Consider the following 72,089-nt stretch of genomic DNA (forward strand, 5'->3'; position numbering starts at 1 on the left):
AGAATATCGGGAAGAAACCCGAGGAACCGAGTCGAGGCTAAAGGACGACTCGCTTGAGGTTTGTGCACAATAAACCCTATTTAAGCATTTTATCCTTGAAAAATTGATTTAATACGCATTATGAATTTATGAACTTTTGTGTTGTCACCTTGTGATCAAATTGTAACTTTGGAAATTGATTTGATTTTTGTATGCAATATTTGAATAAAATGCTTGAAATGGATTTTTGATTCACACTTAGCATGACAGTTACTTATTATTCCTCCTCCATTTATGGGGTTGAGATCGTTTATTTTCCTCCCTCTCTGGCTTACCAGTTGAGGTTGTAGATCGAATGAGTACTCATTAGCCAGCTAGCCACCTCCCTCATTGACTTCAATTAATGGGGTTGAGATTGCTTTATCGTGGTGTACAACACGGCATTGATCGGAAATTTTGTGTCATGACTTAAGTTGTGTATGACTCTGGCAACACTGTGTTTATGAAATTGTTTGACTAAACTATGTTTAATAGATTATTTGACAAAATGGTGTTATTATGAACTTGGATACTTGTGAAATGTGATTGAGAAATAATTAAAGTATGTTTGGCAATGAATGATTTATTTATGGCATTTTAAATTTTTATTGTGCACCACTGAGTATTTTTATACTCAGCGATTGTAACACCCTCCCGATAACCACTCCGTACATCCTACTGTTCCGGTGACCGGTGTCAGTCCGGACAGCTAGAATGTCCGGAAAAATATTTAAACTAAAGTCAGGAACCATAATTAACTCAAATATTAATAAGAAAAATTTAGTAAAAATTTTAGAAATAAAATACAACCGAGTTAAATGAGCCGGTGCCCTAGCAATGGGCAACCGGAGGGAAGTTGCGGTTCTCGCAACGAGGAGCCCTCTACCCGGGGGAAAAATTGTAAAATAATTTTTGGGACTCCAGAGAAGGGTTACTGAGGTTCCCATGGCATTAGAATGCCAAGAAAATACCTAGAAAAATTTTTCAATCGGTACAGACAATTTTGACCCATTAAGCCAAACGAAGGGCATTTTGGTCATTTCGCCTTCAGAGGTGATTTTTGGCCGACTTGTCCAGTTGAGTAAATAATTATTATGACATAAAATATGAATTAATATTTATGAGAAAGTGATTAAAAATGATTGAAAGAAACAAAGAAAAAAAAAAGAAAAGAAATAAGATTTATATATATGATGTCTTGATGACCTCAATTAAAAATTTCTAAACCAATGGGGGATTAACAAATTTTACTAAGGCATAAGAGGGATATAAAATAAGACCAAATTAAAAAAAAAAAAAAACTTACATCTTCTTCTTCAACTCCTATGGCCGAAACCCTTCCCATACCCTTTCCTCCATTGATTCTCAAATTTAGCTTTAAATCTTCCAACATCCAATTGAAGTTTGGCCAATTGGACATGAAACTAGGCTTATAATGGCACATTTTTGCTGAAGAAACCATGCCCAAAAGACTAAAGCAAGAGAACCAAAACATGGCCCCAATCCGGATACCCTGCAGCTGGTTCTGCAGAATTGACCAAATGAACAGTAACTGTTCATTTGGCCATAACTCACTGTAGATTTGGTCAATTGACCTGAAATTTTTACAGCAACAAGTTAAGACATAGACAAACAACTTTTATGAAGGAACCTAACCCAAATTATGGCCAGAACCTAACCCAAATGGCTATGGCAGTCACTGTTCATGCTACTGTAGATATGGTATTTTCTGCAGAATGCAAATCCGGCCAGCCTGGGTTTTTGGGTCATATCTGGAGCTACAAAACTCCAAATGGAGTGATTCAAAAAAGGAAATTCAACTAGACAAAATAAGGAACAACTTTTATGTTTTACATTTCTTCAAATTCCCACAGTAACAGTGTCCAATGGAACAGTGAATTTGACTCACCAAAACTGAAAATTCTGCTTATGTTGAGTTACACTTTGAAATGGTATTAACACTTAATGCCAACAAGTTTTAAACACCAAATGTGGTATGTTGGGAGTGCCAAAGTCAATGTACACATTTTTATTCTAAAAGTCAACATTTTTGTTGACCAATGATGAATAGTGACACCAAAAATTTGAAATTCACAAATTGAAAAATTTAAAAGTTTCAAATGCCCTAGTATACCTAACAAGATTGGTTTGGATAGTTTGGCATGCCAATAGGGTTCAGTTAGCAGTACTGCACATGGCAATATGCCATTCCGTGATTTCATGGCTTTAGCCATTCTGACTTTATATTGAGACTTGGCCTTGTGCCTGATATTATTTACAGCTTGTTAGCTGTTCTGTTGCACACCAGGAGATGCACATGTGACCGATGGTGTGACGGCCCGAGGTACTAGGTACCCAGTGCCAGTTTACCCGTTATCCAGTCCAGTCGTCTAGTGTAGGTTACTTGGGGCAACCAAATGAATAAAAGTGAACAACGTTAACGAAATAATGGATATACCAATACCAAACAAAGAAAGCATACACATTCTATACACATTCATTTTCTTGTTATTTTCTTCTATTATATTATTGCACCACTAAGCATTATTGCTTAGCGCGTTGCTTTTGCCATGCGTAGGTACTGGAGATCCCGATCGTGAGCCCAGTAGACTACAGACTGGGTGAGTTCATCCTGTAGATCTGCACAGTGTCCGTGTCACCTCACTACCTGCAGTGCATTGGTAGGGCACTAGGTGTCATTTTGTCATTTTGATATTTTGTAGCAGAATTTTACTTTCTCATATGTATTTGAACTCATGTAATATATTTTGATATTCATGTAAATAATGAAAGTTATGACTATGAATGCAAAAATTTGAGCATGTATTTATCGCTTGTATATGAGAAATGGATGTTTGAGAAATGAAAAGATTATTGAGAATTGAAATTGAGAAATATTGTTGAAATTTTGGATATTGGAGTTTGAGATGATGAAATACAAATATTGGAAGTGTTTTTAACTGGTTCCGAAGAACTGTTTTCTCCATTTTTAGCCGGTACTCTGCCGGATTTTCTTTAAAATCTTCGGAACCTCAAATGAATAATGCTTTTGATAAATGGTTAAAATAAATCATATTTCATAAATTAACTTCAAAAGCATGATATAAATGAATTGAGGAATATTATAGTGTGCCAGTACACCGTGTGGCATTACTTACTCGGGTATACTGTACACGGGTAAGGGGTGTCACATTTAATGGTATCAGAGCACGGTTTAGGCGTTTCTGGGCCTAGAATGAGTCCATACCATGCATTGCATTTGTAAAAGTCGAGGTGACACTAACGCAGATCTGTTTATCTTTCTTATTTTGAATAGGATATGGATCCTTCATCTCAGAGAGCCGTTGAGGAGGAAGTGGAGAGTCATGCTCCACCTGCAGCAGCTAAGACTGGGGGCATGAGAGAATCTGCTCCGCCACTCAGCGAGCACTCGGCCTCCACGAGCCATGTTCCAACAAATGGCCGACTTCTTTAGAAAAATGTCCTTGGTAATGCCAGCACCACCACCACCACCAACAGCTCACACACGAAAGGCTAAGGAAATTTGGAGCTGTGGACTTCTATGGAAAGAGAGAAGATGACTCTGTTGCAGCCGAGAATTGGTTGAACAGAACAGGCAGAGTACTAAAACAACTCCACTGCACTCCAGAGCAAAACCTGGAAGCTGCCATCTCTTTATTGCAAGATGATTCATATGAGTGGTGGGACACCGTGTCGATGAAGTGCAGCGGAAGTCAGAACTTGGGACTTCTTTCTCTCGAGTTCAAGAAGAAATATGTAGTCTTGTATACTGGAAGAGTGAAGAAGAGAATTTATTAACCTGAGGCAGAGACAATTGTCAGTGGCTGAGTATGAGAAAGAATTCGTCCGATTAAGCCGCTATGGAAGGGAGATAGTCCCAAATGAAGCTGAAAGATGCAAGAGATTTGAAGAGGGACTAAATGACAACATCAAGATCCAGCTCACTGCCTTGGGAATCACAGAATTTACCAAGTTAGTGGAAGCTGCAATAAAGGTGGAAAAAGTAAGAATTAGTGAACAGACCAGAAGGGATAGACAGCAGAAGAGGGGACCAGGTCAGTCTAGTTCCGCTCCTGGATTTGGGAAGAAGTTTAAGGGTCCTCCTGCACAGAGTTCGGGTCAGCCACAAGGTCAGGGTTAGTCTCAGGGGCCCAGGCCACAGTTCACCCCTAGGAGAGGTCAGTCCACACCATCAGTGGGCAGCTCTCCAGGGATGGGGTTCAAGGGACCAGCCCCAGCATCTTCTGTGTGTCCACACTGTCAGAAATGGCATAAGGGGGAGTGTTGGAGAGTGACTGGTGCTTGCTTGAGGTGTGGGTCAGCAAAGCATCAGTTGAGAAACTATCCACGCAGAACTACTACAGCTGCTCCAACACAAGCAGACAGACCTGCTCCTGCACCACCAAGGGGTAGAAGGTCTAGTAAATCCGAAGCTGTGGGACCATCTCAAAGGCCTACATCTGAGCCAGCAGAGAGGCCAGATAACAGACCACCTGCCAGAAATTATGCCCTGAGAGCTCAGGAGGAGCAAGATGCCCCGAACGTCATCAGGGGTACGTTCTCCCTCTACAATACTCCTGTGCATGCATTGGTGGATCCAGGATCCACTCATTCCTATATTTGCATCAACCTACCCGTAGAAAGGGGGATACTAGTAGGGGAGAGTGACCAAGACATTCTGGTCACTAATCCATTAGGCCACAGTGTAGTGGTGAACAAGGTATACAAGGGTTGCCCGTTAAGGATTCAGGGGTATGAATTCTTGGCAGACCTAATTGAGTTGCCCTTCCATGAGATTGACGTGATATTGGGCTTGGAGTGGTTGTCACGTCCTCATGCAATAGTTGCTTGCTTATTGTAGAGATTTTCTCTAAAAACTTCAGAGGGTAATGAGATCACAGTTGTGGGGGAAAGGACAGATTTCTTGTCCAATGTCATCTCAGCCACAGTTGCAAGAAGAATGATGAGAAAAGGCTGTGAAGCCTACCTAGCACATGTGGTGGATACTAAGCAGGCTAAGCCAAACCTGAGTGACATACCCACAGTGAGAGACTTCCCAGAGGTGTTTCCTGAAGAGTTGCCTGGTTTGCCACCAGAAAGGGAAGTCAAATTTGCTATTGAGACACCGCCGGCACAAAGACCCATTTCCATTGCTCCTTATAGGATGGCACCCATCGAATTGAGAGAGTTGAAAACTCGGTTGCAAGAGTTGTTAGATAAGGGGTTCATACGCCCAGGTGTCACCATGGGGAGCTCCAAGGTCTTTTTGTGAAAAAGAAGGATGGGACTTTGAGGCTTTGCATTGATTACCTGGCGATTGAATAAAGTGATCGTGAAGAACAAATATCCGTTGCCTAGAATTGATGATCTGTTTGATCAATTGAAGGGAGCAGGAGTATTTTCTAAGATTGATCTCAGATCAGGGTATCATCAGTTGAGGGTGAAGGATGTAGATGTGCCCAAGACTGCATTCAGGACACGGTATGGGCATTATGAGTTCTGGTGATGCCCTTTGGCCTAACAAATGCACCAATGCATTCATGGACCTTATGAACCGTATCTTCCATCCATACCTGGATCGGTTCGTAGTGGTTTTTATTGATGATATTCTGGTGTACTCCAAGACCAGGGAAGAACATGATGAACATTTGAGGATTGTTCTGCAAACCCTGCGGGAAAAGAAGTCAGATGCTAAGTTATCCAAGTGTGACTTTTGGTGAATGAGATTGCATTCCTTGGACACATAGTGTCACCGATGGGATTAGGTGGATCCCAAGAAAATAGAAGCGATGATGGAATGGAAGCCTCCCAGAATACAACCGAGGTCGAAGCTTCTTGGGGCTAGCTGGTATTACGTAAGATTTGTGAAGGATTTTCCCTAATAGCCGCTCCAATGACCAAGTTGTTACACAAGAATGTCGATTTGGACCGGAATGACAAGTGTCGCACCAGCTTTGAGAAATTGAAGGCTATGTTGACAGAGGCACCAGCAGCACACCAAGTGTCCTAAAGGACTTTGTGGTCTATAGTGATGCCTCACATAATGGGTTAGGTGTGTATTGATGCAAGAGGGGAAAGTGATCGCCTATGGTTCCGCATACCTAAGGCCACATGAATGTAACTACCCTACCCATGATCTAGAGCTTGCGGCAATTATCTTCGTGATCAAGATATGGAGGCATTACTTGTATGGTGAAAAGTGCTACATTTACACAGACCACAAGAGCCTGAAATATTTGCCAACCCAGAAGGAGCTCAACCTTAGACAGAGGCGATGGATTGAGTTCCTGAAGGACTATGACTGTGTAATTGACTACCATCCTGGGAAGGCAAATGTAGTTGCTGATGCTTTGAGCAGAAAATCCATCACAGCTTTGAGATCATTGAATGCCCGTCTATCTTTGGTTCGAGATGGAGCTATTTGGGCTGAGTTGCTAGTGAGGCCAAACCTGCTACAACAGATTTTAGATGGGCAAAAGGCAGATGAGAAGTTAATGGCTATTATGAAAAAAATCTCAGAGGGAGAAGCAACTGACTATGGGGTGAAAGCAGATGGGTGTCTGTACTACAAAGGAAGACTGTGTGTACCGGATGATGGGGAATTGAAGGCCACTATTCTAAAAGAGGCACACACTAGTGTATATGCTATGCACCCAGGAAGTACAAAGATGTATCATGATTTGAAGCTTCAGTATTGGTGGCCTGGTATGAAGAGGGATATAGGTGACTATGTGACTAAATGCTTGACATGTCAGCAAGTCAAGGCAGAACATCAAGTTCCATCAGGTTTGCTACAGCCTATACGCATACCTGAATGGAAATGGGATCGAGTCACCATGGATTTTGTAAGTGGTCTACCTCTCACCCGGAAGAAACATGATGCAGCATGGGTGATAGTTGATAGATTGACAAAGTCAGCACACTTTCTGCCAGTTAGGACTGACTACTCACTAGAGAGGTTAGCATAATTGTATATCAGTGAGATAGTTAGACTACATGGAATTCCACTTTCCATCATATCTGATCGAGACCCAAGATTTACATCGAGATTTTGGAAGAAGTTGCATGAATCCTTGGGTACACAACTCCATTTCAGCACAGCTTTCCATCCTCAGACGGATGGGCAATCCGAAAGAGTAATCCAGGTAAACAATTGAAACCAATGAAATTGATACAAATATTGAATTGAAATGATAACAATAACGTGAAATATATGTCAGGTCCTTGAGGATATGCTGAGGAGTTGTGTCATTGAGTTTGAGGGAAGTTGGGAAAGATACCTCCCACTGGCAGAATTTGCATACAACAATAGCTACCAAGCTAGTATCCAAATGGCCCCGTATGAAGCGCTGTATGGGAGAAAATGTAGAACTCCAGTGTGCTGGACTGAATTGGGCGAAGACAAACTGGTAGGGCCAGACCTGGTGAAACAGGCTAAGGAGAAGGTAAAATCAATCAAAGCCAATCTCAAAGTTGCCTCGCATGCATGTAAATCTTATGCCGACCTGAAGAGAAAAGAAATAGAATATGGGGTTGGCGACAAAGTGTTCCTCAAGGTGTCACCATGGAGGAAAGTATTGAGGTTTGGAAGGAAAGGTAAGTTAAGCCCTAGGTTCATTGGCCCATATGAAGTCATTGAACGTGTGGGTCCAGTGGCCTATAGGCTAGCTTTACCACCAGAGCTGGACAAGATCCACAAAGTGTTCCATGTATCCATGCTCAGAAGATACCGCTCAGATCCTTCACATGTCATCTCCAGAGAAGAAATTGAAATACAGTCGGATTTGACATACGAAGAAGAACCTCTACGGATCTTGGCTCAGGAAGTGAAAGAGTTGAGAAACAAGCAAATTCCATTGGTGAAAGTGCTATGGAGGCACCACAACACCGAGGAGGCAACTTGGGAAAGTGAAGAGACGATGAGGCAACAGTTCCCTCAACTGTTTGCATCAGGTAAATTTCGAGGACGAAATTTAAATTAGAGGGGAAGAGTTGTAACACCCTCCCGATAACCACTCCGTACATCCTACTGTTCCAGTGACCGGTGTCGGTCCGGACAGCTAGAATGTCCGGAAAAATATTTAAACTAAATTCAGGAACCATAATTAACTCAAATATTAATAAGAAAAATTTAGTAAAAATTTTAGAAATAAAATACAACCAAGTTAAATGAGCCGGTGCCCTAGCGATGGGTAACCGGAGGGAAGTTGCGGTTCTCGCAACGAGGAGCTCTAGACCCGGGGGAAAAATTATAAAATAATTTTTGGGACTCCAGAGAAGGGTTACTGAGGTTCCTATGGCATTAGAATGCCAAGAAAATACCTAGAAAAATTTTTCAATCGGTACAGACAATTTTGACCCGTTAAGCCAAACGGAGGGCATTTTGGTCATTTCGCCTTCAGAGGTGATTTTTGGCCGACTTGTCCAGTTGAGTAAATAATTATTATGACATAAAATATGAATTAATATTTATGAGAAAGTGATTAAAAATGATTGAAAGAAACAAAGAAAAAAAAAAAAAAGAAATAAGATTTATATATATGATGTCTTGATGACCTCAATTAAAAATTTCTAAACCAATGGGGGATTAACAAATTTTACTAAGGCATAAGAGGGATATAAAATAAGACCAAATTAAAAAAAAAAACTTACATCTTCTTCTTCAACTCCTATGGCCGAAACCCTTCCCATATCCTTTCCTCCATTGATTCTCAAATTTAGCTTTAAATCTTCCAACATCCAACCTTAAAACCTTAAGTTATCTTCACAAAAATTAATCTACACATCTTAAGCAAGCTCTAGGCAGCCACAAAGAGGAGAAAATCTAGAGTTTCACAAGCTCAATAAGTTGAGCAAAGAGGTTAGTGCTACACTTTCATTCTCCTTCTTTTAAATCTTAGTTAGAACATCATTTTGAGCTAAGAAATTTTAAGGAATTGAAGTAAATTATATGTGTCATGGTACCTTCAATTTTCAGCAGCCCTATGAAAGTATGAGGTTGATTGTTTTAATAAATTTAGAGTGGCTAGAAATAATGGTTAAGGTATTAATATACATGGACATTAAACTAAGTATGCTAATTAAGGTTATGAGTAAATTGATTTGGATATTAGGGTTTGGAAAGGTGAAAATGTGACTTGGTTTATTAAACTGTTAAAGAACAATCTAATGGTCAATAAGTGACCATTTGAGGTATGTTGAACACAATTTGGACTGAAAAATGGTATGGCAAAGTCAAGGTATAAACTGCCCTAGGACAGCAGCATAGGGACTGAAAATTCAGTCCCTTTGCACTACCATAACTTGGGCTGTGTTAGTCCAATTGAAGTTTGGCCAATTGGACATGAAACTAGGCTTATAATGGCACATTTTTTCTGAAGAAACCATGCCCAAAAGACCAAAGCAAGAGAACCAAAACATGGCCCCAATCCGGATACCCTGCAGCTGGTTCTGCAGAATTGACCAAATGAACAGTAACTGTTCATTTGGCCATAACTCACTGTAGATTTGGTCAATTGACCTGAAATTTTTACAGAAATAAGTTAAGACATAGACAAACAACTTTCATGAAGGAACCTACCCCAAATTATGGCCAGAACCTAACCCAAATGGCTATGGCAGTCACTGTTCATGCTACTGTAGATATGGTATTTTCTGCAGAATGCAAATCCGGCCAGCCTGGGTTTTTGGGTCATATCTGGAGCTACAAAACTCCAAATGGAGTGATTCAAAAAAGGAAATTCAACTAGATAAAATAAGGAACAACTTTTATGTTTTACATTTCTTCAAATTCCCACAGTAACAATGTCCAATGGAACAGTGAAGTTGACTCACCAAAACTGAAAATTCTGCTTATGTTGAGTTACACTTTGAAATGGTATTAACACTTAATGCCAACAAGTTTTAAACACCAAATGTGGTATGTTGGGAGTGCCAAAGTCAATGTACACATTTTTATTCTAAAAGTCAACATTTTTGTTGACCAATGATGAATAGTGACACCAAAAATTTGAAATTCACAAATTGAAGAATTTAAAAGTTTCAAATGCCCTAGTATACCTAACAAGATTGGTTTGGATAGTTTGGCATGCCAATAGGGTTCAGTTAGCGATCGCACATGGCAATATGCCATTCCGTGATTTCATGGCTTTTAGCCATTCTGACTTTATATTGAGACTTGGCCTTGTGCCTGATATTATTTACAGCTTGTTAGTCGCTCTGCACACCGGAGATGCACATGTGACCGATGGTGTGACACCGAGGTACTAGGTACCCAAAGGCCGCCATCTGTTATCCAGTCCAGTTGTCTAGTGTAGGTTACTTGGGACAACCAAATGAATAAAAGTGAACAACGTTAACGAAATAATGGATATACCAATACCAAACAAAGAAAGCATACACATTCTATACACATTCATTTTCTTGCTATTTTCTTCTATTATATTATTGCACCACTAAGCATTATTGCTTAGCGCATTGCTTTTGCCACGCGTAGGTACTGGAGATCCCGATCGTGAGCCCAGTAGACCGCAGACTGGGTGAGTTCATCCTGTAGATCTGCACAGTGTCCGTGTCACCTCACTACCTGCAGTGCATTGGTAGGGCACTAGGTGTCATTTTGTCATTTTGATATTTTGTAGCAGATTTTTACTTTCTCATATGTATTTGAACTAATGTAATATATTTTGATGTTCATGTAAATAATGAAAGTTATGACTATGAATGCAAAAATTTGAGCATGTATTTATCGCTTGTATATGAGAAATGGATGTTTGAGAAATGAAAAGATTATTGAGAATTGAAATTGAGAAATATTGTTGAAATTTTGGATATTGGAGTTTGAGATGATGAAATACAAATATTGGAAGTGTTTTTAATAGGTTCCGAAGAACTGTTTTCTCCATTTTTAGCCGGTACTCCGCCGGATTTTCTTTAAAATCTTCGGAACCTCAAATGAATAATGCTTTTGATAAATGGTTAAAATAAATCATATTTCATAAATTAACTTCAAAAGCATGATATAAATGAATTGAGGAATATTAGAGTGTGCCAGTACACCGTGTGGCATTACTTACTCGGGTATACTGTACATGGGTAAGGGGTGTCACAGCGATGGCTTATTTTGCTGTCGCAGATAAGAGCAAGGAAAAAGCAGCAGAGTGAGCTGCTACTGAGTTAAAGATCACATCAAGCTTTTGTACGGGTATTATTTTATACCCTTGTAGATAATTTTGATGTAAATATGGAAATGCTATATGTATCAATGTAGTTGAGCAGTTGAAAATAAATTGTAATAATATTAGTTTGGATTTTCTACGGTAATTTAATATTTTTACATATGAATTTCCTACTTTATGTTTTGTTAATGAAGATATTAAATATTTTGAGATGAGAAATCTTGATTTGTATTGTGAAATTAGTTGAAGTGCCTTGAATTGAGTTGATTTGAGAATTATTGAAGGTTGGGAGTTGTGAAATATTTTTGGAAGTGCTTTTTACAGGTCTTTGAAGAACTGGTTTCTCAAAATATAGAGGGAACTCTGTCAAAATTTTTATAAAATTTGCGGCAAAAATTAAAATGGACAAAAATTTTTATTAGTATTTAAACTTGAATAAATGATTTTAAATTCTTATCAAAATGCTCACCACTTCCAAAATGTAAGAAAATTGTTTTAAAATCCCTTGTAAGGTACTTAATGAGTTATCGGTAGGTGAAGTTCGGTAGTTCGTTAAGTATTCTACGGGATCATGTTATACTTTATAGAGGGGTAAGGTGTGACATGTTTTAATTGGTATCAGAGCAGCTCGCGTGTCCTCTTGGGCGATGGTGGGGCAAACCTCAGCGAGGACGCTGAGTCCCGAAAGGGGGGGAGAAAGGTCCCTTAGGCAAATCCCACATCGGCAAAGCACGGAGATGGTCTTGGGTTCAAATGATATATAAAATGGGGAAACTAATCACTAAAGGCGCCTTTTGGTGGAATGGCCTGGAGAGTTGGAAGAACTCCAGGGTTAAGCGTGCTCGCTTAAGAGAAATCCTAGGATGGGTGACCTCCTGGGAAGTTCTTCATTCCACCTATGGGACAAAACCGTGACGCTTATAGCCAAAGCGGACAATTCCTCTAGTGGTGGAGCCCGATCGTTACAGTGTTTATTGATTTGTAAATGCGTTTTGTTAAATGAAAATTATTTTGAATATTTTTTGAAGCCACAGTGGACATAGCAATTTAATTTGTATTCTTCATTAGCATGCCTACTGACACGACTTGGATTTGTTCTCCCCCATTTGTGGGGTTGAGTTTCCCTCTCTAGCTTATCAGTTGAGGATGACTTAGATGAGTACTCATATATGCTAGCTAGCCTTTATGTTCCCCTTTAGCCTTTGGTTATTGGGACGTCTTGGCTTTGTCGTGGTGAACAACATGGCATTGAGTGGAAATTTTGTGTCATGGGTCCAACTGTGTGAATTGTTGGCAACACCCTTAAATTGTGCATACTTTGATAAAATGTGATTGAAGCAAATGCTTGTTAATGGTTGAAAAATATTATATTATTTTCATGATTGAAGAAAAATGTAAATATTTTAAATGCTTTATTATGATTTGGTAAATTGTATTTTATATTGAGTTTTAAATTATTAGTTGTGCACCACTGAGTTCACCGCTCAACGATAGCTTTGTATGCTATCGCAGGTAAAAGAAAAGATAGAGTAGTTGAGTGAGCCTACTTGAAGCTGAGTTGGAGTTGTCTTCAGGTATATCATAGGTATACCCTTGTACATTAGATTTTGATGTAATCATATAGCTATATGTATGTAATGACATTCGAGCAGTTGTGCAGAAATTTTGTAATATTATTTTTGGGACTTTAATAAAATGTAAATTGTTGTAATATTATTTCTTGTGAGTTTGAACATTTGTAAATTTTGTAATACTAATTTCTTTAATTTCAATGGATGTTAATTTGTAATAAAATGTTTCTTGTATTGTAAATGCAAAAACTTCATCCTTTTTGGTTCGTGGATGAAAGAAAGAAAATTTTTGAATGATGATTGTATTTAATTATATTATATAATTGCCACAAGTGAATTTAACAAGTTTTTAAATTGTGATTTAATAAAATTACAGACGTAACCACGCGGATTTTTTGCAAAAATTTAAAAATGCCTATTTATTTCTAAATGAATTTTTATGGCATACACTTAAATTAAAAGCACTTAAATAATTCTTTTATCACCACGCTAAACTTAAAAATGAATTTATTTTGTTAAAATCTCTTGTAGTATATTTAATAGATTATCGGTAGACGAAGTTTGGTAATTTATTAGGTATACTACGGGATCATGTTATCTCTTACAAAGGGGTAAGGTGTGACATCAAACCTCTTGCACCTATCTCTGCTGGTAGTAAGTAGGCCTCTTGCATAGTGACTTAGTCGGGAGAACTCTATTTCATACTCTGCTACAGTCCTGTCCCCATGTCTCAAACTCAAAAATTCCTGGAACTTTATATCCACATATGTATCAGGGACATATTTCTATTTGAATTCTTGAAGAAAATCATCCCATGTCAGAGGAGGCTCCTTTAAACTATTTGGAATAGTTTTCCACCATTCATAAGCGTCCCCTTGAAGCAATGAAACTGCATATTCAAATTTTAAGGCATCGGTACATGGCCGCTTCTTGAATACCCTGTCCATCCTTTCTAACCACTGTTCTGCCTCTAGTGAGTCTACTATGCCCTTAAATTCAGTAGGCCCATATTTTATTAGCTTTTCATACTACCTTTGTCGGGGTTATGCTTGCACATTGCCAGCCATTTACTGGACAAATGCAGCCATCTGCTGAGCAAATTGAGCAGAAAACTGCATTGGAGAGACTTGTATAACTGGCACTTTTGCACCCTGAGGGGCTAGGGCCTCTCCTCATACTTTAGCTGCTACTGACTGTTCAGCAGAGTTATCCCCCTCTTTCATGTTAACATACAAAGATTTCTACCTCCTTGAACAACCAATACAAGAAAATCTACTCGTGAGTTCATCTTCATGATGTAAATGTACTATATGTATCAATCTATAACATTTGAGCAGTTATACTTATCAAGAAATATTTTTAATTTGCAATTCAAAACTTACTCTGACACCACTAAAACATGTCACATCTTGCCCTTTCATAATATATAACATTATCCCATAATATGCCTAATGTATTACCGAAACACCTTCTACCGATAATCCATTAACCATATTATAAGAGATTTTAACGATTCCAAATTCCTTTTCGAGTTAAAATTGTCGATAAAAGGTTTAATAGTAATCCAATGGTTTAAGAAAAATACCATTAAATTTATTTAAGAAAAGAAATAGGTACTTTTAAAACTTAAAGAAATTTTGAAGAAAATTCAGCATGGAGACTGCTAAAATTCAACTATCTAAAATTTTAAACTGTTAAACAAAACCTGTAGCAATAAATATATATCACAATTTTAACAAATCAACATTTCATCAAATTCTTTCTTCATTCACAACCAAAAGAAATAAATTCTTGCAAATGTACATTCATTTGATATCAATAAAATATTATTACATCCATTTTATACAATTACTCAAATGATTTTACACACATATAATCCATATTTACATCAAGAACAAATTTCAAAGGGTAACCTAGAAGTATACCCCGATTTCCAAAGAGAATATAGCTTATACTATGCTCACTCAGCTGTCTTTTCTTTTCCTCTACCTGCAACAGCATAAAAACTATCACTGAGTACAAAGACTCAGTGGTGCACAACTATCAATTTATAAAACCATCACAAAACAGAATTTGCCAAATCATAACAAAGTATTTAATATGTTCAATTTTCATGAAACATGAAAACAAATTTAATATTCTTAATCATCAACAATCCATTTAGTTTCAACAACACCCTGATTATAATATTTAAAATCATTAGTGTTGCCAATATCTTACAGTTTAAGCAATGACACAAAATTTCCAATCAATGTTGTGTTGTACACCATGACAAAGCTATCTCAACCTCACTAGCTATTACTAATGAGGGAAGAAAAGCTAGCTTGCAAATATGAGTGCACCCATCCGATCTCAACCTCAACTGGTAAACTAGAGAGAGAAAGTAACATAATCAATCTCAACCCCACTAGCCGTTACTAATGAGGAAAGCAATTAAAGTCTGTCATGCCAACTATGGTTTTAAAACAATTCTAAAATAATTTCCATTCAAATAATAAACATTTCAAATCATCACAAATCATCATATAAGGTTAGCAACACATCAATTTCTCAAACACTTCTAAATCACATACATCCGGCCATCCCCTTGCTACAATAAAATGGCCAAACGTCCACCTTTTCAACACAACTATGAATTCTTTTTAACATTAAAAATATTCTCAAAACAATATAAACAATTCTCAAATACAAAGGAAATTCACACTTCAAATTTTAAAACACAAGAAAACTAGAGCTGTGCGCAAACCTTATTTTAGTTTCCTTTCTTTGACTTAATTCTCCATTTACTTTCAAGTCCTCTTCTTCACTGAAATACACAATTTCAAAAGCTTCAATACTTATTCTAACTTTCACTGATAGCTAACCAATTAAATTCCTAGTGAAATTCCTAAGATGCTACACATTCTAACTATTCTAGATACAGGGCAGAATTTGAACCTATCCTTAGAACTCAATTTCAGTCTAGTTCTAGTCATAATTTGTCAAATTAGTCTTCACAAAAGTTGTTCCTCTATGTCTTAGCTTTAATTATAATTTTGAATCACTCAATTTGGAGGTCTAGGTCATTAGTTATAGCCAAAATACCAAGTGCTATTTTCTAGGTGTCTTATCCTGTAATTTTTTATTTTCCAGATTTTCACTTCAAATTTGCATTTAATATCCGAGCATTTTATACCTAGAATTTGTACTAGGTATCTAAATTAAAGTTTTAGGCCTTTGTCTTAAGTTTCCAAATAATTTTGTAGCACCTCAATTGGAGATGTACAAAGAAAGATATGCCTTGATTACCATACAATGGTCACAAGGCAGAATTGCTGAGTTGCAGGAATTTCAGTTTTGAAGTTCTAAATTACTTTAACATTTCAACCACTGTGCTCTTACATCTGGGTCTAGGTCAAAACATGAAAGTTTTAGCTCTATGTCTTATGTATATTTTGGTTTTAGAATCATTCAATTTACATTGGTGTAGCTTCAGTTATAGTCATTTTGTCAAAACTATTCAGGTGACAAATTCTCAGGTTTCAGGTCAGTTTCAAAATCCAGGCTGAATTCTAGACTCACTTTGTCAAGCAATTTTGGATAGGTTACAACCATAATTTAACATTATGGTCCTCATATGAATTATTCCCCTGTGTCTCAGGATTACACAAGTTAAAGATTCACTCAATTTGGAGTTTTATAAAGTGAGTTATGCTCAATTTAGTACGTACTATTCATTTGGTCAGTTTTTCAGGTTTCAGTTTTGCATTGCCAGATTCTAGTCCTAATATAAATACCTTCTAGCCATTTTCAGGGAAAGTGTCCTTCATGAAAGTTTTATCATATTGTCTTAGATTTCATTTCCCATTGGTTTTATATCAATTGGAGTTATGTAGCTCAAGTTATGAGCATTTAACCTCACCAGACTCAAGCTGTGCAGATTCAACACTTAAGGCACCACATCAATTCACTTAATTTCCTCACCAAATCTTTAATGTTTCTTAACAAATGCACATCAAATAATCATAATATAACCACAATAGCCTTAAGCAAGCTTCATACCATAAAAACCCTAATTGCATAAAAAACCCTAACTTAATTTGTAACAGCTTTCAAAATCAATGGAAATTCTTAGCACTAACCTTGATTTTCAAGTTCTAATCTACTTCAATTCCTCAAACCTTGATTTCTCCTTCTTGTTCTTCCCTAAACCATATTTCTTCCTTCACAAATCTTCAAATTTTCTTGTATTCCTTGCTTCCTTTCTTCAATTTAGGGGTTGATGCTAGGTTTTCTTTTGATTTTCTATGGAATTTATGGAAGAAATCATGAGTTTTGGAGCTTGGATTGAAGTATCAATAGAGGAATGGTGAGGGTGTTGGGACGGCACAAAAGGAAGGAAAAAGATGAAGATGCAAATGTAAAATTTTTGTCTCTTCCTTTTGATATTTATATTAATTAATTTCTTAATAGCAATCTTGTAATTATAGGGAATGGCAAACTTGTAATTATTTGAACATTTTTAATCATTAGGTTTGACTAATAAATTTAATTATCTTAATCATGATTAATTAAGCTAATCTCACTTCATTAACTTAATTAATTTCATTGTTGGTCAATGTTGGACCTTTAAATTTAATTGACCAAATTTTGCTCTTATCGGGTTTCTGTCTGTCTTTTTCATAATACCCGATAAGTCCCTTTTTGCATTCTTATGTAACTTTGGACCTCCTTTCCATTTTTTTTAACTCATTAATTCCTTATTTAAGTCTAAATTAAATATTCACAGGGTCCCACACTAATTAAAGTAGAAGGCAGATCTAAAACACTGACCTTAGTTTCTTCCCAAGCTAGTCACCTATTGCTGCCACTAGAGCGTATATAACTGATTTCAATCTATTTTTTTTTTTTTACTACTTTTGACTTAATTAATCTTAATATAATCTAAATTATGACTCCACACTTCAATTTAAGGATGGTTCCAAACATTCCAGCTGTCTAGATAAACGTCAGTTTACCGATACAGCAGAATGTTTGGAACTACCTAAGGTGAGGGCGTCATACCTTTTATTTTGTCTAAAACTCCAATCACACCTTGAGTTATAAGTTTGGGGGCTTTGGATGAGCTGGACTTCTTTAGCTCATGATGAGGGGGATTAAGCTTCAACTTAAGAGCTTTACTTTTATTAAAGGGAGGGGATAAACCTGAGTTTTGTAACCCCTTTTTGCTTATCATGGTGGCTTGAATGCAGATAAATATATCCCACACTTGATAGTGTTTCAATGTATTTGAATTTTATCTTCTTCCCATCAATTGTGAAAACACTTTTTATTTTGTCTAAAGCTCCAATCACACTTTGAGTTACAACTTTGGAGGCCTTGGATGAGCTAGACTTCTTTAGCTCAAGATGAAGGGGATTAAGCTTCAACTTAAGAGCTTTACTTTTATTAAAGGGATGTGATAAACCTGAGTTTTGTAGCCATTCATAATGTTTTGCACCAATTATAATTTCTTTATTGTCTTTTTACTGCATTGTCACATCCTACCCCTCTGTAAGGCATAACATGATCCCGTAGTAGGTAATGTAACACCCTCCCTGTAGCAACCTCGTACATTCTACTGTTTCGGTGACCAGTCTCGGATTGGACAGCTAGAACGTTTGGAAAAAAAGATTTAAACTAAAGTGAGGAACCATAATTAACTCAAATATTAATAAGAAAAATTTAGGAAAAATTTTAGAAATAAAATACAATCAAGTTAAATGAGCCGGAGCCCTAGCGATGGGTAACCTAGTGGGAAGTTGCGGTTCTCGCAACTAGGAGCCCTAGACCCGGGGAAAAATTCATAAAATAATTTTTTGGACTCCAGAGAAGGGTCATTGAGGTTCCTATGGCATTAGAATGCCAAGAAAATATTTAGAAAAATTTTTCAATCGGTACAGACAATTTTGACCCGTTAAGCCAAACGGAGGGCATTTTGGTCATTTCGCCTTCAGAGACGATTTTTGACCGACTTGTCCAGTTAAGTAAATAATTATTATGATCTAAAATATGAATAAATATTTCTAAAAATTGAATTGAAAATGAGTAGAAAAGAAAAGAAAAGAAAAATGAAAGAAAAGTGGAATTATGACATCACATGATGTCATTAGTTAGGTCTCCACCAATCGCAACTCACCAAGCCAATTAAAAAGAGTTAAATGAGGTAAAATTGGAAAGAAAAATCTATCTTCTTCTTCTTCCCAAAAACCAGCTGGAACTCCTCTCATCCATTAAAAGAATTTCTTTCATTTTTCCCTCCCAAAACCTTGATTTCTCTCCACCAAACCCTAAGATACCTTCATTAAAATTTATCTACACCACTTGGAAAGGTGTTTGGCAGCCAAGAAAACAAAAGAAAGTGAAGAATTAACAAGAGAAAATTCTGCCCTACTAAGGTTAGTGCCATATTATTTGCTTTTACATCTTTCTAATCATGAATTTGAGCTAAGTTAAGTTAAAAATTTGATAAAAATTGAATTAATGAAGCATGGTTATATTCCATGAAATTTTGGCAGCCTTGACATGAGTTAGAGTTAGGAGAATTCTTTGGTTTAAAGTGACATATTAGCTGCCCCTCTTATAAATTATATGATTAGTATAGCAAATTAGGAGTAAGATGCATGAATTGGAGGCTTGGTCAATTAGGGTTAGGGTTTTGAAATTTAATTTTGGTGGTGGATGAAAATGGACATAAACTAAAGTTTTAATGGTCAATTACTGACCATTTGGCTATTGGTAAATAAGAAATGAAGTGTGTTTAGTGATAGGATTTAGGTTTAGTGTGGCTGCCCTAGGTGACCTGCAGAATTGGACATGAGTCCAGCAGATTTGGACAGCCATAACTTGAATTGTAGAGGTTCAATTGATGTTTGGCCAATTGGACATGAAACTAGACACATAATGGCACAACTTTGGTGAAGAAACCATGCCCATAAGGCCAAACCAAGTGGATCAAAAACTTGCCCCAATCCGGGTGTCCTGCAACCTATTTCTGCAGCATGACCAAATGAAAAGTGATTGTTCATTTGGCCATAACTCAGTGTAGAATGGCCCAATTGACCTAAACTTTTACCAGCAACAAGCTAAGATATAGACCAACAACTTTAATGAAGAAACCCACCCCAAATTATGACCAAAACCTATCCAACAAGGGAGTTGCGATCCTTGCTCATCTTTGTAGAAATGGTCAGTCCAGAAAAATTCCAATCCGGCCAGTTGTGGTTTTTGGACCATAACTTGAGCTACAAAACTCCAAATGGAGTGATTCAAACAAAGAAATTCAACTAGAAAAAATGAGGAACAACTTTCATGTTTATCATTTTTCCAAATTCCCACTACAACAGTAACTAATGGAACAGTAAATATAAGGTATTGAAACTGAAAATTCTGCTCCATTAACTTTAAGCTTAGAAATGGTATTGGTAACCAATACCAACAAATTTTAAATGCAAAATGTGGTATGTTGGGAGTATTAAAACCAATGTACCTATTTTCTATGCAAAAGTCAATATTTTTGGTTGACTAATGAAGTGAATAGTAACACCAAAGCTTGAAATTCAAAAATTATAAAATTCAAAAGTGTAAAAGGCCCTACTATACCTAACAAGATTAGTTTGGATAGTTTGGCATGCCAATAGGGTTCAGTTAGCAGTACTGCACATGGCATTATGCCATTCTGTGATTTCATGGCTTTTAGCCATTCTGTGATTTCATGACTTTTAGCCATTCTGACTTTGCGTTGAGATTTGGCCTTTTGCCTGATGTTATTACAGCTTATTAGCTGTTCTGTTGCACACCGGGAGATACATATGTGACCGATGGTGTGACGGCCCGAGGTACTTGATACCCAGTTCCAGTTTACCCGTTTATCCAGTCTAGTCGTCCAGTATAGGTTACTTGGGCAACCAAAAATGAAAGTGGATAAATTTAATGAAATAATGAATCTAACCAGTACAAAATAAGTACGACTACAAATACTCAACGAAAAATTTATTTACAATGAGACATCAATACATTCACTACATATTTATTTTCTGTTATTTCTTTTTATTTTCTATTATTTCTTTTTATTTTATTATTGGCACCACTAAGCATTATTGCTTAGCGCGTTGCTTTTGCCACGCGTAGGTTCTGGAGATACTGACCGAGAGCCCAGTAGACCACAGACTGGGTGAGACCTCCTGCAGCTCTGCATAGTGTCCGTGTCACCTCACCATCTTCAGTGCATTGGTAGGACACTAGGTTTCATTTTGGTATTTTGTAACTAACTTTTATTTTCTCATATGTAATTGAAACTTATGTAATGTATTTTGGTATTAAGGTAAATAGTAGAAATTGTGTTTATGAATGAAAAAGTGAACATTTATTTATGACTTTTACATAATTATCATATGAGATGAATGATTGAGAAATGGAAATGTTGTTGAAAAATATATTGAGATTTTATTGATGAAATGGAGTTTGGGATTGATTGAAAATATTGGAAATGTTTTTCACAGGTTCCGAAGAACTATTTTCTCCATTTTTAGCCGGTACTCTGTCGGATTTTCTATAAAATTTTCGGAACCTCAAATAAATTATCATTTCAATAAATGACTTAAATGAATTATATTTCACAAGTTATATTCAAAACTATGATAAAAATTAATTAAGGAAGAATAAAAAAGATTAAGATAAAATAGAGTATTCCGGTACACCGTGTGACATATCTTACTCGGATATACTGTAGACGGATAAGGGGTGTCACATTTAGTGGTATCAGAGCACGGTTTAAGCGTTTCTGGGCCTAGATTGAGTCCATACCATGCATTGCATTTGTAAGAGTTGAGGTGACACTAATGGAGATCTGTTTGTCTTTGTTATTTTGAATAGGATATGGACCTTACATCTCAGAGGGCAGTTGAGGAGGAAGTGGAGAGTCATGCTCCACCTGCAGCAGCTGAGACTGGGGGTAGGGGAGAACCTGCTCCGCCAACTCAAGTAGAGCCTGCTCAGCCTCCACAGGCCATGTTCCAGCAAATGGCCGAATTCTTCAGACAAATGGCTGGGGTAATGCCAGCACCACCACCACCACCACCTCCACAGCAAAAATCACACTTGGAAAGACTAAGAAAATTTGGAGTAGTGGACTTCTTTGGCAAGAGAGAAGATGATTATGTTGTAGCCAAAAATTGATTGAACAGAACAGGCAGGATTTTAAAACAACTCCACTGCACTCCAGAGCAAAATCTAGAAGCTGTTGTATCTTTGTTTCAAGATGATGCATATGAATGGTGGGATACGGTGTCCAGTGAAGTACAGCCAGAAGTAATAACTTGGGACTTCTTCCTCTCCAAATTCAAGAAGAAATATGTGGGTAGTGTATACTTGGAAGAGAGAAGAAGAGAGTTCATTAACCTGAGGCAAAGACAGCTAACAGTGGCCGAGTATGAAAAGGAATTCGTCAGATTGAGCTGCTACGGAAGGGAGGTAGTCCCTAATGAGGCCGAAAGGTGTAAGAGATTTAAAGAGGGATTAAATGACAACATAAAGATCATGATCACTGCCTTGGGAATAACCGACTTTACCAAGTTAGTGGAAGCTGCAATAAAAGTTGAAAAAGTAAGAATAAGTGAGCCGACCAGAAGAGAGAGACAGCAGAAGAGGGGCCCAGGTCAGTCTAGCTCATCTCCTGCATCTGGGAAGAAGTTCAAGGGTCCACCTGTATAGAGTTCAGGTCAATCACAAGGTCAGGGTCAGTCTCAGGGGCTCAGGCCACAGTTTACCCCTAGGAGAGGTCAGTCCACACCATCAGTGGGCAGCTCTCCAGGGATGGGGTTCAGGGGACCTGCCCCAGCAACTTCTGCATGTCCACATTGCCTGAAGTGACATAAGGGGGACTGTTGGAGAGTGACTGGTGCCTTCTTAAGGTGTAGGTCAACCGAGCATCAGTTGAGGAACTGTCCACGCAGAACTACTATAGCTGCTCCAACACAAGCAGACAGACCTGCTCCTACACCACAAAGGGGTAGGAAATCTGGAAAATCTAAGGCAGTGGGACCATCACGCAGGCACATCGAGCCAGCGAGGAGGCCCGAGGCGGACCACTGCCAGAGCATATGCTATGAGAGCTCAGAAGGAGCAAGATTCCCCAGACGTCATCAGGGGTACGTTCTCCCTCTACAATACATCTGTGCATGCATTGGTGGATCCAGGATCCACTCATTCATACATCTGCATCAACCTACCCGTAGAAAGGGGGATACTAGTGGGGGAGAGTGACCAAGACATTCTGGTCACTAATCCATTGGGCCACAGTGTAGTGGTGAACAAAGTGTACAAGGGTTTCCTGTTAAGGATTCAGGGGTATGAATTCTCGGCAGATCTAATTGAGTTGCCCTTTCACGAGTTTGATGTGATTTTGGGAATGGACTGGTTGTCACGTCATCACGCAATAGTTGATTGTAAATTGAAGAGAATTTCTCTGAAAACTTCTGAGGGTAATGAGATTACTGTTGTGGGTGAAAGGACAGATTTCCTGTCCAATGTTATCTCAGCCACAGCTGCAAGAAAACTGATGAGAAAAGGCTGTGAAGCCTACCTAGCACATGTGGTGGATACTAGGCAGGCTAAGCCAGATCTGTGTGACATACCCACAGTAAAAGACTTCCCAGATGTGTTCCCTGAAGAATTTCCTGGTTTGCCACTAGAAAGGGAAGTCGAGTTTGCTATTGAGGTAATGTCAGGTACAGCACCCATTTCCATTGCTCCTTATAGGATGGCACCCACTGAATTGAGGGAGTTGAAAACTCAGTTACAAGAGTTGCTTGATAAGGGGTTCATACGCCCCAGTGTGTCACCATGGGGAGCTCCAGTACTGTTTGTAAAGAAGAAAGATGGGACTTTGAGGTTATGTATTGATTACCGGTAGTTGAATAAAGTGACAGTGAAGAATAAGTATCCGTTGCCTAGAATTGATGATCTGTTTGATCAGTTGAAGGGAGCAAGAGTATTTTCTAAAATATCATCAGTTGAGGGTGAAGGATGCAGATGTGCCAAAGACTGCATTCAAGACCCGATATGGGCATTATGAGTTCCTAGTAATGCCCTTTGGCCTAACAAATGCACCAGCAGCATTCATGGACCTTATGAACCGTATCTTCCATCCATACCTAGATCGGTTTGTAGTGGTCTTTATTGATAATATTTTGGTGTATTCCAAGACCAGGGAAGAGCATGATGAACATTTGAGGATTGTTCTGCAAACCCTGAGAGAAAAGAAGCTGTATGCTAAGTTGTCAAAGTGTGACTTCTGGTTAAATGAAATTGCATTCCTTGGACACATAGTGTCAGCTAATGGGATTAGAGTGGATCCCAAGAAAATAGAAGCAGTGATGGAATGGAAGCCTCCCAGGAATACAACTGAGGTCAGAAGTTTCTTGGGGCTAGCTGGGTATTACAAAAGATTTGTGAAGGGATTTTCCTTAATAGCTGCTCCAACGACCAAGTTGTTACACAAGAATGTTATATTTGACTGGAATGACAAGTGTTAGACCAGTTTTGAGAAGTTGAAGGCTATGTTGACAAAGGCACCAGTGTTAACACAGCCAGTGTCAGGAAAGGACTTTGTGGTCTACAGTGATGCCTCTCATAATGGGTTAGGGTGTGTATTGATGCAAGAGGGGAAGGTGGTCGCTTATGCTTCCAGACAGCTAAGGCCACATGAACAGAATTACCCTACCCATGATCTAGAGCTTGTAGCAATTATCTTCGCACAGAAGATATGGAGGCATTACTTGTATGGTGAAAAGTGCTACATTTACACAAACCACAAAAGCCTGAAATACTTGCCAACCCAGAAGGAGCTCAACCTTAGACAGAGACGATGGATTGAGTTCCTGAAGGACTATAATTGTGTAATTGACTACCATCCTGGGAAAGCAAATGTAGTTGCAGATGCTTTGAGCAGAAAATCCATCACAGCTTTGAGATCATTGAATGCCCGTCTAACTTTGGTTCGAGATGGAGCTATTTTGGCTGAGTTACAAGTGAGGCCAAGCCTATTACAGTAGATTTTAGATGGGTAGAAGGTAGATGAGAAGCTAATGGCTATTATGAGCAAAATCTCAGAGGGAAAAGCAACTGACTATGAGGTGAAAGCAGATGGGTGTCTGTACTACAAAGGAACACTGTGTGTACCAGATGATGGGGAATTAAAAGCCAATATTCTGAAAGAGGCACATGCCAGTGTTTATGCTATGCACCCAGGAAGCACAAAAATGTATCATGATCTGAAACTTCAGTATTGGTGGCCTGGTATGAAGAAGGACATAGCTGACCATGTGACTAAATGCTTGATATGTCAGCAAGTCAAGGCAGAACATCAAGTTCCATCAGGTTTGCTACAGCCTATACGCATACCTGAATGGAAATGGGATCGGGTCACCATGGGTTTTGTAAGTGGTCTACCTCTCACCCAGAAGAAACATGATGCAGTATGGGTGATAGTAGATAGATTGACGAAGTCAGTACACTTTCTACCAGTTAGGACTGACTACTCACTGGAGAAGTTAGCAGAATTGTATATCAGTGAGATAGTTAGACTGCATGGAATTCCACTTTCCATCATATCTGATCGAGACCCAAGGTTTACATCGAGATTTTGGAAGAAGTTGCATGAATCCTTGGGTACACAATTTTACTTCAGCACAGCTTTCCATCCTCAGACGGATGGACAATCAGAAAGAGTAATCCAGGTAAATAATTGAAACCAATTGAATTAATACAAATATTGAACTAAAATGATAATAATAACATGAAATATATGTCAGGTCCTTGAGGATATACTGAGGAGTTGTGTCATTGAGTTTGAGGGAAATTGTGATAGATACCTCCCACTAGCAGAATTTGCATACAACAATAGCTACCAAGCTAGTATCCAAATGGCCCCGTATGAAGCACTGTATGGGAGAAAATGTAGAACTCCAGTGTGCTGGACTGAATTGGGCGAAGACAAACTGGTAGGGCCCGACCTAGTGAAATAGACTGAGGAGAAAGTAAAACTAATCAAAGCCAATCTGAAGGTTGCCTCAGATAGACAGAAGTCTTATGCCGACCTGAAGAGAAAAGAAATAGAATATGCGGTTGGCGATAAAGTGTTCCTCAAGGTGTCACCGTGGAAGAAGGTACTGAGGTTTGGAAGAAAAGGTAAGTTAAGCCCTTGGTTCATTGGCCCATATGAAATCATTGAACGTGTGGGTCCAGTGGCCTATAGGCTAGCTTTACCACCAGAGCTGGACAAAATCCACAATGTGTTCCACGTATCTATGCTAAGAAGATACCGTTCAGATCCTTCACATGTCATCTCCATGGAAGAAATTGAAGTACAACCGGATTTGACATATGAAGAAGAGCAACTTGGGAAAGTGAAGAGACGATGAGGCAACAGTTCCCTCAACTGTTTGCATCAGGTAAATTTCGAGGACGAAATTTAAATTAGAGGGGAAGAGTTGTAACACCCTCCCTGTAGCAACCCCGTACATTCTCTTTATTCGGTGACCGATTATGATCGACAATAGAACGTTAGCAAAAAAAATATTTAAACTAAAGTGAAGAACCATAATTAACTCAAATATTAATAAGAAAAATTTAGGAAAAATTTTAGAAATAAAATACAATCAAGTTAAATGAGCCAGTGCCCTAGCGATGGGTAACCTAGTGGGAAGTTACGGTTCTCGCAACTAGGAGCCCTAGACCTGGGGAAAATTTCATAAAATAATTTTTGGGACTCCAGAGAAGGGTCATTGAGGTTCCTATGGCATTAGAATGCCAAGAAAATATTTAGAAAAATTTTTCAATCGGTACAAACAATTTTGACCCGTTAAGCCAAACAGAGGGCATTTTGGTCATTTCGCCTTCAGAGACAATTTTTGACCGACTTGTCCAGTTAAGTAAATAATTATTATGATCTAAAATATGAATAAATATTTCTAAAAATTGAATTGAAAATGAGTAGAAAAGAAAAGAAAAGAAAAATGAAAGAAAAGTGGAATTATGACATCACATGATGTCATTAGTTAGGTCTCCACCAATCACAACTCACCAAGCTAATTAAAAAGAGTTAAATGAGGCAAAATTGGAAAGAAAAATCTGTCTTCTTCTTCTTCCCAAAAACCAGCCGGAACTCCTCTCATCCATTAAAAGAATTTCTTTCATTTTTCCCTCCTAAAACCTTGATTTCTCTCCACCAAACCCTAAGATACCTTCATTAAAATTTATCTACACCACTTGGGAAGGTGTTTGGCAGCCAAGAAAACAAAAGAAAGTGAAAAATTAACAAGAGAAAATTCTGCCCTACTAAGGTTAGTGCCATATTATTTGCTTTTACATCTTTCTAATCATGAATTTGAGCTAAGTTAAGTTGAAAATTTGATAAAAATTGAATTAATGAAGAATGGTTATATTCCATGAAATTTTGGCAGCCTTGACATGAGTTAGAGTTAGGATAATTCTTTGGTTTAAAGTGACATATTAGCTGCCCCTCTTATAAATTATATGATTAGTATAGCAAATTAGGAGTAAGATGCATGAATTGGAGGCTTGGTCAATTAGGGTTAGGGTTTTGAAATTTAATTTTGGTGGTGGATGAAAATGGACATAAACTAAAGTTTTAATGGTCAATTACTGACCATTTGGCTATTGGTAAACAAGAAATGAAGTGTGTTTAGTGATAGGATTTAGGTTTAGTGTGGCTGTCCTAGGTGACCTGCAGAATTGGATATGAGTCCAGCAGATTTGGACAGCCATAACTTGAATTGTAGAGGTTCAATTGGTGTTTGGCCAATTGGACATGAAACTAGACACATAATGTCACAACTTTGGTGAAGAAACCATGCCCATAAGACCAAACCAAGTGGACCAAAAACTTGCCCCAATCCGGGTGTCCTGCAACCTGTTTCTGCAGAATGACCAAATGAACAGTGATTGTTCATTTGGCCATAACTCAGTGTAGAATGGCCCAATTGACCTGAAATTTTACTAGCAATAAGCTAAGATATAGACCAACAACTTTAATGAAGAAACCCACCCCAAATTATGACCAGAACCTATCCAACAAGGGAGTTACAATCACTGTTCACTGCACTGTAGATATGGTCAGTCCAAAAAAATTCCAATCCGGCCAGTTGTGGTTTTTAGACCATAACTTGAGCTACAAACTCCAAATGGAGTGATTCAAAAGAAGAAATTCAACTAGACAAAATAAGGAACAACTTTCATGTTTATCATTTTTCCAAATTCCCACTACAACAGTAACTAATGGAACAGTAAAGATAAGGTATGAAAACTGAAAATTCTGCTCCATTAACTTTAAGCTTAGAAATGGTATTGGTAACCAATACCAACAAATTTTAAATGCAAAATGTGGTATGTTGGGAGTATTAAAACCAATGTACCTATTTTCTATGCAAAACTCAACATTTTTTGTTGACTAATGAAGTGAATAGTAACACTAAAGCTTGAAATTCAAAAATTATAAAATTCAAACGTGTAAAAGGCCCTAGTATACCTAACAAGATTGGTTTGGATAGTTTGGCATGCCAATAGGGTTCGATTAGCGATCGCACATGGCATTTTGCCATTACGTGATTTCATGGCTTTTAGCCATTCGACTTTGCGTTGAGATTTGGCCTTGTGCTCGATGTTATTACTTATTAGCCGCTACATTTGCACACCGGGAGATACATATGTGACCGATGGTGTGACGGCCCCAGGTACTTGATACCCAGTGCCAGTTTACCCGTTTATCCAGTCCAGTCGTCCAGTATAGGTTACTTGGGCAACCAAAAATGAAAGTGGATAAATTTAATGAAATAATGAATATAACTAGTACAAAATAAGTACGACTACAAATACTCAATGAAAAATTTATTTACAATGAGACATCAATACATTCACTACATATTTATTGATGTAGTAGGTTCTGGAGATACTGACCGAGAGCCCAGTAGACCACAGACTGGGTGAGACCTCCTACAGCTCTGCATAGTGTCCGTGTCACCTCACCATCTTCAGTGCATTGGTAGGACACTAGGTTTCATTTTGGTATTTTGTAACTAACTTTTATTTTCTCATATGTAATTGAAACTTATGTAATGTATTTTGGTATTAAGGTAAATAGTAGAAATTGTGTTTATGAATGAAAAAGTGAACATTTATTTATGACTTTTACATGATTATCATATGAGATGAATGATTGAGAAATGGAAATATTGTTGAAAAACATATTGAGATTTTGTTGATGAAATGGAGTTTGGGATTGATTGAAAATATTGGAAGTGTTTTTCACAGGTTCCGAAGAACTGTTTTCTCCATTTTTAGCCGGTACTCTGCCGGATTTTCTATAAAATTTTCGGAACCTCAAATAAATTATCATTTCAATAAATGACTTAAATGAATTATATTTCACAAGTTATATTCAAAAATATGATAAAAATTAATTAAGGAAGAATAAAAATGATTAAGATAAAATAGAGTGTTCCGGTACACCGTGTGACATATCTTACTCGGATATACTGTAGACGGATAAGGGATGTCACACCTAATGAATTACCAACTTCGTCTACTGATAACCCATTAAATACACTACAAGGAATTTTAAAACTTTTCTTACTTCTTTACAGTGGTGAGCACTATTTACAGGTGTTAAAAAAAAATTTTGAACTGAAGTGAAACAGCTAACACATTTGAAGAAATAATAATTTTTGTAAAAATTTTGGTAGAGTGCCATTTGTATTTTGAATAAAGCAATTCGTAAAAAACCTATAAAAAGCACTTCAAATAAATTTCTCAATCCCAAACTTCAACATTTAGTCAACTCAAAATCCACAATAATTTTTCAGTATTTTCAAAGGCTGAGATAAAAGAAATATATCACAATATTTACAAACCAAAATAATTTACAATTTATTTTACAACTTCAATGCTCAAAACCAAGAACACTATATACATACAGTGAACATACATTATAATATAAAATGCAAAATATGGTATACTCAATATACCCGATGATCTCTCAGTGTAGTACTAGCAGCCTAGTCTGCTGCTCTGTCCGTCTGTCTACCTGCGACAGCAATGAAAAGCTATCGCTGAGTGGTGAACTCAGTGGTGCACAACTATAATTTAAAATATAGTACAATATACATTGACAAAATTTACAGCAAATAATTTGGAAATCTGAATACTCATCAAATTTCAAAACTCAAAATATTCATTGCCAATAATGTAAATCATTTGTATGAAATGACTTTGATCACGAAATTCAATTTATCAACTCTTGACTAACCATTTAAGGTAGTTCCAACAAAATCAATTATACATAAATCATAACTGAAATCACAATTCTTTACTATTCAAAAACATTCTGTGTCTCAAAAACCATGTTGTATCTCAAAAACCACGCTGTATCTCAAAAATCATGCTGTATCTCAAAAATCATTCTTTATCTCAAAAATCATGCTGTATCTCAAAAATCATTCTTTATCTCAAAAATCATGCTGTATCTCAAAAATCATTCTTTATCTCACTAACTATTCAAGACTAATCCGAAAGGGTCATATTCGAAGTGATTCTAACTCCCTATGGTCAGGGAGGTCGAATCAAATTCTAACTCCCTATGGTCGGGGAGGTCGAATCAGCATGCACAGTACGTATCACAATAATGAATCTTCCGTAAGGGCCATAACGATAAAAAAAAAAAAAAAAAACTTAGATATAACCTCAAATCAGAGGAAAATCTAAGCCTGTGCACGTACCATGGTAATAAAAACACAACTAACTCCATTGTCTTCTCAACAAATGAGAGGGACGGGTAATAACCTAGTCAAGCATCTATAGTGAGATATAAAACAATATCACAATCCTTTTAGTGAGCATAAATCACAATATAATTTGATTCAAATTCAATTCCAATATCCAATAATTTTTATGCTCATCACAATTCAAATCATAAATTTGCATTTTTCCATGGAAATTACCATCACAATTCAAAACATGTTCTATCACAATTTTCCAAAACATAATTTATTCAATCCGTAATAATGCTTAATACTTGTGGAAATACCATTTCACAAAGCTAAATTCATGTATACTATAACAATTTCAATAATCATTGAATTAAGTCCAATGCTTGTTAAACATAATACATAAGAAAAATATGTCATTTAATCATATGAAATATTTAAAACAAAATCAGTTAAAAACTAGTTGTGCACAAACCTCTGATAACTATCTCTTGGCTCTGACTCAGTGTTTCCTTCCCCTTCCCTGAGTCTTTGCTAACTGAAACACACAATTTGAAGTGTTTTAGTACTTATTTAAACCGTCTCTAATGATAATGCTTGATAATTAATTCACTGAATTCTATTATTTCCTTAGTCAACCTAAGATGTCAACCCTCGATGCATTCTAGGTGAATTAGGTTTTAATGTTACCAATATGTCACATTCAATAGTCTTTTAGGGTTGGTACATGTTACCCAATTCATTTCCATGTATATTGCGTTTTCTTGCAATTTGCTGGATTCCGGGATACTAGTTTGACCTAGCCAGACGACCTAGTTCCCTCGATTTTTGATTTTCGGTCAAAACTACAAACTTGTAGACCTATGTCTTATTGCACGCGGGGCAAAATTTCAGGTTATTCTGAGTTATGTAGACCAAGTTATGGTCATTTTACTATTGCTGGTCAAAATGCATCACAATTGGTCACTTTAGGTCATTTTAGATCATTTTAGGTTCGGCCAATTTTTGGACCCGAACTTGTGCAAGCTGTTTAACTTGCTTATGGTCATTTCTGGGCTTTGGTGTCTTCATAAGACTTGTAGATATAGGTCTTAACTATTCATGGTCAAAATTTCAGGTCAATTGGACCTGTTTTGAGTGAGTTAGGGCAAAAATACTAACTACTGTCCAAATGGTCAATTTTCAGGCCTTAAATGCACTAATCCGAATTTGGTCACTTTTCAAGTTACCTTACAAGCAGAATTTTGGTAAGCTTCCTTCATGAAAGTTGGCACATTTTGTGCCTAGTTTCACCTCCAATTGGTCTCATACCAATTGGAGCTACACACTTAAGGTTCTAGGCTCAAAACATAAGCTGCCTTATTGCATTTTGTTCATTACTCATCAAAGGACACTTTTAACAATTACCAAACTACACATTCATGCCAATTCTGGTTTGTACCATAACCTAAACATAATTCAAAACATATTGTTGATCATTTTAGCAGCTTATAATCACACTCAGCATGCACCATTTAGTACAGAATTTTTCAAGCTCAAATTACAATAATTCAATCACCTAACCTAGCTCATTTACATGTCCAACCTCACACCATCATACATATGCCCAAGCTGCCATAACAACTATCAAAATTCAACATTAATATTCCATAAACCAAACATGAAATAACATCTTTATGGTTCACCAAACCAGGCTGCCGATTCATACATTACAGTCTATTAATTTCCAAGCTTCCAAATTCAAGTACACATTCACATATACTAAGTATACATCACCCAAATTAATTCCTACACACATAAACATTTAATCAACCCTTTAATCTACCATTTACAAGCAAGAATAAACTGCCCTCAAGGAGTTTCCATGGCTGCCAAAAATACACCTCTCTCTTTAAACATCAAACCTCAAAAATCTCTCCATAATTCAAGTACCCATAACATTCTTACTAACTTTAATGAAGTTATAACCCAAAAACACAAACTTACCACTTTGGAAACTCTTCAAAATCTCTCCACAACTTGGTCTTCTTGTTGCCTATCTACTGCCCAAGGTGTATGGACAATCTTTAATGAAGGAAAGTTCCAAGAAAGGAGCTTGAATCTCACATGCATGGAGCTTCAAACCATGCGTCAATGGAGTTTTTTGGGAGCAAATTTTTGCTGGTTCTAAGGTTGACGATGAAGATGTGTATTATGCCCAAGATGATGAGTTAGTGGTCCACTTTGATGGGTGAGTGGAGCACTAAGCTTAAATTAAATATTAGTTTAATATAAGATTTTATTTTCCCACATTAAGCTTCCCATTTTTGCTATTTACATTAGGTACCACTAATTTAATTTTTCATGACATTTTCCAAGTGTAATATCATTTATTTTTAATGGACATTTAGGTCAAAAGACAACTCAGGGTGTCAAATGACTACAATGCCCCTGTTCGAATTGCATTCCCGATTTTTTGGTAACACCGGGTTTTGTCCGTTTTTCGATTTCTCACTTTTCTTTGTACTAATTAATTAATTTTTCTTTGATATTTCTAATGGCATTTATACTTCAATAGACATTTATTTAAGTCCTAAAAATATTTTTCAGGGTTCTCCGCGGTCCAGGGCTAGTCAACGGTCCACGCCGCAACTTCCCAGTGCGGTCACCCATCGCTAGGGTTCTCGGCTCGCTTAACTTGATTACATTTCTTTGCTATTATTTTTCCTTTGTTTTTCTTGTATTTTCTTTTCTTGTATTTCATTATTTTATGTCTCCTCACTCATATCGAAGTGTAGTTCTAGGCATCCTAGCTGTCCAGATAACACTAGTCACTGGAATAGTAGAACGCACTACCGAACTCAGGGGTGTTACAATTCTCCCCCCCCCCCTAAAGTAAATTTCGTCTCGAAATTTTACCCAATAGCCATCTTACAATAGTCATACATTTATTTTCTCCTTTTTATATGATCGTATAATCTTCTTTCCTTTGAATTTGTATAAGACTTTTAACAATCTCATACAACGTTTAATTTGTTTGTATAACACCAATCTCCTCTAACTATTGTGCTGTCTAATATTTCGGTTCATGTTCCTTCTTGAATAACCCTTGAGGTCATGTTAGAATCATTTATCTAGTTATTAGTCCTCTAACCATTCTAGTCCATAGTCTTCCTCACATTCGTAACATTTCTTTGTTATACCTGAACCAACTATTCGAATTTTTACTTCCATAACTCTTTTTATCTGTCAATATTCTATAACTTACTTCCTTTTGTACTGAACTATAACCTTTCGATATTCTAACTTTTGAGTTTTAAATCCCTAAGTAGGATTTTCAAACTTATTTCTAACAATTAAATTCTGTCCTAACATAACTATACCAAAACAGAAGCCGTTGGCAACTATTTTCATCTTGGTGTACTATCGAGTAGTACGTAGCTCTACACAATAATCTCAAGTCAGTACTGTAATCTGCAGCTTACAGTATAAACATCAAGAACGTTGCATAGTTACTACGATACATCCCAATAGATCAAATTTTCTGATATTTTATCCTTTTCGAATTTACTGATATCCGAAACTTATTCTGATTATAATATTCACTGACAATTACTAACTGTAACATCTTTGCCCTCATTTAGAGCAAGTCTATTACCACAACTTACTTTTACTTCCTCTTGCCTTACATTAAGTAGGCTTGCCAATTAGCTTTATAATTTATGGTGTGTTAGAAAATACTTTTCGTCGATAAACTCTTCCAAAACTAATTTCACTTATTATCACAATCCTTATCTTAAAGGACTAATCACTAATGCATCAACATTTATTCCCTTGTAAAGGAATAACAACAGAACATATAGTTCTAACACTAACATAAAAGTATGCAGACCCCAAGTTAAACAATACATAAACGAAGAGTGCCATCCTTCTTCTTAACAAACAATACTGGCGCTCCCCATGGTGACACACTAGGGAGGATGAAGCCCTTTTCAAGTAGTTCTTGCAATTGTACCTTCAACTCCTTCAACTCTGCTGGTGCCATTCTGTATGGTGTTATGGAGATTGGATCTACACCAGGCTTAACATTAATTTCAAACTGCACCTCTCTCTTCAGAGGTAATCCTGGCAATTCATCAAGAAACACATCTGGAAAGTCATATACTGTAGGGATGTCCCTCAATGCTGGACTCCCCACTTGGGTGTCTACCACATGTGCCAAGTATGCTTCACACCCCTTTCTGATCATTTTTCTGGCTAGTGCAGCCGAAATGACGTTTGATGGCAATAGCTGCCTCTCCCCGTATATTACCATATCACTATACTGAGGGAGACCAAAAGTGACTGTCTTCAGTCTACAGTCAATCATGGCGTGATGCCTGGCTAACCAATCCATGCCCAAGATGATATCATAATCTCTGAAGGGCATTTTAATGAGATCAGACAAAAAAAGTATGTCCTTGGATCACCAAAGGACAATCCCTATACATTCTATTAACCCTGACCTCTTGTCCTAACAGACTTGTTACTAACACCTTAAAGTCCATTTTTATACATGGAACAGCAATGCAATCAATGATGCTAGCACTCATATAAGAATGGGTAGAACTGGGATCGAATAACACAAACACATCTTGATTAAAAGTTGAGAAGGTACTAGCCACAATATCAGATGTCTCGGCCTCTTCCCTCTGTCTCATTGCGTAGACTCTAACCGGAGCACTGTCTTGCTCTGATTGTTTCACAGTGCCTTGGCTGCCTACTGGGTTACCTCTACCCTTGTCTCTACCTCTGTTGGGTGGTTGTGAACCTTTGGTGACAGGGCTCTAAACTGACCCTTCTGCAGTAGTAGAAGGTGGTCCAACTCTACGGGCATTGGTGCAGTCCTTGGCAAAGTGTCCTATGCCTCTACAGTTATAACAGGCTCCTATGGCCATGTAGCATACCCCACCATGATTTTTACCACAAGTTTCACATTGGCAGGGAGGGTAGGAACTTCTAGTTGTTCGACGACTGGACCTTGGTGGTCTCTGCCTTGATGATCCACCTCTATTATATCCCTGAGCTCGGGGCTCCTCAAATTCTTTTCTCTTTCTCAAATTACTGCTTGAGCTCTGACCCATAGGTTTCTCCCTCTTCTCTATTCCATGTTGCCCTTGTGGGGGTTGGGTCTGTACTTGGGCTTGGGCTAACAGATTATCAGCCATTTATTGAAAGAAATTGGCCATTTGCTGCGCTATTTGTGCAGTAATTTGTACCGGTAAAACTGGTACAGTCGGGCCTTCGACACTTTGTGGAGCTGGGGCCTCAACTTGTAACTCAGCCTCTATCGATTGATCGACTGAACGATCACCCTCTTCCATAGTCAATTCGAGGATCTTAGACCTTTTGAAAAATTAACACAAGGAGATTTCCTCTCGTTGTGCATATTTATAATGTAATGTACTGTATGTATCAAACAATGACATTGAGCAGTTGTACTATGAAGAAAGAATATTCAAATTATAAGTGCAAATAGAATTTAAAAACTTTACTCTGATACCACTAAGATATGTCACACCCTACCCCTCTGTAAGGCATAACATGATCCCGTAGTATACTTAATGAATTACCAACTTCGTCTACTGATAACCCATTAAATACACTACAAGGGATTTTAAAACTTTTCTTACTTCTTTACAGTGGTGAGCACTATTTGCAGGTGTTAAAAAAAATTTTGAACTGAAGTGAAACAGCTAACATATTTGAAGAAATAATAATTTCTGTAAAAATTGGCAGAGTGCCATTTGTATTTTCAATAAAGCAGTTCTTCAAAAACCTGTAAAAAGCACTTCAAATATATTTCTCAATCTCAAACTTCAACATTTAGTCAACTCAAAATCCACAATAATTTTTCAGTATTTTCAAAGGCTGAGATAAAAAAAATATATCACAATATTTACAAACCAAAATAATTTACAATTTATTTTACAACTTCAATGTACAATTTTAATTTACAACTACTCAAAACCAAGAACACTATATACATACAGTGAACATACATTACAATATAAAATGCAAAATATGGTATACTCAATATACCCGATGATCTCAGTGTAGTACTAGCAGCCTAGTCTGCTGCTCTGTCCGTCTGTCTACCTGCGACAGTAATGAAAAGCTATCGCTGAGTGGTGAACTCAGTGGTGCACAACTATAATTTAAAACATAGTACAATATACATTGACAAAATTTACAACAAATAATTTGGAAATCTGAATACTCATCAAATTCCAAAACTCAAAATATTCATTGCCAATAATGTAAATCATTTGTATGAAATGACTTTGATCACGAAATTCAATTTATCAACCATGACTAACCATTTAAGGTAGTTCCAACAAAATCAATTATACATAAATCATAACTGAAATCACAATTCTTTACTATTCAAAAACATTCTGTGTCTCAAAAACCATGTTGTGTCTCAAAAACTATGTTGTATCTCAAAAACCAAACATGAAATAACATCTTTATGATTGTCTTCTCAACAAATGAGAGAGACGGGTAATAACCTAGTCAAGTATCTATAGTGAGATATAAAACAATATCACAATCCTTTTAGTGAGCATAAATCACAATATAATTCGATTCAAATTCAATTCCAATATCCAATAATTTTTATGCTCATCACAATTCAAATCATAAATTTGCATTTTTCCATGGAAATTACCATCACAATTCAAAATATGTTCTATCACAATTTTCCAAAACATAATTTATTCAATCCATAATAATGCTTAATACTTGTGGAAATACCATTTCACAAAGCTAAATTCATGCATACTATAACAATTTCAATAATCTTTGAATTAAGTCCAATGCTTGTTAAACATAATACATAAGAAAAATATGTCATTTAATCATATGAAATATTCAAAACAAAATCAGTTAAAAACTAGTTATACACAAACCTCTGATAACTGTCTCTTGGCTCTGACTCAGTGTTTTCTTCCCCTTCCCTGAGTCTTTGCTAACTGAAACACACAATTTGAAGTGTTTCAGTACTCATTTAAACTGTCTCTAACGATAATGCTTGATAATTAATTCACTGAATTCTATTATTTCCTTAGTCAACCTAAGATGTCGACCCTCGATGCATTGTAGGTGAATTAGGTTTTAATGTTACCAATATGTCACATTCAATAGTCTTTTAGGGTTGGTACATGTTACCCAATTCATTTCCATGTATATTGCGTTTTCTTGCAATTTGTTGGATTCCGGGGTACTAGTTTGACCTAGCTGGACGACCTAGTTTCCTCGATTTTCGGTTTTCGGTCAAAACTAAAAACTTGTAGATCTATGTCTTATTGCACGCGGGGCAAAATTTCAGGTCATTCTGAGTTATGTAGACCAAGTTATGGTCATTTTACTATTGCTTGTCAAAATGCATCACAATTGGTCACTTTAGGTCATTCTAGGTCATTTTAGGTTCGGCCAGTTTTTGGACCCGAACTTGTGCAAGCTGTTTGACTTGCTTATGGTCATTTCTGGGCTTTGGTGTCTTCATAAGACTTATAGATATAGGTCTTAAATATTCATGGTCAAAATTTCAGGTCAATTGGACCTGTTTTGAGTGAGTTATGGCCAAAATGCTAACTGCTGCCCAAATGGTCAATTTTCAGGCCTTAAATGCACTAATTCGGATTTGGTCACTTTTCAAGTTACCTTACAAGCATAATTTTGGCAAGCTTCCTTCATGAAAGTTGGCACATTTTGTGCCTAGTTTCACCTCCAATTAGTCTCATACCAATTGGAGCCACACACTTAAGGTTCTAGGCCCAAAACATAAACTGCCCTATTACATTTTGTTCATTACTCATCAAAGGACACTTTTAACAATTACCAAACTACACATTCATGCCAATTCTGGTTTGTACCACAACCTAAACATAATTCACAACATATTGTTGGTCATTTTGGCAGCTTATAATCACACTTAGCATGCACCATTTAGTACAGAATTTTTCAAGCTCAAATTACAATAATTCAATCACCTAACCTAGCTCATTTACATGTCAAACCTCACACCATCATACATATACCCAAGCTGCCATAACAACTATCACAATTCAACATTAATATTCCATAAACCAAACATGAAATAACATCTTTATGATTCACCAAACCAGGCTGCCGATTCATACATTACAGTCCATTAATTTCCAAGCTTCCAAATTCAAGTACACATTCACATATACTAATTATACATCACCCAAATTAATTCCTACACACATAAACATTTAATCAACCCTTTAATCTACCATTTACAAGCAAGAATAAACTGCCCTCAAGGAGTTTCCATGGCTTCCAAAAATACACCTCTCCCTTTAAACATCAAACCTCAAAAATCTCTCCATAATTCAAGTACCCATAACATTCTTACAACTTTAATGAAGCCATAACCCAAAAACACAAACTTACCACTTTGGAAACTCTTCAAAATCTCTCTAAAACTTGGTCTTCTTGTTGCCTATCTACTGCCCAAGGTGTATGGACAATCTTTAATGAAGGAAAGTGCCAAGAAAGGAGCTTGAATCTCACATGCATGGAGCTTCAAACCATGCATCAATGGAGTTTTTTGGGAGCAAATTTCTGCTGGTTCTAAGGTTGAAGATGAAGATGTGTATTCTGCCCAAGATGATGAGTTAGTAGTCCACTTTGATGGGTGAGTGGAGCACTAAGCTTAAATTAAATATTAGTTTAATATAAGATTTTATTTTCCCACATTAAGCTTCCCATTTTTGCTATTTATATTAAGTACCACTAATTTAATTTTTCATGACATTTTCCAAGTATAATATCATTTATTTTTAATGGATATTTAGGTCAAAAGACAACTCAGGGTGTCAAATGACCACAATGCCCCTGTTCTGGTTGCATTCTCAATTTTTTGGTAACACCGGGTTTTGTTCGTTTTTCGATTTCTCACTTTTCTTTGTACTAATTAATTAGTTTTTCTTTGATATTTCTAATGGAATTTATACTTCAATAGACATTTATTTAAGTCCTAAAAATATTTTCCAGGGTTTCCCGCGGTCCAGGGCTAGTCAACGGTCCACGCTGCGACTTCCCGATGCGGTCACCCATCGCTAGGTTTCTCGGCTCGCTTAACTTGGTTACATTTCTTTGCTATTATTTTTCCTTTGTTTTTCTTGTATTTTCTTTTCTTGTATTTCATTATTTTATGTCTCCTCACTCATATCGAAGTGTAGTTCTAGGCATCCTAGCTGTCCGGACAACACTGGTCACTGGAACAGTAGAACGCACTACCGAACTTAGGGGTGTTACATGCATCCCCTCTAAAACAAGAATTTATTGTAGCTAGTTGTTCATGAGTGTCAAATAGATTAAATTCGATTTCCTCCTTTCCAACCTTTAGAGTTAACCTCCCATTCTTCACATCAATATTAGCTCCAACAGTAGTCAAGAATGGTCTTTCTAATATTACTGGGATTTTCACATCCTCCTCCATATCAAGCACTATAAAATCAACTAGGATAAAAAACTTACCAACCTTAAGCAAAATATTTTTTAGAATCCTTATAGGGTATTTTATTGATCTGTCCGCCAACTGTACAGAGATGGTGGTTGGTTTGAGCTCTCCCAATTTCAGCTTCTTACATATTGATAAGGGCAGTAAGCTCATACTAGCACCAAGATCACAGAAAGCCCTATCAATATTCAATGCACCAATAGAATAAGGAATAGAGAAATTACCTAGATTTTTAAGCATTGGTGGAAGCTTATTTTGAAGAATTGCACTGCACTCTTTAGCTAAGGTTATTATCTCATACTCCCTAAGCCTCTTTTTGATGGATAGGATCTCCTTTAAGAACCTTGTATGGGATGACATTTGGGAGATTGCTTCCATGAATGGGATGTTGATATAGAGCTTTTTGAGCACCTCTAAGAACTTCCCAAATTGAGCATCAAGCTTCACCTTTAATGCCCTTTGCGGAAAAGCAAAGTGGGACATATGGTTTAGGAGGTATGTATTTGTCTTCCTTCTCCTCAACACCTTCGTCTTTAAGCATTTTCTTCTCTTCTATTGGTAGCGTTTTTTCAACTTCGTCCTCTCCCCCTCTTTCTTGCACACCATTGCCTAGTTAATTTTTTACTAGCCTTCTATTTCTCAATTTAATAGCATTGTAATAGTAACACCCTCACTGTAGCAATTCCGTACATTCTACTATTTCTGTGACCCGTATCGGTCCAGACAGCTAGAACATCTGGAAAAATATTTAGACTAGAGTGAAGAGTTATAAATAACTCAAATAATAATAAGAAAAATTTTAAAAAAATTAGAAATAAAATACAATCAAGTTAAATGAGCCGGTGCCCTAGCGATGGGTAACCTAGTGGGAAGTTGCGATCTTCGCAGCTAGAAGCCCTAAACCCGGGAGAAAATTCATGAAATTATTTTTGGGACTCCATAAATGTAACACCCCTATGTTCGGTTATGCGTTTTACTGTTCCAATGACCAGTGTTTGTTCGGACAGCTAGGATGCCTAAAACTACATTTAAATGTTACTAAGGAGACATAAAAGAATGAAATACAAGAAAGGAAAATACAAGAAAAACAAAGGAAAAATTAGCAATGAAATGAAACTAAGTTAAACGAGCCAGCACCGCAGCGATAGGTGACCGCACGGGGAAGTTACGGCGCAAGCAATAGCCATCTCCAGGACTGCAGGGAACCCTCGGAATTTAGTTTCGAGACATAATTAAAGACTTATTGAAGTATAAATTTCATTAGAAATATCAAAGAAAAATTAATTAATTAATTAGTACAAAGAAAAACGAGAAATCGAGAAAATGACAAAACTCGGTGTTACAGAAAAATCAAGAATACAACTCGAATAGGGGTATTGTGGTCATTTGACACCCCGAGTTGCCTTTTGACCTAAATTTTCATTGAAAATAAATAATATTAAACCTTGAAAATATTATGAAAATTAAAATAGTGGTACATAATCTAAATAGTAAGAGATATGAGGAAAATGTGAGAAATTGGAAACTTTGGATTATTAAATCATTAACTTAACTTAGTGCTCCACTAACCTTAACCTTGAGACACCTAAAGGGACACTTGGGAGGTCAAGAACTCATCTTCAACCTTACCTTGAAAACCAGCCGAAAGCCTCCATGGAAATCCTCCATTGCCGTCCACACTCCAAGCTTATGTCCACCATGATTTAGCCATAAAAACCTTAAGCTCCCTTCATTAAACTTGACCAGCATACCTTGGGCAGCATACTTGGAGTAAGAAAGATAAGTTTTGGTGGAGTTTTGAAGAAGTCCAAAAGAGGTAAGTGGTTATTTTCAATCCTTGTTTCATTAAAAGTGTAACTAAGGTTGTGATTGTTTGATTTATGGAAGAAGTTTGAGATTTGATGAATTGTTGGGGATGGAGCATTTCAGTAGCCATGAAACTTCATCATGAACAGCTTGTCTTTGCATGTAAATGATTGTTTGGATGTTGATTTAAATGTTTAATTGTACTGAAGTTGAATTCCAAGTGTAAAGTTTGATTTGTAAGCTTGAAAAGTGAAAATGGAAGTTGATGGGTATGTGTAAACTTGTGGTAGCCTCATGATGAAGATTGAAGTGTTTAAGTTCATGAAATATTATTGAAATATTGTACAAAAAATGGCAGCATATATATGTGTGGATAATAGTGATAAGGTAGGCAAATTGTCAATGGAAGTATAATTGATAATTAGAAGTATTTATGTGTATATATTGTTGGGATTGAACCTTGTGAATTGTGACTGCATTTGGTGTATTTTGAAGTGGTTATATTCTGTCCAAGTTGACCTATAATGTAGAGAATTGAATGGTTTTGGTTAGTGCCAAATGCAGAATGGTATGGGAAGTGAAAATGTAATTGGTAAAAATGTGTTTGGTTTGGTGTTTGAAAAGCATATAGAGGGCAGTGTGCAAATGGACCTATAACCCTAAGTGTGTGACTCCAATTGGTATGAGGCCAATTGGAGGTGAAACTAGGCACAAAATGTGCCAACTTTCATGAAGAAAGTCTATCAAAATCCTGCCTAGAAAGTGACTTGAGAAATGACCAAATCCGGATTAGTGACTTGAAAACCTGAAAATTGACCATTTGGGCAGCAGTTAGTGTTTTGGCCATAACTCACACAAAACAGGTCCAAATGACCTGAAATTTTTTCCATGAATAGATTAGACCTAGATCTACAACTTTTATGAAGACACAAAAACCCAGAAATGACCATAAGCAAGTCAAATAGCTTGCACAAGTTCGGGTATAAAAACTGCCACAACTAGAAATGACCTAAAAATGACTTAAAGTTGCCATTTTAGTGCAATCTGTCCAGCTTTGGTAAATTGACCATATCTTGGTCTATACAACTCAGAATGACCTGAAATTTTTCCCCACGTGCAATAAAACATAGATCTACAATTTTGCTTCTTTGACCAGAAGCTAAAAACCAAGAGAAATAGGACTTTAAGCTAGACCAATCTAGCACACAAGAATTGAAAACTTGACATTTACATACAATGATGTTTGAAATAATTTGGCAATGAATACCAACATGTAAAAATGGCAAATTACACTATATTGATAGCATATTGAAATGCAAAATGTGACATTTTGATAACATTAAATCTAATTCACCTAGAGTGCATCAAGGGTTAACATTATAGGTTGACTAATGAAAGGAGTAGTATCAATAAAATTTAATTATGGAACCTTATGATTAGAAACAATTTAACTAAGTACTGAAACACTTTAAATTGTGTGTTTCAGTTGAAAAGGATATTGAAAAGCATAAGGAACATTGAGTCAAGGCTTAGGGGTAACTCAAATCAAGTCTGTGCACAATATTTTTATATTCACTGCTTTTACTAGAAATTTTATTTGGAGAAATGAGTTATGAATAATTTTTTATTATTTTGGCTTTGGGAATTTTATTGGAAATTATTGTGTTGCCTACTTTGTGAATGGAAAATTGACTTTGGAAATGGATTATGTTTGCATGAAATATTTGAATAATATGATTTGAAATTATTTTTTATTCACATTTGGCATGACAGTCCCTTACTCTGTTCCTCCTCCACTTGTGGGGTTGAGTTTGATATTTGATTATTTTCCTCCCTCTCTGGCTTGCCAGTCTGAGGTGAGTTTGGACGAGTACTCATTAGCTAGCTAGCCACCTCCCTCATTGATTTCGATTAGTGGGGTTAGTATGTCTTGTCGTGGTGTACAACACGGAATATTTAAAATATTTTGTGTCATGACCTAAGTTGTGTTTTTGATTGGCAACACTGTGTTATTCAATTATTTAATCAAATATGTGTTGTATGAGCTTTGAAAATTATGACATAAAATTGTGAATTATTTGTGTAACACCCCGAACTTTCGAGTTATGAATAGTACCATTTTTGGTCTGTGACTAGTACTATTCAAAGACACCTTGAGGATCAAAAATAAATAGAAAATTAATTGAGATAGACACAATAAAAATTCAAGTGACCCAAAAATATAAGGACTCACCGGGTATATTGTAAAAAAGGGATTATGACCCGATAAGGGGTATTTTGGTCAATTCACTTTAAGAGTTGATTTTTTACCAAAATGTCAATTTAATTAAATGAAAATAAAATATTGAATTATAAAAAAATATTGAGGGAAAAATTAGAGTAAAAGTGAAAAGAAAATAAAAGAGGCAAAAATCTAGAATTTTAAATTACATTTTTGACCTAATAAAAAAGTTAAGGGACCAATGGGCTTTTGAAAATTAAACTTAATTAACTAATTAAAAGAAATAAAATGGGTATGAAAGAAGACAAACCCCTCCCTTTTATTCTCTATGTGCCACCACCCATCTTCCCTCTCCCTCTCTTTTCTTTTCTCTTCTTCTCCAATCTTCTTCCACCATTGTTTTCCCTTTCAAGTCTTGATTCACTTCAATTCCCTTCATAAATTCCATAGCCCACTAAAAGAAAACATCAAAGAGATCTTTGATTGAGAGATTAAAAACAAGAAGAGCAAGATTTGGAAGAGATTGGAAGTGAGAAAAATCATCAAGTGAGGTATGCTCTCTCTTTCATGCTTGATTAACCAAATATGCTTTGAATCAAGTTTGGGTGTGATGAATTTACATGAGAAAGCATAAAATTTCATAAGAAAATAAAAGAAAACATGTATGGAATCTAAACTAGGGTTTTGGCCAAAATTGGAGAAAAGTTAGGGTTTGATGTCTTTGAATGAAATTTATGATGAGATTCAGCTTAGTTGAATTAGTATACATGATTGGGGCAAAGAAATTGCATGAAATGTGTATAAATTTAATTATGGGAGATTAGGGTTCATGAGAAAATTGGGTTTGGGTGCTAGAAAGTCAAATTGGTGTATGTAGTATTAAATTATGATCATTTGAGCTTTATTTAGTTTGAATTAACATTGGGTTGATGAATGAAAGTAATGAAATGATAGGATTAGGGAAAATTGTAAACTTTGGTTTTTGAAAATTGTGGGGTTTGTGCTAGGAAGTGCCATTGATGTGTCAATGCTAAATTATAGTCATTTTGGGTGAATTAAATGTGAATTGAGGTTCGTTAGAGGGAATAATTGAAGAAATGAAAATTTTAAACCTAGGGCAGAATTTGCACTCTAAGTTCAGTGTGTTTGACATCCCATAAATTGAGCTACACAACTCCAATTGATGTGAAACCAATTGAAAATGAAACTTAAGACATAGGGCTAGAATATTCATGAAGAGACCCACCCCAGAAACTGCCCAGAAATTGCCTAAACCTTGGCTTGAACTTAGAGACACAATTCTGGAACCTGCAGAATTTGACCATGTGAACAGTAAATTTTGCCTGGCCATAACTCTCTTTAGAAAACTCCGATTTAGGTGATTCTTGAACCGATGGAAACCTAAGGCATAGTAGAACATTTCATATGAAGAACTTGAGGCCAAATTATGGACTTAACCCAATCAAATTGCTTAGCAAAGTTGAATCACTGAATCTCCAGAACTGCAAATTTACCATATGAACAGTAAACTTTGCATGGCCATAACTCTCTCTAGAAAACTCTGATTTAGGCGATTCATGAACCGATAGAAACCTAAGACATAGTAGAACATTTCATATGAACAACTTGAGGACAAATTATGGAATTAACCCAATCAAATTGCTGAGCAAATTTGAATCACCGAATCTGCAAAACTGCAGATTTACCATATGAACAGTAAAGTTTGCATGGCCATAACTCTCTCTAGAAAACTCCAATTTAGGTGATTCTTGAACCGCTGGAAACCTAAGACATAGTAGAACATTTCATATGAAGAACATTAGATCAAATTATGGACTTAACTTGATCAAATTACTAAATGAAGTTGGATTGATAAATCTGCCAGAACTGAATCTGCAGCATGAACGGTGACATGAACAGTAATCTTGTTTTGGGAATAACTTGAGCTACACAGCTCCGAATTAGGCAACTCCAAATGGAAAATAAGGTTAAGACCTAGATGAACAATTTTCATGAAGAACACCTCATCAACTTATGATCGAAACTAGGTAAAAATTGGGTTCAAAAATTGGGGCACCAAGCTGTCCAAAACCAAAATTTTCTAAAATTTGCAAAGCTAACTTGGGATACATTATACATGCATGTAATGAGTTTTTGGCAGCAATTGAGATTGGTATTGAGGTATTCTATTTGTGTATTTTCAGTAGAAAAAGAAGTTGGAACGGACAAGGAATAGTGAGTAAAGAGAAGGAGAGCATTGAAGGTTTGTGCACAACTAACCTTTTCTTCGTTTTTAAACTTGTAAATTGCTTGGAATGTGTTAAATTGAATGAGTTTGCTTTGAACAAGTTTACTTTGATTGAAATATGGTTTTTCTCTTGCATTTAAGAAATTTGGGTGTTGCCACCTTTGTATTGATATTATGATGAATTTAAATGTGTTTATTGGTTTATAAATGTGATTGTTGAGTGGGAAATTTTTGGAAACTGTTTTGAAACCACAGTTAGCATGACAGTCCCTTTCAAAACTCCCCAATAGTAACGGCTACTTAGGGTTGATAATTGATATTGATTATGTCTTCCATTAATAACGGTTAGTGGGGTAAGACTACATGAGTACTCATTAGCTAGCTAGCCCTTCCCTCATTAATAACGGTTAGTGAGGTTGAGATTACTTTGTCGTGGTGTACAACACGGCACTGATCTTGAAATTTGGTGTCATGGCCTAAACTGTGTGTTGATGTTGGCAACACTAATGCTTTGTGAATTGTGATTTATGAAGTATGATTTCTCATTTGAAATGTTATTCCAATAAATGGCTCTTATGAACTTAGAACTATTGTGAAGTTTTCTTGCTTAAGAAAAATGTGATTTATTATGCTTTGACAAATTGTGTTTTAACTTATATTTTAAAGTTATTAGTTGTGCACCACTGAGTGATATACTCAGCGATAGCTTCTTTATGCTATCGCAGGTAAGGGAAAAGAGAAGGCTGCCGAGTGAGAGACTTGGAAGCAGCATTTTGGTATTGTTTGTGGGTATATATTGTAGGTATACCCCTGTAATTTCCTTTTAATGTATTTTGCACCTATATGTATGGATGTACGGACATTGAGCAATTTGTATTTAAAAGCATTGCATTGCTATCACATTTTGAGTTTGTAACTATTTTGTATTTTACTTTGAGACTTATGAAAATATAACTTTTGCAATATTTAGTCTATCATTATTTCTAATGAATGTTTACATGGAATTTTAACTATTCTCATGCAGTTTTCCGCAAAAGAATTGATAAGATAAAAAGTTATGGTTTGTTTTAAAATCCTTTGTAGCATAACTAATGGGTTATCTGTAGGTGGAGTTCGGTAATTCATTAGGTAAGCTACGGGAACATGTCGTGCCTTACAAGGGATAGGGTGTCACATGTTAAGTGGTATCAGAGCTTTGGTTTTTATACAAGTTTTGAAATTGCATGTTTGAAAAATTTTGATAAGTACAACTGCTCAACTGTCATTATGATACATATAGTGCATTACATCATAAATATGGACTAATGGAGGGAAATCTCCTTGTGTTGGTTGTCCAGGGAGTAGAATTCTTTGTGATTCAGTATGGAAGAGGGGATCACACTATAGAGCAATCAGTAGCAGGTGAGGTACAGGGGGAAACCCCAGCTCCTCAGAATGCTAGTGGGTCAGCTGCACCCACCCCACCCATGCAGTTTCCTGCTCAGTTCGCTCAGCAGATTACTGCATTATTTCAGCAAATGGCTGGCAATATACCAATCCAAGCTCCAGTGCAAGCACCTCCAGTGCAACCATCATCCCCAGCCAGACAATATGACAAGTTAATGAAGAATGGGGCAACAGAGTTCAAGGGTACAGTAAACCCATTGGAAGCTGAGCAATGGTTAGAAAGGATGGAGAGGGTCTTCAAGAAATTGCACTGCACAGATGAGTTGAAGTTTGAATATTCAATTTCCCTGCTGCATGGAGATGCATATGAGTGGTAGAAGACCATTCCCCATAGTTTGGCTGAGCCGCCAGTGCTGACATGGGATGACTTTCTAAGGGAGTTTAGACAGAAGTATGTTCCTGATACCTATGTGGATATAAAGCTACAGGAGTTTCTCAGTTTTAAGCAAAGGAACAAGACTGTAGCTGAGTATGAGAGAGACTTTTCTCGCCTCAACCACTATGCTGGAAGCCTACTCACAACCAGTAGAGACAGATGCAAACGGTTTGAGGCCGGTTTGAGGCCTAGTTTGAGATTGCAAGTGGTTGAGTTTCGACATGACAACCTCTCTAGGTTGATATCACAGGCCCTTAAATTGGAAAGGATAGAACTAGAAGGGGCATCTGAGAAGGTAACCACTGAAAAAGAGAAGAGCAGTAAGCCTACAGGTCAGAGTCCAAGTAACAATTCGAGTAAGAGGAAGAGCTTTGGGGGACCAAGTAACAGAGGATCTAGTAGGGGAAGATTTTCAGGGCAGAGGCCACCTAGATCCGGACAGCAGACATCTAGGGGTTCCTTTCCTACCCGTGCTTATGAAACTTGTGGCAGGACTCATGGAGGAGTATGTTATAAGGCCATAGGAGCCTGTTACAACTGTGGTGGAAGTGGGCATTTTGCTAGAGATTGCACTAGTGCCCGCAGATCTGGGCCACCTACTACCACTGAGGGATCTGTTCAAGGTTCTACTTCTAGAGGACAACAGACAACTAGTAGAGGCAGAGGCAAGGGTAGAGGTAACACTTCTGGCAGTCAGGGCACAGTGAGCCAACCAGAGCAGAGTGGTGCACCATTCAGGGTGTACACTATGTGCCAAAGGGATGAAGCCGAGACATCAGATGTTGTGGCTGGTACTTTCTCCATTTTTGATAGAGATGTATATGTGCTGTTTGACCCTGGTTCTACACATTCTTATGCTAGTGCCAGTATTGCATGTTCTGTTGCTATTCCTTATGTAAAATTGGATTATGATGTGCTAGTGACTAGTCCTTTAGGAAAAGAGGTTAGGGTGAACAAATTGTAGAAGGATTGTCCTTTGGTGATCCAAGGACATACTATCAGACTTAATTGACATGCTCTTCCGAGATTATGATATCATCTTGGGCATGGATTGGTTAGCCAGGCATCATGCCATGATCGACTGTAGACTGAAGACAGTCACTTTTGGTCTTCCCGAGTATGCAGACGTAGTGATACACGAGGAGAGGCAGTTATTGCCATCCAACATCATTTCAGCTGCACTTGCTAAAAAGATGATTAGAAACGGATGTGAAGCTTATCTAGCTCATGTGATAGACACCCAGGTGGGAAGTCCAGATCTTAAAGATATTCCTATGGTGTGGGATTTTCCGGATGTCTTTCCAGAAGAATTGCTAAGATTGCCTCCGAAAAGAGAGGTGCAGTTTGAAATTGAGACTATGCCTGGTGTGGAGCCAATCTCTATCACTCCTTATAGGATGGCACTTGCTAAGTTGAAAGGGTTGAAGGTACAATTGCAGGAATTGTTAGATAAGGGTTTCATCCACCCTAGCGTATCACCTTGGGGAGCACCAGTATTATTTGTGAAAAAAAAAGGATGGTACTCTCTGCCTATGCATAGACTACAGACAGTTGAATAAGGTGATCATAAAGAATAGATATCCTCTGCCACGGATCAATGATTTATTTGATCAGTCGAAGGATGCATCTGTATTCTCCAAAATTGACTTGAGATCGGGCTACTACCAGTTGAGGGTGTAGGAGCAAAGTATTCCTAAAACTGCCTTTAGGACTCGATATGGCCACTATGAGTTCTTGGTAATGCCATTCGGATTGACTAATGCTCCAGCTGCTTTTATGGGCCTAATGAACACTATCTTCAGGCCATATTTGGACCAATTTGTTGTGGTGTTCATTGATGATATTTTGGTGTACTCAAAGAATGCAGAGGAACACGATAAGCACTTGAGGATAGTATTGCAGACTTTGAGGGAGAAGCAGTTGTATGCCAAACTTTCGAAATGTGAGTTTTGGTTAAAGGAGATTTCATTTTTGGGGCATATTGTATCTGCAGAAGGTATCCAGGTGGATCCTAGCAAAGTTGAAGCCATTCTTAATTGGAAGCCACCTAGAAATGTCAAAGAAGTTCGGAGTTTCCTTGGTTTAGCTAGGTATTATCGAAGGTTTGTGAAGGGATTCTCCATGCTAGCATCTCCACTGACCAAGCTGCTTAGGAAGGATGTAAAATTTCAGTGGACTGATCGGTACCAGGAAAGTTTTGATGAGTTAAAGAGGTGTTTAACTGAAGCTCCAGTCTTAACCTTGCCCACTTTGGGTAAGGAGTATACCATATATAGTGATGCTTCTCATAACGGATTAGGCTGTGTGTTGATGTAAGATAGAAACGTCATTGCCTATGCTTCACGCTAGCTTAAACAGCATGAGAGGAATTATCCCACGCTTGACTTGGAGCTGGCAGCCACTGTCTTTGCCTTGAAGCTCTGGAGACATTACTTGTATGGGGAGAGATGTTATATATACACAGATCATAAAAGTTTGAAGTACTTGGGCACACAAAAGGAGTTAAATTTGAGGCAGAGGAGATGGTTAGAGCTGATAAAAGATTATGATTGTTTGATAGACTATTAGCCTGGAAAAGCTTATGTTGTAGCTGATGCTTTAAGTCACAAGACTATGGCTAGTTTAAGGGTTTCTCCATTGTGCATGGTGCATGAGTTAAGGGCATTGTATGCTAATTTGGAGATTAATGAAGATAGTCAGATGGTAGCTACTTGGCAAGTGAAGCCAATGCTGGTAGAACAAATTAAAGCAGTTGCACATAAGGATAATAAGTATGTGAAGTTGATGGAAGAGGCTCGGGATGGCAAGAAACTAGAATTATCAGTAAATGATGAGGGCTTATTGTTATATAAGGGCAGAATGTGCATTCCTGAGAATGTTGAACTAAGGCAGACCATTTTAAAGGAAGCACATGATTCATCTTTTGCAATACACCTCGGTGGAACCAAAATGTATAAAAGTGTAAAAGAGCACTATTAGTGGAGAGGAATGAAGAAAGACATTGCAGAATATGTTGCCAAATGCCTAACTTGTCAGCAAGTAAAGGCAGAACACCAAGTGCCTGCAGGGTTGCTACAGCCGTTGCCAATTCCCGAGTGGAAATGGGAAAGAATCACTATAGATTTCGTGACAGGACTTCCACATACATAAAAGAATCATGATGCAGTTTAGGTTATTATCGATAGATTGACCAAGTCTGCACACTTTTTTCCAGTGAGGATGGATTACAGCCTGGAAAGATTGGCCAAACTATACATTGATGATGTTGTGAGGTTACATGGCGTGCCAGTCTCTATTATGTCGGATAGAGACCCAAGGTTCACTTCTAGATTCTGGGGTAGTCTCCAAAAAGCCCTAGGAACTAGATTGAACTTCAGTACAACATTCCATCCATAGATAGACGGCCAATCTGAAAGGATCATTCAAATTTTGGAGGATATGCTTCGGGCTTGTGTGATTGAGTTTAAAGGGAGTTAGGACACACATTTGCCTTTAATTGAATTTGCCTACAGCAACAGTTATCAGTCAAACATCAGGATGCCTCCATACGAAACACTTTATGGCAGAAAGTGTAGAACTCCCTTGTGTTGGGATGAAGTGAGCGAGAGGAAGTTGATTGGCCCAGAATTAGTGCAGCAGACGAAAGAAAAGGTTAAACTCATTAGAGACAGACTCAAAGTTGCAACGGATAGACAGAAATCCTACATTGACCTCAAGAGAAGAGAAATTCAGTACAGTGTGGGTAACAAAGTGTTTTTGAAAGTTTCCCCATGGAAGAGGATCATGAGGTTTGGTAGAAAGGGGAAACTAAGTCCTCGCTTCATTGGGCCATATGAGGTTCTGGAAAGAGTGGGTCCATTGGCATATAGACTTGCATTGCCTTCGGAGTTGAAAAAGATTCACAATGTCTTTCATGTCTCCATGTTAAGGAGGTACAGATTAGACCCCTCTCACATTTTGCCAGTTTAGAGGAGATTGAGGTGAATCCAGACCTGACATATGATGAAGAGCCCATAAAGATCTTGGCATATGAGGTAAAACAGCTGAGGAACAAACAGATACCTCTAGTCAAAGTGTTGTGGAACCATCATTCAGGCTAGGAGGCTACATGGGAGCATGAGGAGGACATGAGGAGACAACAACCACAGCTATTCAGATATTGAGACCAGGTAAAATTCGAGGACGAAATTTATTTTCAAGGAGGGGAGAATTGTAACACCCCGAACCTCCGAGTTATTAATAGTACCTTTTTTGTCTGTGACTAGTACTATTCAAAGACACCTTGAGGATCAAAAATAAATAGAAAATCAATTGAGATAGACACAATAAAAATTCAAGTGACCCAAAATATAAGGACTCACCGGGTATATTGTAAAAAAGAGATTATGACCCGATAAGGGGCATTTTGGTCAATTCACTTTAAGAGTTGATTTTTTACCAAAATGTCAATTTAATTAAATGAAAATAAAATATTGAATTATGAAGAAATATTGAGGGAAAAATTAGACTAAAAGTGAGAAAAAATAAAAGAGGCAAAAATCTAGAATTTTAAATTACATTTTTGACCTAATAAAAAAGTTAAGGGACCAATGGGCTTTTGACAATTAAACTTAATTAACTAATTAAAAGAAATAAAATGGGTATGAAGGAAGACAAACCCCTCCCTTTTATTCTCTATGTGCCACCACCCATCTTCCCTCTCCCTCTCTTTTCTTTTCTCTTCTTCTCCAATCTTCTTCCACCATTGTTTTCCCTTCCAAGTCTTGATTCACTTCAATTCCCTTCATAAATTCCATAGCCCACTAAAAGAAAACATCAAAGAGATCTTTGATTGAGAGATTAAAAACAAGAAGAGCAAGATTTGGAAGAGATTGGAAGTGAGAAAAATCATCAAGTGAGATATGCTCTCTCTTTCATGCTTGATTAACCAAATATGCTTTGAATCAAGTTTGGGTGTGATGAATTTACATGAGAAAGCATGAAATTTCATAAGAAAATGAAAGAAAACATGTATGGAATCTAAACTAGGGTTTTGGCCAAAATTGGAGAAAACTTAAGGTTTGATGTCTTTGAATGAAATTTATGATGAGATTAAGCTTAGTTGAAGTAGTATACATGATTGGGGCAAAGAAATTACATGAAATGTGTATAAATTTAATTATGGGAGATTAGGGTTCATGAGAAAATTGGGTTTTGGCGCTAGAGAGTGAAATTGGTGTATGTAGTATTAAATTATGATCATTTGAGGTTTGTTTAGTTTGAATTAACATTGGGTTGATGAATGAAAGTAATGAAATGGTAGGATTACGGAAAATTATAAACTTTGGTGTTTGAAAATTGTGGGGTTTGTGCTAGGAAGTGCCATTGATGTGTCAATGCTAAATTATAGTCATTTTGGGTGAATTAAATATGAATTGAGGTTCGTTAGAGGGAATAATTGAAGAAATAAAAATTTTAATCCTAGGGCGGAATTTGCACACTGAGTTCAGTGTGTTTGACAGCCAATAAATTGAGCTACACAACTCCAATTGGTGTGAAACCAATTGGAAATGAAACTTAAGACATAGGGCTAGAATTTTCATGAAGAGAAACACCCCAGAAACTGCCCAGAAATTGCCTAAACCTTGGCTTGAACTTAGAGACACAATTCTGGAACCTGTAGAATTTGACCATGTGAATAGTAAATTTTGCTAGCCATAACTCTCTCTAGAAAACTCTGATTTAGGCGATTCTTGAACCGATGGAAACCTAAGGCATAGTAGAACATTTCATATGAAGAACTTGAGGCCAAATTATGGACTTAACCCAATCAAATTACTGATCAAATTTGAATCACTGAATCTGTAGAAATGCAGATTTACCATATAAATAGTAAACTTTGCATGGCCATAACTCTCTCTAGAAAACTCTGATTTAGGCAATTCCTGAACCGATGGAAACCTAAGACATAGTAAAATATTTCATGTGAAGAACTTGAGGACAAATTATGGACTTAACCCAATCAAATTGCTAAGCAAAGTTGAATCACTGAATCTATAGAACTGTAGATTTACCATATGAACAGTAAAGTTTGCATGGCCATGACTCTCTCTAGAAAACTCCGATTTAGGTGATTCTTGAACCGCTGGAAACCTAAGACATAGTAGAACATTTCGTATGAAGAACATTAGACCAAATTATGGACTTAACTTAATCAAATTGCTGAATGAAATTGGATTGATAAATCTGCCAGAACTAAATCTGTAGCATGAACAGTAATGTTAATAGTAATCTTGTTTTGGGCATAACTTGAGCTACACAGCTCCGAATTAGGCGATTCAAAAAGGAAAATAAAGTTAAGACCTAGATGAACAATTTTCATGAAGAACATCTCACCAAATTATGATCGAAACTAGGTAAAAATTGGGTTCAAAGATTGGGGCACCAAGCTGTCCAAAACCAAAATTTTCTAAAATTTGCAAAGCTAACTTGGGATGCATTAGATATGCATGTAATGAGTTTTTGGTAGCAATTGAGATTGGTATTGAGGTATTCTATTTGTGTATTTTCAGTAGAAAAAGAAGTTAGAATGGATAAGGAATAGTGAGTAAAGAGAAATGAGAGCATTGAAGGTTTGTGCACAACTAACCTTTTCTTCATTTTTAAACTTGTAAATTGCTTGGAATGTGTTAAATTGAATGAGTGTGCTTTGAACAAGTTTACTTTGATTGAAATATGGTTTTTCTCTTGCATTTAAGAAATTTGGGTGTTGCCACCTTTATATGGATATTATGATAAATTTAAATGTATTTATTGGTTTATAAATGTGATTGTTGAGTGGAAAATTTTTGGAAACTATTTTGAAACCATAGTTAGCATGATAGTCCCTTTCGAAACTCTCCAATAGTAACGGCTACTTGGGGTTGATAATTGATATTGATTATGTCTCCCATTAATAACGGTTTGCGGGGTAAGACTACATGAGTACTCATTAGCTAGCTAGCCCTTCCCTCATTAATAACGGTTAGTGAGGTTGAGATTGCTTTGTTGTGGTGTACAACATGGCACTGATCGTGAAATTTGGTGTCATGGCCTAAACTGTGTGTTGATGTTGGCAACACTAATGCTTTGTGAATTGTGATTTATGAAGTTTGATTTCTCATTTGAAATATTATTCTAATAAATGGCTCTTATGAACTTAAAACTATTGTGAAGTTTTCATGCTTAAGAAAAATGTGATTTATTATGCTTTGACAAATTGTGTTTTAACTTAAGTTTTAAAGTTATTAGTGGTGCACCACTGAGTGATATACTCAGTGATAGCTTCTTTATGCTGTCACAGGTAAGGGAAAGGAGAAGGCTACCGAGTGAGAGACTTGGAAGCAGCATTTTGGTATTGTTTATGGGTATATATTGTAGGTATACCCCTGTAATTTCCTTTTGATGTATTTTGTGCCTATATGTATGGATGTACGGACATTGAGTAGTTTGTATTTAAAAGCATTGCATTGCTATCACATTTTGAGTTTGTAACTATTTTATATTTTACTTTGAGACATATGAAAATGTAACTTTTGCAATATTTAGTCTATCATTATTTCCAATGAATGTTTACATGGAATTTTAACTATTGTCATGTAGTTTTCCGCAAAAGAATTAATAAGATAAAAAGTTATGGTTTGTTTTAAAATCCTTTGTAGCATAACTAATGGGTTATCTGTAGGTGGAGTTCGGTAATTCATTAGGCATGCTACGGGAACATGTCGTGCCTTATAAGGGATAGGGTGTGACAATTTGAATTGTAAATTGTCAATAAAAGTTTTATATACCGCATTTTAAATTGTTATTGTGCACCACTGAGTAAATTTTACTCAGCGATAACTTTTTCATTACTGTCACAGGTAGACAGACGGACAGAGCAGCAAAGTAGGCTGCTTGTGCCACATTTTGAGATTTCACTGGGTATATCGAGTATACCATATTTTGTAGTTTTTATTGTAATGTATGTGCACTATATATATATATATTGTACTTGGTCTTGAGCAATTGTAAACTAAAATGGTAAACTATTTTGGCCTCTAAAAGTATTGTGATATATTTATCTTATCTCAGCTTTTGGAAACGCTAGAAAATTGATTATTGAACTGAGTTGATAATGTTGAGAAATTTATTGTGTTGAACAAATTTATTGGAGTTTGGGGATTGAACAAACTTATTGGAAGTGCTTTTTACAGGTTTTTGAAAAACTATTTTATTTAAAATACAGATGGCACTTTGCCAAAATTTTTACAGAAATTATTAATACTTCAAATGTGTTATTTGGTTTCACTTCAGTAAAAAAAAAAAAATTTTTAACACCTGTCAATAGTGCTCACCACTGTAAAAAGAAGTAAGAAAAGTTTTAAAATCTCTTGTAGTGTATTTAATGGATTATCAGTAGACAGAGTTTGGTAATTTATTAGGTATACTACAGGATCATGCCATGCCTTACAGAGGAGTAGGGTGTGACAATAAAAGAGTCATTGAGGTTTCTATGGCATTAGAATTGTAACACCCTCCTTGTAGCAACTCTGTACATTCTACTGTTCCGGTGACCAGTGTCGGTTCGGACAGTTAGAACATCCGGAAAAATATTTAAACTAAAGTGAGGAACCATAATTAACTCAAATATTAATAAGAAAAATTTAGAAAAAAAAAATTTTGAAATAAAATACAACCAAGTTAAATGAGCCGGTGCCCTAGCGATGGGTAACCTAGTGAGAAGTTGCAGTTCTCGCAACTAGGAGCCCTAAACCCGGGGGAAAAATTATAAAATAATTATTGGGACTCCAGAGAAGGTTTATTGAGGTTCTTATGGCATTAGAATGCCAAGGAAATGCTTAGAAAAAATTTTTCAATCAGTACAGACAATTTTGGCTCGTTAAGCCAAACGGAGGGCATTTTGGTCATTTCATCTTCAAAGATTATTTTTGGCTAGCTTGTCCAGTTAAATAAATAATTTAGATAATATAAAATATTATTAAATGTTGTTAAAAATTTATTTGAAACTAAATAGACAAGAAAAGGATGGAAAAATGAAAGAAATTGAGATTATGACATCATAATGATGTCATTAAAAGTCTCCCACCCAATCAAGTGTTGACACATGGCACCAAGGTATTTAAAAAGACTTAATTGGCAGAAAAAGAAAGAAAAGAAGTCCAAATTTCTAGAACCACCTTCCGCTCTTCCCCTTTCCTTCCTTGCCGCACCATAGCCCTCCATATTCAAGCTTTACCAAGCTTGATTTCTTGAGTTTCCATCCATTAAAACCTAAGTTTCCCAACACAAAAACTTGTTCTATCATCTTGGTGAGTCTTTTGGGAGCAAAAAGAATTAAAAAGAAAGAGTTCTTAAAAGCTTTGGATTAGCTCCCTAAGAGGTTAGTGACTTAAACTCATGTTTCTCTTCAAATTTATGTTGAATAAGTATATTTGAGTACAAAATTGCAAAGAAATTTGTTAAATATCTTGTGTATGCCCATCCCAAAGTTTTGTACAGCCTTGAACCTAGTAGAGTTTTGAAGATTTCTTAGAGTTAAATTGCAATTTGGCTACCTTTAACATCAATACAATGCTTAGGACAATGGAAGGTATGTAAATGCATGACTTTAGATATTAAGGTTAGGGTTTGGGCATAAATTGGAGACCTTAATCTTTTAATGGTGAAAGTATGTTTTAATGGTCAATTACTAACCATTTGGCTGTGTGTAACTTAGAAATGAAGTGGTTTATGTAGTGTGAATTGAGATTGGAGTGGCTACCCTTGGTGACCTGCAGAATTGGACATGAGTCCAGCAGGTTTGGGCAGCAATAACTTGAATTATAGAGGTCCAATTGGTGCAAGGCTGATTGGACATGAAACTAGACACATAATGGCACAACTTTGGTGAAGAAACTATACCCAGAAAACCAAACCAACTTGACCAAAAGATTGCCCTAATCCGGGTGACTTGCTGTCTGCCTGGGCAAAACGACTAAATGAATAGTTTTTGGTCATTTGGCCATAACTCAGTGTAGAAAGGTCCAATTGACCTGAAATTTTACCAGCAACAAGCTGAGATATAGACCAACAACTTTTATGAAGAAACCTAACCCAAATTATGACCAAAACATATTTAAAAGGTGAGTTGCAGTCACTGTTCCTAACACTGTAGATTTGATCAGTCCAGAAATTCTGGACAAAATTTCAATCCGGCCAGTTGTGGTTTTTAGGCCATAACTTGAGCTACAAAATTCCAAATGGAGTGATTCAAAAAACGAAATTCAACTAGACAAAATAAGGAACAACTTTTATGTTGATCATTTTGCCAAATTCCCACTGCAAAAATGACCAATGGAACAGTAAATACAAAGTATAAAAACTGAAAATTCTGCCCAATTAACATTAAGCTTAGAAATGGTATTAGCAACCAATACCAACAAATTTTGAATGCAAAATGTGGTATGTTGGAAGTATTAAAACCAATGTACCTATTGTCTATGCAAAAGTCAACATTTTAGTTGACTAATGAAATGAATAGTAACATTCAAACTTAAAATTCAAAAATTGTGAAATTTAAAAGTGTAATATGCCCTAGTATACCTAACAAGATTAGTTTAGATAGCTTGGCATGCCAATAGAGTTCTGTTAGCAGTACTGCATATGGCTTCATGCTATTCTGTGTTTCATGGCTTCCATGCCATTCTGTGACATAATAGCCTTTGGCTATGTTATTTGAGTTGATATACTTGGGTTTTAACCCTGATAATTATTACAGCTTATTAGCTATTCTATTGCACATTGGGAGACACAATGTGACCGATGGTGTGATGGTCCGAGGTACTTAGTACCCAGTGCCAGTTTACCCGTTTATCCAGTCCATTCAACTAGTATGATTTACTCGGGCAATGATAATAAATTTTTATCAAATTTTAATTGAATAATACTGTAATAAATACCAGAAATTAAGTCTACCCAAAAATGAAATCATACATTCTGCATAATTATTTTATTTTATTTTATTTTATTTTATTTTATTTTATTTTATTTTATTTTATATTGTCACCACTAAGCAGAATTGCTTAGCGCGTCGCTTTTGCCACGCGCAGGTACTGGAGACCTAGTTGGGGAGCCCAGCAGACATCAGACAGGGTGAGCCTTCAAAGCTGCATCCGGAGTCCAGAGTCACCTCACATCTGTACTGCATATGGTAGGACATTAGGATTTTGGGTAGCATTTTATATTTTGCATTTTGTATTAGTTTTGGATTGTAACTATAAACTCTTATCATTATGTAATAATGTAAATATATGAAGTTTCATATTTTTGAAATTTTCTGTATAATGTATGTTGATAAATAAAATGTTGAAAAATATGAATGTGCTTTCAATGATGATGTGAACAGAAAAAAATTTTTTTCTGAAAATAGTATTGAGATTTTGAGATTGAGTTGAGATATGTATGAATAATGGAGTTTGAATTTGGAAATTATATAGGAAGTGTTTTTAAGCAGGTTCAGAAGAACTGTTTTTCCAATTTATAGCCAGCACTCTGCCAAATTTTTTATAAAATTTGCGAAAAAATTCAGATTTATCAAAAATTGAAAATAAATGAATTAAAAGGGATAAATTGTAATAGAAACATGAATTGGTGCTCCGGCACACTGAGTGGCATATCTTGCTCGGCTACACTGCAGACGAGTAAGGGGTTTCACAAGAATGCCAAGAAAAGGCTTAGAAAAATTTTTCGATCGGTACAGACGATTTTGCCTCAATAAGCCAAACGGAGGGCATTTTGGTCATTTCGTCTTCGGAGATGATTTTTTACTGACTTGTCCAGTTAAGTAAACAACTATTATGACATAAAATATGAATAAATATTGCTACAAATTAAATTGAAATTGAGTAGAAAAGAAAAGAAAAGAAAATGAATTAAAATTATAATTTTGACCTCATGCTTCTGTCACTAAAGCACTCTCACCCAATCACATTTTGACACCTCATTATAAACCCAATTAAAGGAGTTAAATGGGCTAAAAAATCCAAAGGAATTTTTCTCATCCTCTTCCTTGTTCCAGCCGTAACCCACTTCATTTCTCTCTTCCACCATTAAAAACTTCATCCAAGTTTCATATCACCTACCAAACCACCTCAAAACCCTATTTTCTCTTCACAAAAACTTGTCATCACCACTAGAGCAAGCTTAAGGCAGCAATTTGAAGAGGAAAAAGTGAAGATTTACAAGCTCAAGTTAGAGCTTCAAAGTGGTTAGTGTCCAATCTTTTTATTTTTTTTCTTTAAATTCATGTTTAGGAAGTTGAATTGAATTGAGATTTATGAGGAATTGAAATGAAATTTGTTGATATGCTCACTTTACATTTTCGGCAGCCATGGTAATCTTAGTGTAGTGATGAATTTCTTTGATTTAAAGGAGTGTATAGGCTGCCCTTAATGTGAATGTATCACTTCAATTATTGATTTATGAGTTTGGTGTAAGAAATTAGAACTTAGCAAAATTTAGGGCTAGGGTTTGGGCAACAAATTATGATTTTGCTCATGTACTGGTGAAAGGAAATTCTAATGGTCAATTAGTGACCATTTGGTTGTGTTTGAGTAGGAATTGAAGTGAATTGTGACATGGGAATTGAGGTTAGAGGTGCTGCCTTGAGTGACCTGCAGGGCTGGGTGTGGGTCTAGCAAGGTTGGACAACTTTAACTTGAGTTGTGTAGGTTCAATTGATGCAAGGCTAATTGGACATGAAATTAGACACATAATGGCACAATTTTGATGAAGGAACCCTATCCAAAAAATAAACTTAGAATGCCCTAAAAATTGACCAAATCCGGGTAATACACATTCTGCCTAGGCAAAGTGATCAAATAAATAGTGTTCATTCATTTGGTTATAACTCAATGTAGAAAGGTCCAATTGACCTGAAATTTATATCAATGAAAAATTTAGACAATTTGGAACAACTTTTATGTTGAACACAAACTCTAATTCTGGACTTAACCAAATGAAATTATTGGCTAAAATTAAACTACCAAATCTGGCAAAACCAAAATTGCCCAGAATTTCTGGGTAGAGACAAATATAAATGTGACACCCCTCACCCAACTACAGTGTGGCCTAGCAAGGCATGCTACATTCGGTACCGGAGCACCCTAACTTATCTTACTTTATTTCTTTAAAAAATTTTGATCTCGTTTAATTTAATATCAATTATTTTTCGATGGAGAAACTAATAGAGTTTCCCCTATTTTATTATCGTTTGACATGTTTCACTATTCACCCGTTTGAAATTTTCAATAATATTTTAAAATAAAACATCTCATCATTTCATGCATAATCTATATATTTCAATTCTGTATTCAAATCCATACAATTTCATTCATATCCAATTGGATACATTCTTATTCATACTCAACTCATATATGAAAATTTTCAATCTTCATTAATTTACATGATATACAATTTAATCATATATGAATTAACTGATTTATTAATTTACATCACATACCTATTAATTACATTTTCATAATCTACATTATAATACTATAACTAAGCATTTTATATAAAATACAAAAGATGATCTATATGGGCCCTATCTACATGCATTGCTGAGGAGGTGACAACCTTATACACTTTTGACACTTATGCAGATCTGGACTCCAAAATCCCAGTCTATGGTCTACTGAGTTCTCTGGCCAAATCTTCAGTACCTACGCATTGCAAACAGCGACGCGCTAAGCATAAAGCTTAGTGGTGCCAATAATACAAGAAAATATAATATACAAATAAAAATAATAATTTCTTAGTTATTGCGCTTATAAGAATAATAAATAATTTCTAAATTTTTGTTTTGTTTAAGGCTAATTAAATCTTATGATATTAACTCTTCCTAGCATGTTATTAATCGATCTCATAATGATGTTAAGCCTCATGTATTTATTTATCTTCGTTTTCTGACCCTTAAGAACATTTATTTTTACTGGAATCATTCTTGTTTCTCAACTTAATATTTCATCAATTTGTTGCCTTTAAACTTAATTTAATTTTATTAATACTTTTCCATGCCCAACTAACCTATACAAATTGATCGGACTGGATAAACGGGTAAACTAGCACTGGGTACAAGGTACCTCAGGCCGTCACACCATCGGTCACAATGTGTCTCCTGGTGTACAGACAGAATGGCTAATAAGCCATAAAAGCAACAAGGCATAAAGCCAAGTATAACATCATAATCAGTATAGCCATAGGCTATCATATCATAGAATGGCATGAAGCCATATGCAGTACTGCTATCAGAACCCTATTGGCATGCCAACCTATCCAAACCAATCACATTAGGCCTACTAGGGCATTTAACATTTTTAATTTTGTAATTTTTTGAAATTGAAATTTTATGGCTACTATTCATTTCATTAGTTAACTTAAATATTGACTTTTTTCATAGACAATAGGTATATTAGTTCTAATATCACCAACATACTATATTTTGCATTCTAAATTTTATGTCATGGCCTAAGTTGTGTTATTGATTGGCAACACTATCTTTATTGAATTATTTGATCAAAGTTGTGTTGTGTTAAGCTTTGAAAATTATGATTTGTTATAAATGTGATTTGAAAATTTGAAATATGATTGTGAAATATTTGAATTATGAATTGTTCATGAATATTTTAAATTATACATTTTACGTTTTATTGTGCACCACTAAGTATCTTTATACTTAGCGATAGCTTTAAGTTGCTGTCGCAGATAGAGAAAAGGACATAGCAATAGAGTGAGCTGCTACAGTCAGAGAGGAGCACGGTTGAAGAAATTCTGTATGGGTATTGTCTATACCCTGGTAGTTTAGTTTGATGTAAATATGATATTATGCATATATATCTCTGTAGTTTGAGCAGTTGTACAGATAAAATTGTAATAATATTATTTTTGAGATTTTGTGTTTGTAAATTAAATAGTGAATGTAAATTAAATATTTAAAATGCAATGTGCATGAGTTTATGAAATGTTTTGAGTAATTAATTTTTGATTTGAAATTTGGATTTTGAGTTGAAGTATTGCCAGGGTTGTTGATTTGAAGTTTGGTGGTTGCAAATGAAGTTGTGATTGATTAATATATTGGAAGTGTTTTTATTTTCAGGTTTTGAAGAACTGTTTTCTCAAAATACAGATGGCACTCTGCCAAAATTTTTATAAAAATTGCGGAGATTTTAAATATCCAAAAATTTGATTTGTGTTTGGACTTTAAATAAAGGCTTTTAATAATTGAAAAAAAGTTTTACCCACCAATTCCATAATGAACGAAAATTGTTTTAAAATCCCTTGTAGTATATTTAATGGGTTACCGGTAGGTGAAGCACGATAATATATTAGGTGTACTATGGGAACATGTTACATCTTACGAGGAGGAGGGTGTGACAAGGTGAATAGTGAATCACGTCAAACAATAATAGAAATAGGGAAAACTCTGCTGGTTTCTCCTTAGAAAAATAATTGATATTAAAATATAACGAGAACAAATTATGTTAAGAATAAAGTAAGATAAAATAGGGTGCTCCGGCACTGAATGCAGCACGCCTTGCTCGGCTACACTGTAGTCAAGTGAGGAGTGTTACAGTAATGCTCTTTTGAATTCATCTCTAGTTGGATAGGTAGTTTACTAAGGACTTTGCTTGAGGAGCTAGCTTGCAGAGCAATCTGGTTCTCAAACATTTTATTGTGAGTGGCTAGTTGATCCACATTAGAGGTGAGTTCCTTAATCATTTCGCTTTGCTACTATTGTGCTATTAAGAAGTTCTCCATCATAGCTTCCATGGATGATTTCTGCTCTTGAGGTTGAGGATGACATTAATGAGGAGGTAGCAATGGAGGTGGATTAGGATTTCTTTATTGAATTAGTGGTGGTGGTTTGTACCTTTGCTCTTGGTTGATGGGCTGATTCTACTGGTTGGACCATGAGAAGTTTGGGTGGTTCTTCCATCTAGGATTGTAAGCATTGAGTAAGGGCTTTTGTCCAATCTTTGGTTGAAATTTCCACCATTGTTGTTCACAAAATTCAACTATTCTGAAGAAGGATCATTGTAATAATTGCACTATGAATTCTGATGTCCTCCCCTACATTGATCACGTACTAAGTTATTGGCTCCAACAACATTAGCACTCAACGTGTCTAACCTCTTTGTCAGCTAATCAAATTGGGCATTGATCATACTCAATGCATCCTATTCAAGCACTCTAGCTTATTTTCTTATGTCTTCTCTTTCATTAGCCCACTCAAAGTTATGGTAGGCAACCCTCTCTAGGAGATTAAAAGCTTTAGTTGTGGGTATTTTCCATTAAATCTCTACTAGCTGCTGAATCAATAGTGCTTCTTATTGAAGGTAATAACCTATTATAGAAATTTTGAATGAGCAACCAATTTTTGACGTCATGGTGTGCGCATTCCCTCTAAAGATCTTTGTACCTTTTCCATGCATCATAGAGAGATTCATTGTCCCTTTGCTAGAATGTGTTCAGTTTAGTGTGAAGTTTAGTTGCTTTCCAGTTGGAAAATATCTAGCTAGGAAGGCTCATGATAGATCATCCGATATGGTGAATGAACTAGTAGGCTGAGATATTAACCACTTCCTTGCCCTGTCTCTAAGAGAGAATAGAAACGCTCTTAGGTGAATGGCATCTTTAGAAACCCCATTCATCTTGAATGTATCACACAAAGCAAGGAAGCGTTGGAGGTGGAAATGTGGATCTTCCCATGGAGAACCCCCAAACTAGCTTTATCGAAACATTTGAAGCCATGATGGTTTCAATTCAAAGTTGTTAAAGGCTACTGTAGGTCATGTCACACTTGATTGAAATCCTTTAATGTCAGGTGCACCTTAGTCTTTCAGAGGCTAGTGTCTTATTCTGCTATTGTTTAATATTCGGCCCTTTGTTGCTTCTTTCCCTTTTTAATAGCTTTTAGAGTTTTGTCTATTTTTGGATCTAATTCAAGTAATTCCTCCTTTAGTTTACCTCCAATCATAAACTAAATAGAAATTCTAGAAAAGTGATCAATCAAGCCACATAAGGTATAAGAATTAAATTAAAATAAAATAAAATAAAATAAAATGTCTAAAACTAATTAAATTGTCTATCGTTCAATATCAAAGCACTGGCCCCCAACAACAGTGCCAAAAATTATTGTGCAAGATCTCACAAGCGCAGGAATCATTAACAAGTAATAAAGTGATGAGTGAGTATCATTCCCATGAGGACCATGTTGAGTACGAAACTAAATGGCAATTACAATTATTTAGATGAGCAATTTATAGAGAAGTAATAATTTAAATCTAAATTAAATGAAATAAAATCTAAAGCAATTAACTAAACTTGGATATCAATTAATAAAATTATTTCAGAGTTATGAGTTTACACTTTAATCAATTATAGATCTAATCTAATTTATTCAATAAATGAGATGTCACACCCTACCCCTCTGTAAGGCATAATATGATCCTGTAGTATACCTAATGAATTACCAACTTCGTCTACTGATAACCCATTAAATAAACTACAAGGGATTTTAAAACTTTTCTTACTTCTTATTACAGTGGTGAGCACTATTTACAGGTGTTAAAAAAATTTTTGAACTGAAGTGAAACAGCTAATACATTTGAATTATTGGTATTTTTTTTTTTGTAAAAATTTTGGCAGAGTACCCTTTGTATTTTGAATAAAACAGTTCTTCAGAAAACCTGTAAAAAGCACTTCAATATATTTCTAAATCTCAACTCCAACAGTTAAACAACACAATATATTTCTCAACTCAAATCTACAATAATTTTTCAAAGACTGAGATAAAAGAAATACAGTACAAATTTTACAAGCCAAAATAACTCATACTTTATTTTACAACTTCAATGTACAATTTTAATTTACAACTGCTCAAAACCAAGAACAATATATACATACAAAGGAACATACATTACAAGACAAAATGCAAAATATGGTATACTCAATATACCCGATGATCTCTCATTGAATGTACTAGCAAATTTAGTTCTGCTGCTTCTCGTCTGTGACACCCTTACCCGACTACAAGCAGTAGCCGAGCAAGTTATGCCACTCAGTGTGCCGGAGCACTCTATTTTATCTTAATTCATTTTTATCATAGTTTTGAAAATAATTTGTGAAATATAATTCATTTATTGAAATTGTAATTTATTTGAGGTTTCGAAAATTTTAAAGAAAATCCGGCAGAGAGTACCGCTAAAAATGGAGAAAACTGTTCTTCTGAACTGTGAAAAACACTTCCTATATTCTTATTCATTCATCTCAACTCCATTTATCAAAATCTCAATATTTTTCAGTTCACATTCATTTCTCAATCATTCATTTCATGTGATAATCATATATATATCACAGATAAACATTCACTTTTTCATTTACAAACACAATTCTCATTATTTACATGAGAATCAAATTACATTTCATAAGTTCATTTACACATGAGAAAATAAGATCAATTACAAAATACCAAAATGACACCTAGTGTCCTACCAATGCAATCAGAGTCTGTGAGGTGACACGGACACTATGCAGAATCGCAGGATGGACTTACCCAATCTGTGGTCTACCGGCTCTCGATCAAGATCTTCGCACTCACGTTGCAAAAGCGACGCGCTAAGCATAAAGCTTAGTGGTGCAAATAATAAAATAGAAAGAAATAATATGCAAATAAAAATCATAATTTCTTAGCCATTGTGTTCATAAAAACTGAATAATTACTAACTTAATGTTTAGTCGAGGGCTAATTACGTTTTATGCTATTAACTTCTTCATGCATTTTGTTTATTTATTTTCTTCATGATCTTGAGTTTCTTTGTATTCTATCGTAATCATTTCTGATATTTAATTTTCGTATTTTCTTTAACAATCAGTTCAATTACAGTTATACTTTTCCATGCCCAAGTAACCTATACTGGACGACTGGACTGGATAACGGGTCGTTGGCACTGGACACCGCGGTGCCTCGGGCCGTCATACCATGGGACACAGAACGTCAACCACGTATGCAGTCAGTATGGCTAAAGAGCCATGATATCACATAATCGACATAAAAGCTATGAATACGAGCATAAAAGCCATGGATACGGGCATAAAGCCATGAATACAGGCATAAAGCCTTTCCTTTTGCAGTACTGCTAAAACAATACCCTATTGGCATGCCAAACTATCCAAACCAATCACATTAGGCCTACTAGGGCATTTTGCATTTTTAAGTTTCACAATTTTTGAATTTCAAGTTTTCATGTCACTATTCATTTCATTAGTCAACTAAAATGTTGACTTTTGCATAAACAATAGGTACATTGGTTTTTAATACTCCCAACATACCACATTTTGTATTCAAAACTTGTTAGTTTTGGTCACTTTCTCAAAGCTTAGGTCATTTTGGCAAAATTGCCAATTTTTGGTTTTGGTGTCACTATTCACCTCATTGGTCAACAAAAATGTTGACTTTTGGATAGAAAATAGGTGTATTGGTTTTAACACCCCAAACATACCACATTTTGTATTTAAAACTTGTTGGTATTGGTTGCCAATACCATTTCTAAGCTTAATGCTAATTGAACAAAATTTTCAGATTTGGTGCTTCATCTTTATTGTTCCATTTGATATTTCTACAGTGGGAATTTGAGGAAATGGTAAACATGAAAGTTGTTCCTTATTTTGTCTAATTGAATTTCTTTTTTTGAATCACTCCATTTGGAGTTTTGTAGCTCAAGTTATGGCCAAAATAAGTTTACTATTCACGTGCACTGTTCATGCTGAGATTTTGGGTCTAGCAGATTTTTTATCCAACTTTGGTCAGTAATTTGATCAAGTTAAGTTCATAATTTGGTCTAACTTTCTTCTTATGAAATGTTCTACCATACCTTAGGTTTCCATCGGTTCAAGAATTGCCTAAATCCGAGTTTTCTAGAGAGAGTTATAGCCATCCAAACATTACTGCTCAAATTAAAATCTGCAAAGTTGCAGGTTTGAACAGTGACTGTGACTGCCATTTGGGTTAGGTTCTGGTCATAATTTGGGGTAGGTTTCTTCATGAAAGTTGTTTGTCTATGTCTTAAATTGTTGCTGTAAAAATTTCAGGTCAATTGACCAAATCTACAGTGAGTTATGGCCAAATGAACAGTTTCATTTGGTCATTTCTGCAGGGGCTGTTGCAGGGTGTCCGGATTGGGGCCAAGTTTTGGTCCACTTGCTTTGGTCTTTTGGGCATGGTTTCTTCAGCAAAAATGTGCCATTATAAGCCTAGTTTCATGTCCAATTGGCCAAACATCAATTGGACCTACACAGCCAAAGTTATGGCTGTGCAAGTGGACTAAATTTTCAGTCCCTCTGCTGCACTAACAAGGCAGCCTACACATTCACTTGGCTATACTATTTTTCAGTCCAATTTATGGTCAACATACCTAAAATGGTCACTAATTGACCCTTATAATGTTCTTTCACAATTCCATAAGCTAAATCCAAGTTTCACTTCTCAAAACCCTAATGTCCAATTTAAATTATCCATAAACCTCAATTAGCACACTAATTCAACATCCATGCATATTCATACCTTAAACATCATTTCTATCCATTCTAAATTCATTAAAACAATCAACCTCATCCTTCCTTAGGGCTGCCAAAAATTAAAGATGCCCTAACACATATAACTTACTTCAAACTCTTACAATTTCTTAACTTAAAATGATGCTTTAACAAGGATTAAAGGAGTGAGAGTGAAAGGATAGCACTAACCTCACTTTAACCTCTTGTAGGGCAGATTTCTTCAAGCTAAAACTTCACTTTCCTTCCTTTTCTAGGCTGCCAAAAGCTTTGTCTAGGTGTGGGATTAATTTTTGATGAAGAGACTTATGGGTTTTAGTGAGTGGATGAAGAGAAAATCAAGTTCAAAGCTTGATAAAATGGTGGAGGGAGAGGGAGAGATTCACGTCCAAATGAAGAAGAAGAACCAGAAATTTTGTTTCTTCATTTTTCATTTTTTTCTCTTTTTAATTTGGCTTATTAGGTTGTGATTGGTGGAAGCCCTCCAAATGACATCATGTGATGTCATATTTAGGTTTTTCTTTCATTTTCTTTTCTTCTTTTCTCTACTCATTTTCACATTAATTTTTAGTAATATTTATTCATATTTTATGTCATATTAATTATTTACTCAACTGGATAAGTCGGCCAAAAATCACCTCGGAAGGCGAAATGACCAAAATGCCCTCCGTTTGGCTTAACGGGTCAAAATTGTCTGTACCGATTGAAAAAATTTTCTAAGTATTTTCTTGGCATTCTAATGCCATAGGAACCTCAATGACCCTTCTCTGGAGTCCCAAAAATTATTTTATAATTTTTCCCCCGAGTCTAGGGCTCCTCGTAGCGAAAACCGCAACTTCCCTCTGGTTACCCATCGCTAGGGCACCGGCTCGTTTAACTTGGTTGTATTTTATTTCAAAAATTTTTACAAAATTTTTCTTATTAATATTTGAGTTAATTATGATTCCCGACTTTAGTTTAAATATTTTTCCGGATGTTCTAGCTGTCCGGATCGACACCGGTCACCGGAACAGTAGAATGTACGGAGTTGCTACGGGGAGGGTGTTACAGTCCGTCTGTCTACCTGCGATAGCAATGAAAAGCTATCGCTGAGACATTGTCTCTGTGGTGCACAACATTAACCAAATACAACTTTAAATCACAAATCATAAGTTAAATAAATAGTGGATACTTAAAACCATAGTTAAATTCAAGACAGTAAATGTCAACAAGAATTTAAACTCCATTTTTCAATATCACAATAAATTTCAATAAATCAAATCATGGTTAAATTCAAAAGACAGTGAATGTCAATAAGAATTTAAACTCCGTTTCACAATCTCACAATACATATCAATAAATCACACACAGCTTAATCATGTTCCAAAGTTCAATTCGTCCCGAAAGCCTAAGGCTAATGAGGTATTCAATTCGTCCCAAAAGCCGATGGCTAATGAGGAATAACATAGCTAGCCAGTAATAATATGAGTACTCATTCTATTCGTCATCAACAGGCACACACCTCAACACTTCAGCCAGAGAGGGAATTCAATTCGTCCCACTAGACAAGCTAGCGAGGAATACAATCAATATACATGATAGTTGTGGTTTCAAACCATTTCCAATGCTTTTCAATCAATAAGTATCCACCAATATCATTCATGTCACACCTTACCCCTCTGTAAGGCATAACATGATCCCGTAGTATACCTAATGAATTACCAACTCCGTCTACTGATAACCCATTAAATACACTACAAGGGATTTTAAAAACTTTTCTTACTTCTTTTACAGTGGTGAGCACTATTTACAGGTGTTAAAGACTTCGGTGAACTGAAGTGAAATAACTAACTCATTTGGTTTATTTGGAATTTCTGTAAAAATTTTGGCAAAGTGCCATCTGTATTTTGGACAAAACAGTTCTTCAGAAAACCTGTAAAAAAAGCACTTCAATATTTTTTTCCAAATCTCAACTCCAATACATTTCTCAACACAACAATTTATCAACACAATTCCATAGAATTTTTTTCAAAGTCTGAGATAAGGAAATATAATACAACTTTTACAATCCAAAACACTCATAATTAGTTTACAACTTCAAGGTACAATTTAATTTACAACTGCTCAAAACCAAAAACAATATGTACATACAGTGTCATACATTACAAGATAAAAGCAAAAGCGGTATACTCAATATACTGTAATCCTCATTTGGATGTATATGCACCTAGTCTCACGCCTGTCTATCTCTCTACCAATGACAAAGAATAAAGCTATCACGAGACAATGTCTCATGGTGCACAACATTAACCAAATCCAATTTAAATCATAATTCATAAGTCATGTAAATAGTGGATACTTAAAATCATAATTAAATTCAAGACAATCAGTGTCAACAAGAATTTAAACTCCAGTTCTCAATATCACAATAATTTTCCATAAGTCGATCAGTTTGAATTCAAAAGATGATATGTCAATGAGAGTTTAAATCCATTTCACAATCTCACAATACACATCAATAAATCACACACAGCTTAATCATGATCCATAATTCAATTCATCCCAAAAGCCGATGGCTAATGAGGTATTCAATTCATCCCAAAAGTCGATGACTAATGAGGAATAACATGGCTAGCTAGCAAAAATATGAGTACTCATTCTATTCGTCCTCAACAGGCACACACCTCAACACTTCAGCCAGAGAGGGAATTCAATTCATCCCACTAGACAAGCTAGAGAGGAATACAATCAATATACATGATAGCTGTGGTTTCAAACCATTTCTAATGCTTTTTAATCAATAAGTATCCATCAATGTCATTCAAACCATTTTTCACAGTTTCAAACTATTCACAATATTTTTCAATCAATAAATATTCCTCAAACACATTTCCACAATTTAAAATAATGATATACAAATAATCAATATTTATTTCCATTGAAAATAATTCAAAAGAAACAGTTGTTGTGCACAAACACAATTTAAAACAATAATATACAAATATTCAATATTTATCTCAATTGAAAAATTCAAAAGCAATAGCCGTTGTGCACAAACCTCTGATATTTGTCTCCTGGTCTTGACTCAGTATTTCTTTCCCTTTTGCTGAGTCCTTGTTAACTGAGAAACACAATTTGAAGTGTTTCAGTACCAAATTAATTTGCCTCTAACGATAATGTTCGATAATTAATTCACTAAATACCTTTATCTGCTAAGTCACCTAATATACCGACCGTCATTGCGTTTTAGGTAAATTAGGTCTTAGTGTCATTAATATGTCATATTCGATAGGGTTTTAGGTTTGGT

At 36.1% G+C, this 72,089-nt stretch overlaps 1 protein-coding gene across 1 annotated transcript; it reads right to left on the bottom strand.

Annotated features, from left to right (window-relative positions):
• Positions 1–14,635: 14,635 nt before the first annotated feature.
• Positions 14,636–40,579, bottom strand: LOC131177911 (uncharacterized). Its single transcript, XM_058143087.1, has 2 exons — positions 39,977–40,579; positions 14,636–14,776 (listed from the first exon to the last, which is right to left on the bottom strand). The coding sequence occupies exons 1-2, from the start codon at positions 40,577–40,579 to the stop codon at positions 14,636–14,638; spliced, it is 744 nt and encodes a 247-aa protein (XP_057999070.1).
• Positions 40,580–72,089: the final 31,510 nt, after the last annotated feature.

This window comes from Hevea brasiliensis, chromosome 2 (assembly GCF_030052815.1).
Source record: "Hevea brasiliensis isolate MT/VB/25A 57/8 chromosome 2, ASM3005281v1, whole genome shotgun sequence".
In the NCBI taxonomy this organism is placed as follows: domain Eukaryota; kingdom Viridiplantae; phylum Streptophyta; class Magnoliopsida; order Malpighiales; family Euphorbiaceae; genus Hevea; species Hevea brasiliensis.

Excerpts from the sequence above, each read along its gene's own strand:
- LOC131177911 (XM_058143087.1), bottom strand. The coding sequence starts at position 40,579 with ATGTCCCACTTTGCTTTTCCGCAAAGGGCATTAAAGGTGAAGCTTGAT. Across the intron at positions 14,777-39,976 it reads ATGGGAGGTTAACTCTAAAG|GTAGAGGAAAAGAAAAGACA; the intron begins GTTGGAAAGGAG and ends ATGCTGTTGCAG.